Raw genomic sequence first — 71,225 nt, 5'->3', positions numbered from 1 at the left:
ACTATTGTATTTACTGTTGAATGTAAAGCATTAATTCCCCAATAAAGAAATAAATTATTTAAAAAAAAAAAAGAAAAGAAAACACAAGTAGAACCTGAAATGGAATTGGCATATTGCACCAAAGTAAAAGACTCTGGGGGAGAATACAGGTCCATGAAAGATGAATGACATAGTGGGGGTTGTATTGTTAAATGGGAATCTGGGGAATGTTATGCATGTACAAACTATTGTATTTACTATTGAATGTAAAACATTAATTCCCCAATAAAGAAATAAATTATTAAAAAAAAAAGAATTCTGGTTCAAGTCCCCGGCTCCCCACATGCAGGAGGGTTGCTTCACAGGTGGTGAAGCAGGTCTACAGGTGTGTCTTTCTCTCCCCTTCTCTAACTTCCTATCCCCTCTCAGTTTCTCTCTGACCTAGCCAATAAAAATGGGGGTGGCTGCCAGGAGCTGTAGACTGATAGTGCAGTGCCTGCAGGCAAAAAACAAAAAAGGGAGGTGTTGGGCAGGGGTAGATGCATAATGGTTATGCAAGCAGACTCTCATGCCTGAGGCTCCAAAGTCCCATGCTCCATCCCCCACACCACCATAAGCCAGACTTGAGCAGTGCTCTGGTTAAGGAAAAATATATAAATAAATAATAAACTAACAAACAAATGAGCTAATAGGGGCCCCAGAGGTGACACTACTGGCCCACATCACACAGCTGACAGAGAATTCCTAGACAGGATGGGCAAATGTCGGACCTGCAGTTCCAGATTCCCAGGGGAAGAAACTTCCGGATGTAGGCAGGATGGTATCCAATGTGAGGCTGGTTCTCAGCTCCAGGCACACGGAGAAAGTACATAAATATTTCCAGCACTGAAAACACTGGAAGGGATCAAGAAGGAGGACTGCCTAGGTTGTTCTCAGCTCGGCAAATGACAAACTGGAACTGAGATGGGGAACACCTAGCTTAACTTGGTTCTAGAAGAAGACAGGAGCACAGGTAGCATTTCTTATTTTTTGTTTGTTTGTTTTGTTTTAAAGCTAAACTTTATTTGTGCAACAATACATTAAGTGATTTTTTTTAATTTTTATTTATAAAAAGGAAACATTGACAAAAACCATAAGATAAGAGGGGTATAGCACCACACAATCCCCACCACCAGAACTCCGAATCCTATCCCCTCCTCTGATAGCTTTCCTATTCTTTAACCCCATGGGAGTATGGACTCAAGGACATTGTGGGGTGCAGAAGGTGGAAGATCTGGCTTCTGTAATTACTTCCCCGCTGAACATGGGCATTGACAGGTCTATCCATACTCCCAGCCTATCTCTCTCTTTCCTTAGTGGGATGGGGCTCTGGGGAAGTAGGCTCCAGGACACATTGGTGAGGTCATCTGCCGGTTGGCATCATGTTAGCATCTGGAACCTGGTAACTTAAAAAAAAGAGTTAACATATAAAGCCAAACAAGTTGTTGACTAATCATGAACCTAAAGGCTGGAATAGTGCAGATGAAGATTTGGGGGTCTCTGTTTTGTAGATAGCTAGTAGGCCTATTTTAGTTATATTCCAAAGGACCCATGACTATACTAGTTTTTTTGTTTTGTTTTGTTTGTTTGTTTTTCTGAGCCTGACATCTGATATGCAGATGGATCCAAGTTACTGTCTGGGGAGATGATGTCAGGGCTGGAAAAGGGGCTAGAAAGCAGGATTAGGGAAGAGAGTAGCTCCCAAATATGGAAAAGGTGTATAACTACTGTTGAATGTAAGCCCCATTAATATGATCTGATCTGGGGCCCATACTCAGCTTAGGAGCCTGTGTGACCTCTGCATCACTGTAGATCTGAGCTCACATTCTGTGGTCATGAGTAGGAACGTTCCAAGCTGCCACCATTTCAGGACCCTTCTTCCTCAGGTGGGAGTTAGAGTATGTTGTCCAGCCTCCCTTCGGAGGACGTGCTGGCCTTATAGTGACTAAAGAGTCATCATTAGAGTATGCCAGTCTCTTGTTCTTATTCAGCTTTTGCAGTCCTTACTTTGATAAGGTTAGCTTTGGAGTGACTGAAAGAAGTGTAATAGGAAGTAGGTAAGGATGGTATCTAAGTCTAAGTAGACACTATTTCATTAGGAACTTTATGGTGTCTAAATGAAGCAAGTACCTTGGGAATTGTCATAATTTCCTTCTCCTACCAGGAGTAAAGCAGCTAAAGGTGGCTATCATGGATGAGGTTGGAGGGGATAAGTCACCCCAAGACTAAGTTCTGTGAGGTACATGGTTCCCCAGCAGTTGTGGGTTAGAAGCAGGCAGTGGGGGAGTCGGGAGGTAGCACAGCGGGTTAAGCACCTGGTTAAGTGCACATGGCTCAAAGCGCAAGGACAAGCATAAGGATCTGGGTTCGAGCCCCCAGCTCCCCACCTGCATGGGAGTCGCTTCGCAGTCAGTGAAGCAGGTATGCAGGTGTCTGTCTTTCTCTCCTCCTCTCTATCCTCCCCTCTTCTCTCCATTTCTCTCTGTCTGGTCCAACAACAATGACATCAATAACAACAACAATAAAACGACAAGAGCAACAGAAGAAAATAAATATAAAAAGAAAAGCAGGCAGTGGGTAGAGCACCAGTTTTCATGCATGAGGTCTTGAGTTTGATTCCTGCCACTGCATATGCCAGAGGGAAGCTTAGATAGATAGATAGATAGATAGATAGATAGATAGATAGATAGATAGATAGATAGATAGATAGATCTTTAAAAGGAAGAAATACAAAAGGAAGCACTTCAGATACAGTAGAACAGTTAGTGTGTAGTTCTGCCTCTTACTGCCTCTTACTGCCTGCTGTGGGCATATTCTGTCCACTCTGACCCTCTGTGTCTTTATCTGTAGATAAGGAGATTATTGTGGGACCCACAAATTATTATCTACAGAGTCCAGCTACAAAGCAAATTGTCAGTATGGAAAGCTGAGGACACACAATGATGCCGGGGACATGCTGGGGACACATGATGACTGCTGGACGATATGCCTGCCACCAGCACTAGCAGCTATGCATCTCATTCCAGACATGATGTGGGACTGAGCTCATGCCCTTCTCTCACTTATTGAAGAGGGATCCTCCTGAGTTTGTGCTGACCTTCCTTCCCACAGCATGGCACTTGCTCCTTTCATTGAGCACAGCAACCATGTGGTGTTCTTTATGAATTCTTAGACCACAATGACAGGGATGAAACAGTCTACATGTATGGCTGGATGATGAGTGGATGGTAAATGATGGACAGTGGGATGGAAGGATGGATGGATAGAAGTGTGGAGAGATAGAAGCATTATGGATAGATGGATGGGTGGATGAATGGGTGGACAGATGTATGAAAGGCTAATAGAAGCATGTATGCATATATGCATAATGGATGGATGGACACTTGAATATTTTCAGAACCCAAAAGAAAGATAATTCTCATTATCAGATAATGCGTCACTGGAGCTAGGCTTGAACTAAGTCAAAAGGATGGATAGGATTCAGTGGGGTGAGGACAAGTTTAATGAGGAAACAGGTTTGGGGTGTGAGCAGCCTGAGTTAGTCGTAGAGCAAGACAAGGCTGCATGTTGAACACACCTGGTTGAACTTCACAATGTGCAAAGACCCAGGTTCAAGCCCCTAGTCCCCACCTGCAGGGGGAAGGCCTCATGAGTGGTGAAGCAGAGCCTCAGATGTCTCTTTCTGTCACTCTCTCCCCTCTCAGTTGTTTTGTCTCTCTTTCCAATAATAATAAAACAAAGACATGGAGAGCAGGGTGTTTGACTGTGAGTGTTATGGGCTTGGGGAGTGCAGAGACTGCTGTGACCCAAGACTCAGCTGGGAAAGCAGAGCCAGATCTTGATATGCTTTGAAAGTTGGGCAAGTGTCTGGACTGCTACTCCACGGGTGCTGGGTGCCCAAGGCAGGTTGGGTAAGGAAGTAGAGACCTGATGTGCCCTGTACTGTCAGATGGTGTGTGAAAGGGCGGACTGCAGGCCAGGTCTAGTGCTTCTATTTAAAACAATTAATTAGTTTATCTTTATGAGAAAGAGAAAAAAGATAGAGAACTGTTCCATCATGTACAGCACTGGGGATCAACCCAGGGCCTCCTGTGCATGCACTGAGGCACCTTCCTGCCCAGGGGCCTTAATGCCAGCTAGCCAGTGGGGCCTTGTACTCTGCTCTGCATCTGCAGGCCTCATTTCTAGATGCACAAAGACCCCAGGCAGTGTCTGTTTTATTCTCTCTGGTCTACTTCTGAGAACAAACAGGCTATAATGCTTGTTCCCTGCTCCCTCTGGATGAGGAGTAGAGATCCCCCACATCCCCTTCTATCTTTATTTCTCCCTCATATCTTTATTTTGGTCAAAGGCTGTGTGCCAAACCTGAGAGGCAGGACTGTGGGTGGGGCTGCACCACTGCACATGGGCATCTCTGTGCTCTGGGTCATACTTCCAAGCCAAGACCAATCCCCACTCCCCATTTCCAAAACCAGACCAGGTAGCCCCCACTGCCAAATACCAATTCTAGGTTTAAGTCCTGCCACCTTTTGTGACTGTGTGGATTGGGCCTAAGCCTTCCTGTTTCACTGCCTTGCACAGCAAGGGGAGTGACACCAGGTGGCACACAGTGAAGTGACGTCCCAGGCTTGGGCAGTGTGGCTGCCTCCAATGAGCTTGCTCTGCTGTGTGGGTAAGGGTCTCACTGAGGCTGTCCCAGCTCACCTTGCCACTACCTGAGTGGTGTGTGGGGGTTTGGGGAGGTAGGGCAGGAGAGTGAAGTCAAGGCCTTTGACCAACATGGAAATATAAGGGAAGTATAGAAGGGGATGTGGGGGATGTCTACTCCTTATCCACAGGAAGCAGGGAATAGGCATTATAGCCTGTTTGTTCCCAGAAGTAGACCAAGGAGAGGAAAACAGACACCGCCTGGGGTCTTTGTGCATCTAGAAATGAGGCCTACAGATGCAGAACATAGTACAAGGCCCCACCGGCTAGCTGGCATTAAGGTCCCTGGGCAGGCAGGGAGGTACCTCAGTGCATTACCTGTGCACAGGAGACCCTGGGTTGATCCCCAGTGCTGTACATGATGGAGCAGTTCTCTATCTTTTCTCTCTTTCTCATAAAGATAAACTAATTAATTGTTTAAAGTGGCAGCACACAAGGCAACACCACTAAAAGCTCCATGGTTGGTGTCTGATACTATGGTGGCTCTCTTTCCATCCAAAATAAAAAGAATGAAAAAGTCAACTGAGGAGTGGTGAAGTCCACATATGTGAGACCCTGGAAATGGAGGGGAAAAAAAAAAAAAAAAAAACACTAGGGCCATTGCTATTTTTGTTTTATTTTTTAAAACATTGTACATGTATCTGCCCATGGGGGTTCTTTTTTCCTTTTTTTTAACATATGTATTTTTATGAGAGGGACAAGCCAGAACACCACTCAGCTCTGGGATGTGGTGGTGCCTAGGGTCAGGCCTAGGCCTCAGGCTCTAGTGCTCAGCTCTCTCTACAGCCCTATTCACTGTGAATTCCACAGGGTCATAGTGAGGACCCCCCCATTAAGGACACCAGAGTGGAGCTTAGATGTCTACCCAGGAAAAGGAGCCTGAGGAGTGAGGGAAAAAAGTAGGTTACCCACGGTTCTATACCACACGAGCCGAGTCTTATGAATTCTGTGGGTAGACATGGCTATCTAGGGAACTGGTTCAAAGCTAAGCTGAAGGAATAAAGCACTAACAGTACAATTTCAGGTGGGACACTACGCAGATGGCTGATCTTTCTGCCCCCTGATGCATGGCATACACAGTACCAGGTCCAGGGGCTAGCTAGCCTCACTGCAACTCTCCACTCAGAGGGAGAAGGATCCTAGAGGAAGGATCCTAGGGGAAGGCTGGGGTGGTTTGCTGGTTGTCAGCTGGGATCTGAAACCCCAGAGGAGAGACGTCAAGCCCTGCCCTGCCCTGCCCTGCCCTGCCCTGCCCTGCCCTGCCCTGCCCTGCCCTGCCCTGCTGTGGCTTCTGGGAAGAAGGAAGGGCCAGGTGTGGAGCTCAAAGGCAGAGAATGGAGCTTCAGGGCTGAAGCTCATAGAACAGGAAGGCTAGCAGAAACATGTACCAGCTGGGACTAACTGCATGGGCTGTTTTGCATTTCTGAATGATGAACAGATTTTTTTAAAGATTTTATTAACACAAGATAGGAAGAGAAGGAGGGAGGGAGAGAGGGAGAGAGGCAGAGGGAGGGAGAGAGGGAGAGGAAGGGAGAGAGGGAGGGGGGAGGGGAGAGAGAGGGAGAGGGAGAGGGAGAGAGAGAGAACACCAAAGCACTACTCTGGCACATGGGATGCTGGGTATTGAACTGGAGACCTCATGCTTCCAAGTTCAGCAGCCTACTCACTGCTCCACTGTTCAAAATTGCATAACCAAAAGCAGTACCCTTACATACTAGTATTATATCAACTGATCTGTGACAGCACTTCTAACCTATACTCTCTGGTCCTGACCCCCAGCAGTATGGGGTCTCCCTGCTGATGATTGTGATGGCACATGGGGGAGTGGGGCCCTCCAGGTCCTTTGTTTTCTGGTGGTCAACTCCCTGTTTCCTACACTTAAAATCCTTGAAATGTAAGAGAAAAGCAACATGGGGAGTGTCTCCTCCCCAGCAGATATGATAGGGTGGGATCACCCATGTGCGCTCCTATGACACCACAATCCCAGAGCTTCAGGTTCCCCTCTTTTATGGTGTGACCCCAGGTCTGAAGAGCACTGGGTAGGGTTGAGGTCACACAGCTCCAGTGTGAAGGGGGGCATGCAGAGCCCTCCTGACACAACTAGTAGGCAGCTGCTTATCTGATGGCTCTCGGTGTCCATTGGAGAAGCTGATTCACTGGTGCTGTCCTCAAAGGGCTGCCCAGGGCCAGCTGGGGAGGTGCTAGGAGTCTCTGCTCATGACCTAACTCTACTAGCAGCAGGAAGTAAGTGAAACGGCAGGGCCCACAGGGGCCTTATGGGCTGACTTACCCTTGAGACTGGCTGGGATGCTGCCATCGCTGGGAAGCAGGTCACAGAGTGCTCATTCCTCTTCCTTGAACTGTGGCAGAGGGGTGGGGGAATGTGCAGGGCGCCCAATCAGACAGGAACCCCTTCCCTGTGGAGCTCCCATGGTCTAGCAGTGCACAGAACATCTTAAAAGACTGGGGAAGGAGATTGTTCTAGTGACAATGAAATAAACGACCATTGTGGAGTGTGTGTGAGGCTTAGGGGTGAGTCACAGGGATGGCTGTCAATCTCCAGCACTCCTTTCTTTCCCACAGCTGAACTGCTGTCCATCAGACAACAGCTTCTAGTGACACTCTCTTTCTCCTTCTCCACTCCTGTAGGGACTTCTGCTGAGTGAGAGGGTTCACACAAAACTGTCATTTTGATTTTTTATATCTATATTTATTTATTTATGATAAAAGACAGAGAAATTGAGATGGAAGGGGGGAGGAAGAGAGGAAGAGAGAAACAGTGTACAAGGACCTGGGTTCAAAAACACAGCCCCCACCTGCAGTGGGGAAACTTCATGAGCAGTGAAGCAAGGCTTCAGGTGTTTCTATACCTCTCTATTATCTACCCCTCTCTTCTCAATTTCTCTGTTCTATAAAGTAAAAAGGGGAAAAATAGGAAAAAATAGCCTCTGAGTGCTGGACTCACTGTGCAAGCATTAAGCCACAATGATAAACCTGATGAAAGGAAGAAAGAGGAAAACGCCCATGGACAAGGCGTGTGACCAGATAAACATGGCTGAGTTCCCAATAGAACTTTATTCATACACACAGGCAGTGGGTGACTCTAAATGCCAGTGGGGTGAGCAGATGTAATAGCTCCTCCCCTTGCTGGGAGCAGCACCCTGATTTCCCTTTGATGTACTCTAAGTAGACTTGTCCACTTATCCAGGTTCCACATGACCTGCCTGGACCTCTCTGTCTTCAAACAAGGACAAGAAGCAGAAGCCCACTAAACCACATGCCCTGGAGCCCAGTCCGTGGGTGCTCCCAGCTGGGTCCCCATAGCTACCCAGTCCCTCTCCTGTCCTGTTCTGTAGATACATGCTTCTCCTTAATTCACAGCACTACTTGTGCTGCTCATGCTCACAGACTTCCCACTGGCTGTCCACTGTCATCCTCTGTCATTTCTTCAACTGTGATACCCATCCTCCTAGTCACTAAGCTTAAATTCCCAACAGGGCTCTGTGCCTACACAATAAATTCACCACTCCCAGTGGCCATTCCCCCCCCCTTTTTTTTTCTTTTCTTTGGTTGATAGTGAGAAATTTCAAGGGAAGAGGGACAAAGACGCCTGCAGCATTACTTTACCTCTTGTGAGAGCCAGAGGCTTGAACCTGGGTCCTTACACATGGTAACATGTGTGTTCAACTGAGTGTGCCGCCACTTGGTCCCAGGATTTGAATTTTATTTTTTTTCTTTATTGGGGGGAGGTAATGGCTTATAGTCAACAGTAAAATACAATAGTTTGCACATGTGTAACATTTCTCAGTTTTCCATATAACAATATTCAGCCCCCTCTAGCTCTTCCTCTGCCATCATTTTCCAGGACCTGAACCCTCCCCCCTGAGCCCAGAGTCTTTTACTTTGGTGGAGTTCAAGTTCTGCTTTGTGTTTCCTTATCTTTCAGCTTCTTATATTATTATTATTATTAGTGATTTAATAATAGTCGACAAGATTGTGGGCTAAGAGGGGTACAATTCATACAGTTCCCACCACCAGAGTGCCATATCCCACCCCCTCCACTGGAAACTTCCCTATTCTTTATCCCTTTGGGAGTATGGACCAAAGATCTCTATGGGGTACAAAAGGTAGAAGATCTGGCTTTTGTAACTATTTCTCTGCTGGACATAGGCGTTGACAGGTTGATCCATACCCCTAGTCCATCTCTACCGTTCCCTAGTGGGCTACATTGGTGAGGTTGTTTTCCCAGGAAAGGCAGATTGGCATCATGGTAATATTTTTCAACTTCTGTCGATGAGTGAGATAATCTCATATTCATCCATCTCTTTCTGACTTATCTTACTTAACATGATTCCTTCAAGCTCCATTCAAGAAGAGGTGAAGAAGATGAATTCACCATTTCTAATAGCTGGAGTAGTATACCATTGTGTGTATATACCACAACTTACTCCCCCAGGGCTCTGTTCTGGCTCCTACGCTATTCAATATTTACATCAATGACCTCCCAGAAACTTCTTCAAGGAAGTTCATCTACGCTGATGACATCTGCTGTGCAACTCAGGCATCGAAGTTCGACATCCTCGAGGAAACACTCACGAAAGACATGTCTCTGATATCTGATTACTGTAAAAAATGGTGACTAATCCCTAGCACTGCAAAAACGGTATCATCTGTTTTCCATCTACGCCATGCCTCGGCCTCATGTGAGCTTAATGTGCAGCTTGGCAATACGAGAATCCGGCATGAAGCCCAGCCAGTCTATCTTGGCGTTACTCTCGATCGCACTCTGTCATTTCACGAACATCTCATAAAAACTGCAGCAAAGGTGGGAGCAAGGAATAACATCATTGCAAGACTGGCCAGCTCCTCATGGGGCGTGAGCGCTTCCACACTGTGATCATCATCTCTGGCATTATGCTATTCCACTGCAGAATACTGTGCCCCAGTGTGGTTCCGTAACCCCCATGTCCACTTGGTTGATTCCAAATTATATTCCTCCATGAGGATAATTTCTGGAACCATCCGTTCCACCCCGGTTCCATGGCTGCCAGTTCTTAGCAACATCGCCCCGCCAGATATTCGTCAGGATGCAGCATCATCTAAGTTCATTTCCCACGTCTACGCTCGACCGGACCTGCCAATATACGCGGATATCTTCGCCCACCCTGTCCAACGCTTGACGTCTCATCACCCAATCTGGTCCCCTACGCCTACACTGAACTTCTCTGTTCCAGACTCTTGGAAACAGAGTTGGCAGTCAGCTGAGGTAAAGAACAAACACCTCATCACAGACCCCTGCAAGCGTCAACCCGGCTTTGACCTAGCACATTATGATTGGGCCCTCCTCAATCGCTATCGAACAGGCTATGTTCCATCGCTGGGGAGCCAGAGACAACCCGAACTGCCCCTGCGGTTACAGACAGACTATGACCCACATAGTCAACGACTGCCACCTCTCCAGATTCAAAGGAGGTCTCGAAACTTTACATCAGGCTCAACCTGATGCTGTTGACTGACTACGGAAGAAGGGCAAACGCTAGAAGAAGAAGAACTTACTCAGCCACTCATCTGTTTTTGGGCACCTGGGTTGCTTCCAGGTTTTGATTACTACAAATTGTGCTGCTATGAACATAGGTATACAAAAATCTTTTTGGATGGGTGTGTTGGGTTCCTTAGGATATATCCTCAGGAGATGAATTACAGGATCATAGGGCAGGTCCATTTCTAGCCTTCTGACCACTCTCCACAGGGGGTGGATCAATTTACATTTCCACCAGTAGTGCAGGAGGGTTCCTTTGTCCCCACAACCTCTCTAGCATTTGTTGCTGTTACCTTTTCTTTTTTTCTTTTTTTGTTTTTTTAAATCTTTATTTATTTGATAGAAACAGCCAGAAATTGAGAGGGAGGGGGAGATAGAGATAGAAGGAGACAGAGAGACATCTGCAGCACTGCTTCACCACTTGTGAAGCTTTCCTCCTGCAGGTGGGGACCAGAGGCTTGAACCTGGGTCCTTGCACACTGTAATACGTGCACTCAACCAGGTGCGCCACCACCTGGCCCCGCTGTTACCTTTTCTTATGTATGACATTCTCACAGGAGTGAAGTGGTATCTCATTGTTGTCTTTATTTGCATTTCTCTGACAGTCAATGACTTGGAGCATTTTTTTCAAGTTTTTCGGCCTTTCAGATCTCTTCTATGATGAATATTCTGTTCCATGTCCTCTCCCCATTTTTGGATGGGGTCATTTGTTTTCTTGTTACTGAGTTTGGTGAGCTCTTTATATGTTTTGGTTATTAACCTCTTGTCTGGTGTATGGCATGTAAAGATCTTCTCCCATTCTGTTGGAGTTCTGTTTGGGTGGTGGTTTCTTTTGCTATGCAGAAGCTTTTTAATTTGGTGTAGTCCCATTGGTTTATTTTATTTATTTATTTATTTATTTACTTACTTACTTATATTATTGCATAGAGACAAAGAGAAATTGAGGGGGGCATATAGAGGGAAAGAGACAGAGAGACACTTGCAGCCCTGCTTCACCACTAGTGAAGCTTTCCCCCTGCAGGTGGGGACCAGGAGCTTGAGCCCGCATCCTTGCGCACTGTAGTGTGTGCACTTAACCAGATGTGCCACCACCTAGTCCCCACTGGTTTATTTTTGTTTTAGTCTTTGTAATTGGATTCATATCATTGAAAATACCTTTAAATTTTAGATGTAAAAGAATTCTGCCAATATTTTCCTCTAAGTATTTGATAGTTTCTGGTCTAACATCCAAATCCTTGATATCCATTTGGAATTTACTTTTGTGTTTGGTGAAATATAGTGGTTCAGTTTCATTCTTTTTCATGTTTCAACCTAATTTTTCTAACAGCATTTGTAGAAGAGACTCTCCTTTCCTCAATTAATAGCACCTTTGTCAAAATTAGATGTTCATAGGTGTGGGAGAGATTTGATTTTTTTTTTTAATTTCGGTATTACCTTTATTGATTTATTGGATAGAGACAGCCAGAAATCAACAGGGAAAAGGGAGACAGAGCAGGAAAGAGACCAAGAGACATCTGCAACCCTGCTTCAACACTTGCAAAGCTTTCCCCCTACAGGTAAGACCAGGGAGCAGGGGACCAGGGACTCAAACCTGGGTCCCTGTACACTGTAACAAATGTGCTCAACCAGGTGTGCCACCACCTGGCCCCAGATTTGATTTCTTACAACACCTTTTATGCAGAAGTTAGAGGACACACCAACTCGTCCCTATCTGCCGTGTATACATACCTCAAGGAGCCCTTGTCCTGGCTCCTCCATGCAGGCACCCTCAGCCTGGCCAGCTCAGGGTGTGACTGCCAGCTTTGCCCTCTCTGGGGCTTGGTTTCTCCACCTACTGTGGACTGGGTGGGAATATACAGTACCAGGGCCACAGGCTTCAGCGGCCCAAGGCCTTGATCAGGGGCCTCAGCTGTGGGCACGCCAGGAAGTATATAGGGTATGGATGGGCAGTGACCTAGGCTGGCTGGATATGGAGGAGGACAGTATGCCCTGCGGAAGCAAGACCCCCTTGGAGCATCTGGGCTCTGAAGCAGCCAGCAGGGGATATAGAGACAAAGACAAATTGAGGGGGGTTATAGAGGGAAAGAGATAGAGACACCTGCAGCCCTGCTTCACCACTAGTGAAGCTTTCCCCCTGCAGGTGGGGACCAGGGGCTTGAGCCTGCATCCTTGCGCACCTTAATGTGTGCACTTAACCAGATGAGCACACATTATGTCAGGGGGATTGTTCAGCTGTCCTGAAGCCAAGCCTCTGGTTCTGCGCTCTCCGTGGAGCAGCAGAGGATGCAGGAGACACACCGAGCCAATTGAACTGGTCACTCAGTGGCAATTTCACAGGGAACTTACACATCCAGTGCATTTCTTGTGGGTGTTTGTGATCATGACTGCAGGGAGCAGGGTGTGGGCAGTTCTGAACTAGGATATCAACATTTGCTGAACTTGCTGGCTCTGCCCTCTGCATCTGCCCTAGCACTTTGGACAGACCTCAACCCCCTTCCCATCCACCCAAACCCCACCCACCCAACCACCCACCCGCCCACCCACACACACACACACACAGTACAAGCAGGGTTCCCATAGGGCCTTGTGCACACTGTCCCTAGGCCACAGGGGTAGGACTGGCCCTTTCCTCAACTTTTTAAATGCCAGAGGTTCCCAAGCCCCATTTTGCTATCCCCCAAACCACCTGCAGGACTGGTTCCCGCCGGCACAAACAGCTCTTTGTCTGCTGTGGGTGTTTGCTTTCTGGCACCCTGACAGCTCTCTGTGGTGGAAGCTGAGGCTGGCCTGAGGCAGAGGAGATTGGCAACGGGACCTATGGCTGCCACACCTCTCCTCACTCTCCTGCAGGGGTCCCCCGACCCCCACATTCCCCCCCCCATAACAAATGCCACCATCTTCACCTCCCTTGGAATGTTCCTCCCTCAGGTTGCTGAGCATCTTATCTGAGAAACATCTCTCTGAGAAGGGGTAAGATTCTTGAGGGAGTGTTTCTGTTTTAATCTCAGTCTTTTAGAAGCACCATAACCTGACTCTGGGGCTTCTTGACAGGTCTTTTGGGGGAACCTGCAGCCCCACCAGGCATATGTGCCTCTACTCCTATCCCTACAGCAGACATAGGGACAGCAGGAGAGGAGTTCTTATTCTAAGCTCAACTGTGGATGTGAGGGCCGCTTCCCTTTGGGGGGGCTTGGTTTTCCCTGGGTTCAGTGCAGGGGACAGATGGATGATTACCCCGGCTCTGATATCCACAGGCTTGCTAATAGGAAGAGAGAACATACCACACAGACCCCAAAGCCCATGACAGGACTCCACTGGATAGAGTCCCTCTGATGGCCACTCCACTTCCTGTTTCCTGGGGTAGCTTTCCCCAAGGGTGGGAGGGAGGGCACTTGACAGTTTCTGAGGCCCTGACTCAGTTCTAGGTTTGTTCAAAAATGACCGTGAGCATGTGTGGGTCGAGGTGTGTGCTGCTTTTGAGATGGGAAAGGGGAGACCTACTGAGTCGGAGAGGGAGAGGAACAGCAGCCAACCTTAGGCAGGCTCAGGGCAGCCCTGAGCAGGCCTCACAGACAGGAAGCAAGTGGCCCTGGGGGTACCTGGGGAATCAGCATGCAGGTTAATGTGTTTGGACAGAGAGAGATGGGGCTGTACAGGAGGTCCTGGAGGAAGTGGGCTGTATTGTCATGCAGAGGTCTATGGAACAGAGCACCAGCCAGGTTATAGGCACATCAGGAATACAAAGAGGGGCCTGTGGGGACAGTATAATGGTTCTGCAAAAGATTTTCATGCCTGAGGCTCTGAGCTCCCAGGTTCAAACCCCAGCATCATTAAAGCCAGAATTGAGCAATGCTCTGATGTCTCTCTCTCTCTCTTTCTCTCTCTTCCTCCCTCCCTCCCTCCTTCCCTCCTTCCCTCCCTCTCTGTGTGTGTATCTTTCTTTCTCTGTGTGTCCCTCTATCATTAAATTTTTTTGAAAGAAAGAAAACAGAAGTCATTATTGGGACTGGAATTTTGAAGCAATCACCCTGTGAGGGCAGTGCTGACATCTGTACTACTTTGTAGCTCTGGGCACCTTGTCAGTGTGAACAGGGCCCCAAGTCTGTGTGAGGAGGGGCCACCATTCTAGAATGACTGGGTGAAAGGGGCCCCTGCTCTCTCCAGGGACTTGGGTGCTGTCAACCTTCTGTCACTGAGAGCTCTGCTCTGATCCCTGTAAACACTCCCCTGGCCAGAGGCAGCCTCCCACCTCCCCCAACACCCTAAGCAGCTTGTCACCCTCTTGGAAGGGAGCAACCTCAGCTCAGGAGATGTGAGGATCTGGGCACTGAGGAATTTTGGGCTCTCAGGTTTCTTGGCAGGAGTTACAAGTACATGCAGAGACTCTTCTTGAGAACAAGAGAAAATGATTCCTTCCAGGGGCAGAAAAAGGCATGCTTTTGGCCAAGAACTCCATCAGATGTTATCTCTGGAAACCCGCCTTCGAGCCCTGAGAAGAGAGCAGAAGTTGCTAAACCAGGTGGGATTGGAAGGTGGGTTGGAAGGCTCCCCTAGGATTCAGGAGGTGGCAAGGGAGGGAGGGGGAGCAACTGAAGCATGAGGACCCATCCCTCTCTCCACACTGGGCATTCAGTGGGGCAGGTCCCAGAATTGGAAACTTAGGGCTGCAGAGGACTTCGGTGTCACCCAACACCGTGTCTTAATTCATGGATGAAAAAGTGAGGTCCCACAGGTGAGGGCTTCCAGGTGTGACTGTGGCAGGTGGCCTGCCCTTCTGCCAGTAAGGGAGCTGAAGCTGATGCATCTTGGAAGACTTCTGGACCATCTGTCAGTGTTCTGAGCACACTTACATTGCTGAACCCAGCCATTCCTCTCGAGGAACTTGCTTTCAGAAATTCTTGCACCTAGGACCAGCAAGACAGCTCAAGGAGTGTCTTGGATAGTGCACCTGCTTCGCCATGCACACAGCCCAGGTTAGAGCTGAGCCCTCACCACAACTGGTGTTGTGGTATCTTTCCCTCTCTGCCTCTGTCTCTCTCTTTCTTTCTATTTGGAATAAGTTGTCTCAGTGAATATAACAACAAATTATTTTTTAACAACAAATTTTTTTTAATTTTTATTATCTTTATTTATTAGATAGAGACCACCAGAAATAGAGAGGGAAGGGTGATAGAGAGGAAGAGAGACAGAGACACCTGCAACACTGCTTCACCATTTGCAAAGCTTTCCCTCTGCAGGTGGGAACTGGGGGCTCGAACCTGGGTCCTTGCACATAGTAACATGTGCGCTCAACCAGGTGCACCACCACCTGGCCCCACAACAAATTCTTACATTTGTACAATTGTCCCCTGTCCTTCTTTTCATGCTAGAAACTTCCAGATGACATAGAACCTGGCTTCAGTCAATGCATCACTGAACTGTGGAAGGAGAGGCAAGTGTGAAGCCATAGAAATATTACTAGTGGGAGTCGGGTGGTAGTGCAGTGGGTTAAGCACATGTGGCGCAAAGCACAAGATCAGCATAAGGATCCCCACCTTCAGGGGAGTCTCTTCACAAGCAGTGAAGCAGGTCTGCAGGTGTCTATTTTTCTCTCCCCCTCTCTGTCTTCCCCTCCTCTCTCCATTTCTCTCTGTCCTATCCAACAACAATAACATTAATAACAATAATAATAACTACAACAATAAAACAACAAGGGCAACAAAAGGGGATAAATATTAAAAATTTTAATAAAAAAAGAAAGAAATATTACTAGTGATTTTTTTAATTTTTTTATTGGGTGATTAATGGTTCACAGTCGACAGTAAAATACAATAGTTTGTACATGCATAACATTTCCCAGTTTTCCACATAACTGGCAATGCTTTAAGCTAAAGAGAAAGCACTTCATAAAATGTATGTTATGTTCCATCTTGTGTCACCAAAGCATATCTTCATGCACACAGAGAAACTTGTAAAGGCAGACTGATTCTCTATTCCCAGAAAGACAGATTCGAAATGTTAACAGTTGGTTTAATCTAGGAAGTGAAAAAGGAGCCGATGGTGTGGGAGAGATAGTACAGTGGCTTATGCAATAGACTTTCATGCCTGAGGTTCCGGAGTCCCAGGGTCAATCCCCAGCACCACCCTAAGCCAGAGCTGAGCAATGCCCTTGTCAAAAAGAAAAATAAGAAATGAAAATACATTTTTTTAAAAAAATGGAGGGCCAGGAGGTGGTGTACCTGGTTAAGCGCTCACATAACAGTGCACAAGGACCCGAGTTCGAGTTCCCACCTGTTCCCACCTGTTGGAGAAAAGCTTCATGAGTGGGGAAGCAGGGCTGCAGGAGTCTTTCTCCCTCTCTATCTCCCCTCCCATCTCAATTTCTCTCTGTCTCTATCTAATAATAAATAAAACTATTTTTAAAAATAAAATAAAAAATTAAAAGAAGAAGAAGAAATGGGAGCTGATGAGGAGCTGCTCACTGTGTTCATTCCCTTATGCCATATGAAGTTGTATCTAATGGGCTGATACTGTGTGAATATTCTTGTCTTTACAAAAAGACAGGGGTGCTTAGAGACAGGGGTGCTAGGCTGGGACCAAGAGTAGGCAGTGACCCTCTGCTCTGGCACACTGCTGAAATTGCTTAGCCTGGAGTCTGGCCCTGTTCACATATCTGTCTGTCCTTCCTGGGAGCCAGCAGGCATGAAGATAATAGACCCTGACCCCCTGCTTCCTCAATCCCTTTTTCAACTAAGCCTCTAAGAGTGGAGACTGAGCAATCTCAAAACCCCTTCTCCCCCTCTGAGTCTCAGTTTCCCCTCCTGTATAGTGGACTATAGCGTGGAGGTGGAGTAGGTGATCCTTTGATGTCCCAAGAAAGGAGTTGAGGTGCACAGCCCAAGTGTCCACTCCCTGTGTTGGGCTGCCCCCTGCTGGCTTCTTGGGGGCTTGTCAGATCTATGGGATGTTTGGGCCCTGGGGACACAGCTGGCAGCTGGAAGGCAGGACCTGAGAGATCCTGGGTGTGAGAGACCCATGGCTTCTGGTAAACCCAAAAGAAGCCTGCTTCCAACTCTCCAGGTGGGATTCTTGCCTCCCCTCACACTAATTGAGTTGTCTGGGCCTTATTTGTGGTTTCATTTGGCTGACTCATCCGCTGCAAGTGATGGTAGCACTTGGCTTTAGTTGTTCCCCTTTTCAAAAAGGGGAGCACAGTGGTCTATGTGTCCATCACCACTTCTTCTTTTTAAGAATTTATTTATTTTAACAAGACTGTATATGTTTGTATTGGTGATTTATATTAATTTACAAAATTGTAAGATAACAGGGTTATAATTCCACACCTTTCCCACCACCATAGTTCTGTGTCCTCATTCCCTCCATTGAAAACTGCATTAGTTCTCCCACAATCACAAATATGGATTGGTTGATATATACATATATTATATATAACATATATATTATATATAACATATCTATAAGACATATATATGTTATATATAACATATATATACATACATATTATATATATATATACATATATATATATATATATGGTTAGACAATAACCCTTTTTTTTCTGTAGCCCTGCCTTCTTTTCCTTTATAAGTCACACCTACTGCTTCTGAGTGTCCTTCTTTTTTTTTTTTTTTTCTCTTCTCCCTCTGGGTCCTAATGGAATTGGAGTTCAGAGTCCTCTGGTAATCTTCCCCTAACATTTACTCCTCTGGGTGTATGGACCAAAATTCTTTTTATTAATTCTTTTACATATTTTATTTATTAGTGAGAAAGGGAGAGAGAGAGAGAAAGAATCAGACATCACGCTGGTACATGTGTTACCGGGGATTGCACTCAGGACCTCATGCTTGAGAGTCCAATGCTTTCTTTATTCTCTGTGCCACCTCCCGGACCACAGGACCAAAATTCTTTATGGGATGCAGAAAGTTGAAGGTATGACTTCTATAACTGATTCCCCACTGGACATGGGTGTTGGCAGGTGGATCCATACACTCAGCCTATTTCTATATTTCCCTAGTGTGTATATGGTTTTTTAAATAATATTCACTTATTGAATAAAGAGAGATAAATTGAGATGGAACTGGGAGATAGAGAGGGAGACAGACAGAGAGGCATGTACAACACTACTTCTATGTTCCTGAAGTGTTTCCCTTGCAGGTGGAGAGGGCTTGAATCCAGATTCTTGTGCATGGTAGCATGTGCCAACAACCCACCCCAATTTATTTATTTATTTATTTATTAATGAGAGAGAATATATCAGAGTATTACTGGAACATGCTATACTGGGGATAAAACTTGGGACCTGATGCCTATAAGTCCAGTTCTCCAACCACTGCACCACCTCCCAGATTACCTATTCACCACTTCCTCACCTATGTCCTCTGCATCTGTTGCTACTTCCTCAGCAGCTGTGTAACCAGATGTGAGAATGCATGTCTGACAGAGAAAACACAGAGTTCTGATTTTTGTTTTTTAATCTTTTTCAGCGTCATTGTTATTGCTAACATATAATATGTTAACATGCTATTGTTAACATGTTGCATATAAACATATGTTTACGTGTATGTCCTCTCACGTGACAACTTTAATTTTGGTATGATAATAGTGTCAGGAATATAGTCTTTTAATGATTCTTCAGGGTATATATAATGCAGTATTACTGAAACAGTAATATGGAGCTCTGGAACAAATAATATCAAGGATCAAACTAGGCACCTCATGCTTCACAGTCCAATGCTTCATGCACTACACCACCTCCCAGACCAATGAAAGAATTTTCTTTCCCCCTTCCTTCCCCTTCTCTGTCCCTTTCTTTTTTTATCTTTTCTGGGGCTTCACCAACCTTTGCTGACTTTTTTAGATAGAAAGATAATCATGTCCTGTGCAACTTTATCTGATAAGGGGTTGTCTCCCTACAGAATAAGGGATTAATTCTAAAAGATATAAGGACTCATACAACTCAGTGACAATAGAAAATCCAATGAAGAAGCGAACACAGGATCTGAACAAAGATTTCTCAAAGCAGGCACACAAATAATTATTGGTCAACAATCCCATGAAAAGTTGTTCAGCATCTCTTATCACCAGGGAAATGCACATGGAAACCACAAGGAGAAATGATCTCATGTGTGAGATTGGCTATTACCAAAAAGAAAAGAGATAAAAAGGGGTCTATGCCAGTGCTACACCATATTAAATGCACATGTTACAATGCACAAGGATCCTAGTTCAGCCCCCCAGTCCCCATCTGCAGGGGGGAAGATTTATTAGAGTTGAAGCAGTGCTAGAGGTGCCTTTCTTTCTTCCTCAATCTTCCCCTCCCCTTTCAGGGGAAGAAAGAGGAGGGGGAGAGGAAGATAGTCACCTGCAGACCTACTTCACCACTTGTGAAGTGACAGCCCCCCCCCTTGCCGGGGATGCAAACCAGGATCCTTGCCCCAGTCCTTGCCACTCTGCACTATGTGCATTTAACCTAGTGCTCTACTGTTCAGCCCCCTAGGGTCTTGTTTTATAAGCCATTCAATAACTTTTTATTATTAATTTATTATTGGATAGAGACAGACAGAAATTGAGAGGGAGAGAGACAGAGAGACATCTGCAGCCCTGCGTCACCACTCGTGAAGCCTTCCCCCTGCAGATGGGGACCAGGGGCTTGAACCTGGGTCCTTGTGCACTGCAGTGTGTGCGCTTAACCAGGTGCACCACTGTCTGGCCCCCATTCAGTAACTTTTGTTTGGAAAACTTAACTATATACTTTTTTTGTTGTTATTGCCCTTGTCATTATTGTTACTGTTTCCATTGATGATGATGTTGTTGGATAGGACAGACAGAAATCAAGAAAGGGCGACAGAGAGAGGGAGAAACCTGCTTCACCACTTGTGAAGCGAACCCCCTGCAGGTGGGGTGCCGAGGGCTCGAACTGGGATCCTTACACCAGTCCATACACTTTGCACCTTGTGCACTTAACCCGCTTAACCCACTGCACTACCGCCCAGCCCCCAATATAGTTTATTTTTCTTTAATTTCTTTATTGGGGGATTAATGTTTTACATTCAACAGTAAATACAATAGTTTGTACATGCATAACATTTCTCAGTTTTCCACATAACAATCCAACCCCCACTAGGTCCACTGTCATCCTTTTTGGACCTGTACTCTCCACCACCCACCCACCCCCCAGAGTCTTTTACTTAGGTGCAATACACCAACTCCAGTTGAGGTTCTACTTGTGTTTTCCCTTCTAATCTTGTTTTTCAACTTCTACCTGAGAGTGAGATCATCCCATATTCATCCTTCTGTTTCTGACTTATTTCATTTAACATGATTTCTTCAAGCTCCATCCAAGGTGGGCCGAAAACAACCAACCATATACTTTTAAAGTAAGTATTTTCTAGGAAAATACTTGCTGATAACATCACACTCTTTCTTGCCATGTGGTCATTACATAGGATGGGAAGATGTCAGGAGCCATTCTGGGCTTGCTAGGTTTAGCAAAAAAAAAAATAGTCAGACTTATGCAATGAATAATTTTATTTTTGATATGTATTTTTATGAAAGAAAGACAATGAGGAAAAAAAAGAAAAAAAAAAGAAAGACAATGAGAGAGACCAGAGGACTTCTCAGCTCTGGCATGTGGTGGAACCAGAAATTGAACCTGCAGCCTCTGGGGCATGCTGGTTAGTACTCTAACAGGCTGAGCTATGTCCCCCAGCCCTGATGAGTAATTTTCTAACTGAAGCTTGTTCTCAACATTGCATGCTATATGTGTGTGTATGGCACATGTTATATGCAGTCTATTATATACAAATATATATATTTCTTGTTTATCTGATATTTAATTTTTTTGGGATCTTGTGTTTCAGTTGGCAGCCCTACCTGAAGAAGTATCTTCTACTCATCAAAGCTCAGGCTCCCCATTTAGAGAAAGAGGGGACTGGAGCAAATGACTAAGATCCTCAGCTCAGTTTAGAAGGCCCACAGCTCTGGGAGCCTTTCTCCCCAGCCACACCAGAGGGCGCCCAAACCCTCCTCCTCGACTTGTGAGCAAGGTCCCTCTGGCACTGGGGACCCTCTGGAAATCAGGTTGTGAGAGCTTGGTGGCCCAGCCTGGTCTCATCCTTGGAACTGTCTGGTCAGAAGGAAAGATCACAGACTGATGCCAGAGCAGTTTCTTCCCTCCACACACTAGGATCATAGAGCTGCCTGGACCCCCAAAGAGGAAGGCACTAATATACTAGAACCAGACTCCTGACTCCTGTCCAGGGCCCCTTCCTTCACAGAAGCATGCTCCCTGTTTCCTGACGGACATTTAACCCTTGTAGTCCTGTAGCCAAAACCAATGCAGATGCCAGATGGTTAGGCATAGCCTGGACCTGAGACTCGTCTAAATCCATCACAGGGGTGGGCGGAATGTGTAACCTTGAAGCAGGGACCTCACATCAGAGGGGCTGGAAAAATGTCAATCTGAAAGCAGTGGGGACCAAGAAGACCTCACCAGTCAGGCAGGAGAGTAGTTGAGTATATAATTACCATGATTAACATCATGAATAGTAGCCTTCTCTATGCCAGACGTGGCACCTCCTGTGAGGTGGGGGCCTCTGCCACCAAGATTTTACTTTTATTGGATAGAAAGGGGAGAGGGGAAAAGAAAGTCACCTGTAGTATTGCTTCACTGCTCTTAAAGATTTCCCCCTATAGGTGTTGAAACTGGGGCTTAGACCTATGTCCTTGTGCATGGTACCTTTGCACTCAACCAGATGCACCACTGCCTGAACACTTAATATTTAATTCATTTTCTTTTATGAGAAAAAGAGTACTGCTTAGCTCTGATGGCTTTTGGTAGTGCTGAGGATGGAACCTGGGACTTTAGAGTCTTCCACCAGGATTTCACAGATGAGGAAACAAGGTCATCCAGTCCTGCAGCTGGTGGTGGGAGAGGGGGCCCAGACAATCTTCAGGACTCAAGCCCCTTTCATATGAAAAGTCACCTTGAGGAAAGGTACCTGTCACTCAGGTATAGGAGTCAATTTTAGGAGAGCTACAGGTTTGGCATGGGCCTAGAAATAATTATAATTCAGCTCTCCATAGCTCTCTTCTGTACTTTCCAGTGACCACAGAGAAAGGCAGTTTTGTCACAGTGAGTCTCCAGTTGCTGAGGTTGGGCCTCTTATGTATGGTAGGTATGTTAGAATATATTGAACAAATAGATGAATGGTGAATGGATATAGTTGCTTAACCTGGTGTTTCATTCTCTCTTCTTTTTAAGTAGTTTTTGTTTTGTTTTGATTTTTGTGTTGTGTTTTTTGTTGTTTTAGAGAGACTCTAGAATCACCTATCTCTGGCATACACAGTACCAGGGATCAAACTTGGTTTGACCTCATCTGTACAAGTTCTCAGCTCTGCTGCTGAGATATTCCCCCCACCCAGCCTGATAGTTCATATATATATATATATATATGATATATGTATATATTTTTCCCTTTTGATGCCCTGGTTTTTATTGTTGTTGTAGTTATTATTGTTATTGATGTCATTGTTGTTGGATAGGAGAGAAATGGAGAGGAGGGAAAGACAGAGAGGGGGTGAGAAGATAGACACCTGCAGAACTGCTTTACCACCTGTGAATTGGCTCCCTTGCAGGTGGGGAGCCAGGGGCTCCAACCGGGATCCTTAAGGAGGTCCTTATGTTTTGCGCCACATGCATTTAACCCGCTGTGCTACCGCCTAACTTCCCCAGCCTGATATTTTTGATAATAACATGCAGGAAAGAGACAGTTGAAACTGCCTCTAGGACTTTGTGAGAACTGTGGTGGTTATAGTTGAGGGTAGGGAACATAGAACTTTTTTGTTTTTGTTTTATTTTTGCCTCCAGGGCTATTGCTGGGGCTCGGTGCCTGCACTATGAATCCACTGCTCCTGGAGGCTATTTTTTTTACCTTTTGTAGCCCTTGTTGTTTATCATTGTTGTTGTTATTATTGTTGCTGCCATTATTGTTGTATAGGACAGAGAGAAATAGAGAGAGGAGAGGAAGACAGAGAGGGTGAGAGACAGACACCTGCAGACATGCAGACCTGCTTCACTGCTTGTGGAGTGGACCCCCTGCAGGTAGGGAGCCAGGGGCTCGAACCAGGATCCTTACACTGGTCCTTGGGCTTTGCACCATGTATGCTTAACCCGCTGTGCTACCACCCAGCCCCCCCCCAACATAGAACTTTTTTAAGATTTTTTTTAACTTATTTTATTTGCTAGAACAGACAAAAAGTTAAGAAGGAGGGATAAGGAAGGAGAGAGAGAAAAAGAGATAGAGACCTGCAGCACTGCTTCACTACTCATGAAGCTTTCTCCCTGCAGGTGTGACTAGGAGGCTTGAACCTGAGTCCTTGTGCATGGTAATACATGCACTTAACCAAGTGTACCACCATCCAGCCCCAGTGACATAGAACTTTGGTGTTGGGAGTGGTGTGAAACTATCCCTCAGTAGTCTTATGATCTTGTAAACTACTATTGAGTCACTAATAAAAATGTTTAAAAAGGGGAGTCGGGCGGTAACGCAGTGGCTTAAGCGCACATGGCACAAAGCGCAAGGACCTGCATAAGGATCCCGGTTCGATCCCCTGGCTCCCCACCTGCAGGGAAGTCGCTTCACAGGCAGTGAAGCAGGTCTGCAGGTGTCTCACCCCCTCTGTCTTCCCCTCCTCTCTCCATTTCTCTCTGTCCTATCCAACAATGATGACAACAATAATAATTACAACAATAAAGCAACAAGGGCAACAAAAGGGAATAAATAAATAAATTTTTAAAAATGTGTAAAAATAAAAGAAAGGAGCAGGGTGGTGGTGCACCTGGTTGAACGACATGTTACAGTGCGAAAGGACCCAGGTTCGAGTCCCTGGCCCCCACCTGCAGGGGGAACGCTTTGCAAGTGGTGAAGCAGGGCTGCAGGTGTCTCTTTGTCTATCTCCTCCATCCCTATGGATTTCTGGCTGTTTCTATCCAATAAATAAAGATAATAAGAAAATACTTTTAAAAAAGAAAAGAAAAACAGGAGGATCGGGTGGTAATGCACCTGACTGAACTCATATGTTACAATGCACAAGGACCCAGGTTCAAGCCCCCAGTCCCCACCTGCAAGAGCAAAGCGTCACAAATGGTGAAGCAAGGCTGCAGGTGTGTGTCTCTGTTTCTCTCGCTCTCTATTTCTGGCTATCTCTATCCAAAAATTAAAGATCATTAAAGAAGAAAGAGAAGGAGGAGGAAAAAGATGAGAATGAGAAGGAGGAGGAGAAGAAGGAGAAGGAGGAGAAGGAGAAGGAGGAGGAAGAGGAGAAGAAGAAGGAGAAGAAGAAGGAGAGAGGAAAAGGAAAACCAGGATCAGTGTTGGAAAGACACAATAGTACTACCCGGAACTTAACTGGAAGAGGTCCCAGGATTGAGCCCCAACACCTCCAGCAGCAGAGCTGAAAGGTGCACTGACAAAAAAAAAATAAAGAAAAGAAAAGAAAGAAAAAGAAAAGGTGGTGATACTGAAAGTGAAAGCACAGCAGTGCTCACTGCCTGTGTCTAGACAAATGTGTTTCTGTATCTGTGCAGTCATGGATCTAACACAGGCAAAATCACTCAGCAAGGCCATTTTTAAGTTGTTACTTTTTATTTTTGAAAGATTTGTCAAACTCTCCACATCTGGGTGAGTTTGCACAATTAATCAGAAGCAGCTTTTTCATGAAATGCTTGGAGGCGAATGGGTTCTCAGCCTGTGAGAGTTGACCATACCATTGACTTTGAATATTCTCTTGGTTAATAGGAAGAAAAGGGAAGAGGAAAAGAAAAGAGCATGCTAGAAACCAAGGGAGAGACCGCTCTCAACAACCCTCTAAATGTGAAAAACAAAAGCAACAACACAGCCAACTCAGCAGTCCTCACACTCTGTCTGATGACTCCCAAATCTTCCTCTCTGAGTCCTTTCTGATTGGACCTGGAAGCCCTGCGGTACCTGGGGCCCAATGGGCAAGAGACACTGTGGGATATGGCTCTCCCAGAGGCTTTCCTGAGTTCAGGAAGCTGTTGGGCCCTGGCTCCCAAGAGTTTGAACAAACAACTTCACGTGGAAGCAAGAGCAGGGAGCAGTGAGGGTGGTGAGGTGTCTCTGCCACCTCTGTTACTATCCCTAAAGCAATCACCTTTCTGCGGGACTGCTGGACTCCCAGGAACTGTCCCCATTCACCCTCCAGTGCTAGAGCATCTTTCCTAATCAATCAGTGTCACCTGTCTGTTACTTCCCCATGCCCCCCTTAAGGCCACGTAGGCATGACACACACAGCCCCCTCCTGACTTAAGGCAAAAGTTTACCCCATAAGTGTTAGTTTTAAGCAGAGAAGCAGAATGTGCAGAGCTGCAGGCCATGGTGAAGGGCAGGTGTGAGTAGTGGCTATGTTGGGGGGAGCATGGCTACCAAGGTCATGGGCAGTTAGTTTCTGTTTTTAGCACCGTTAATATATTCACTTAGATCTAGATTAGCACCTGTCCCAGGCAGAACAACAAGCCATCCAAACATTTTAAACAAGGGGGAGACAAGTGGGGGGGGGGGGGGGTCAGGGAGTCTGGGTCAGCGAGGAGGCAGGTTTAGATCACCAGGTCCTTGTCGATGTCCTCTGCAAAGAAGAGAGTATGTCAGCCTGTGTTCCGGGACTTCTCTCCTACTCAGCTCTGGGCCAGCAGCCAGAACAGGGGTCCAAGATTACCCCAGAAGTCAGTGACAGGGAACCCCGGTGTGACTGACCCTGGCCCCACCACTCACACCGCTGCCAAGTCATACTTCCTGTTTCCCCTCTGGGGACTGGTCAGTTCCCAAAATAGTGCTGGGATCAGAGAGCAAGAAGACTAGAGGAAGGAAGGAGGGGGAAAGCCAGCCAGCCAGAGGAGGGTTGGGAAGGGGGGGCGGTCACCAGGCCGAGAGGGCAGAGCTGGGTGGCTGGAGGCAGGGGGCTAGGAACTGGGTGGGTGCCCTAGCTGGGACACTCACGCTCCTTGATGCCGAAGCAGCCGGCCCACTCATCCAGAGCGATGTACTTGTCATTATCCAGGTCGCAGGTCTCAAAAAATCGGGTGGTGCAGTGCTCCATGGGAATGAGGGGTGCACGCAGGGGGGCCAGCTCAGTGTGGGACAGGTACCTGTGGGAGATGGTGCCTGCCTGAGCCTTGGGAGGCCCCACCCCAACCCCAAAACACTGGGTGCAAGTCTGTCCCTGGAGAAGAGGTGATAGATGGTGGGTGGGCTGTGTTATGTGTGTGTCCTGTGACACAGATGCTTGGCTGCAAATATACAAGGATGGATCTAAACAGGGATGCATGGAAATAGTGATGCTACCTTCCAGAGCGATGTGGGAAGGGACTCAGGGCAGGCTGACTCCTGCACAGAGCTGGAACCTTCAGTGAGGGCCCCCACTCCTCCGCTTGTACTCCCCCGCCACGTCCTCCCAGCTGGCCTCCACCCAGAGCTCCATTCCAGATGTGTTCCTTGCTCTGTCCTCAGCACAGACCACCCCAGGGAGCCACAGTGACGCCAGTTTCTTCTCCCACCCCAGCCCCCACTGTCATCCCGGCCCTCTGCATGCTCCCTCAGGCCATTGGTGGGAGCTGGCTTCTCAGCCTGGGCTGCAGATGTGTCATTCCCTCCCCCTGCACTGACTCACAGAGAGAGCCTGGGAGAGGTGCAACAGGGAGGTTCCCAGAGCACAGAAGACCCTGTACACAGGGTAGGCATGCCTGGGCCCACAGGATGGACAGGGTGCCCACAGGCTGCTGAGGGGCCTCCCTAAACAGGGGGCGCCCACCAGCACTAACCCTGTTCCCCCACTCTACCCCCAAGGCTGGCTGGGCATCGTGTGCTTTTTGGGCCCTGCCTCACCCATCAACAGGGTGCTGGTCCAGCTGGCCGAACTGCCAGTGCACAGGGAAGATGTACATGTTGTAGTTCTTTTCGAAGTCCCGAGCCAGCAGCTCCACGGGGTGATCCCCAGCTTCCAGGCGCTTCTCATTCTCATGGATCTTCTTCACCTGTGGGGGTACATACATGATGGGGGCCCAGGCCAGTGTGCCAGCCAGTGTCCCCCCTCCCACAGGAGGCAGAGCTGGGGAGGTGATGTGGATGGGCATCAACTCCTACCAAAGATGGGTTGCTTCAGGACCCTCCATCCAAGGGACTTGGGGCCATACAGCCCCTGGGGCCTGTCTTCACAAAAACCCCATCTGCCCATGGGACCCAGGAATCTGCATTCTGCCCTCCAAGACCACAGACCACCTAAAGCCAGGTCTGTCACTGAGCATAAAGCCACTGACCCCAAAACAAGGCACCAAGTGGCTGTGTCTTTTTTTTTTTTTTTAACCAGAGCACTGATCAGCTCTGGTTTATAGTGGTGCAGGGGCTTGAACCTAGGATTTCAGAGCCTCAGGTACGAGAGACTCTTTGCGTAACCATTATGCTATCTACCCCCACCAGCTGTGTCCCTTTTATAGAACAGTGAGCAGGGCTCACAGACCCTGTGGCCTAGGCAAGGGTGTCTGAGGCAGCTGGAGGGGCTGCCATGCCCTTGGGGCCCAGTTGGAAGTGGGGGTTGGTTTCTCTCACCCGCAGCTTCTGCTTCTCAGTCAGCAAGTTGTTGCCCTCATCCCTTTCGTACAGAGTGACCAGGACATTCTTGAGCCAGTCGCGCATGCGCAGGGGGAACTCAGTCAGCTCAGAGTCCAGGCAGGGGGCAATGTCTAGGGCCAGAGCATAGGGTCAGCACAAGCCAAAGCCTCCTACCCTAGCTGCCCCCCCACCCCACCCCCGCCCCCAGCAATACAGTCTGTGATCTGGACACACCAAACCTGGTTCCTCCCCAGAGGGAACTGCATGGAGAATCTCCCGGTTGCCACTCTCCCCACCCCAACTTTAATCCAACCTTCTGCGGAACAGGCTCTCTGGCCCCTCCCCTCAGGATGGACCCTGAGCAGAGGCCAGGATGCCCATGCTGATATTCTACCTGGAAATAAGGAGTAACCTCAGGTTTGCAGGCTGGGGACCAGGGTGTCAGCCTCCAGAACTTTTGTCATGATAAAGATTCCCTTCTGGGGTAGGCGTAGATAGCATAATGGTTATGCAAAGAGACTTTCAAGCCTGAGGCTCCCAAATCCCAGGTTCAATCCCCCATACCACCATAAACTAGAGCTAAGCAATGCTCTGGTAAATAAATAAATAAATAATTTTAAAAAGATTCCCTTCTGGCCTTTTGATTTAAAGACCCAGAATATAGGGTCTTGGCATGTCCCCCACTTTTTAAAAATATTTATTTATTTATTTTCCCTTTTGTTGCCCTTGTTATCTTTTATTGTTGTTATTATTATTATTTTATTGTAATTATTGTTGTTGTTATTGATATTGTAGACAGAGAGAAATGGAGAGAGGAGGGCAAGACAGAGAGGGGGAGAGAAAGATAGACACCCGCAGACCTGCTTCACCACTTGTGAAGTGACTCCCCTGCAGGTGGTGAGCTGGGGGCTTGAATCAGGTTCCTTATGCCAGTACTCGTGCTTTGTGCGCTTAACCTGCTGCACTACCGCTCAACTCCCAATGTCCCCCTTTTTACTGGCCATCTTGAAGGTCAGCATGATTTATGGAAGCCATGTCATGGGACAGCCCCCTCCACCACTAGCATCTTGTGTATGAGTCTGTCTGTGGGTGCAGGGCCTGTCCTCCCTCATCCTGACCTGTGGACAGCTCTTCTCTCCTCCACCAGTAGTACCGACTGTATTCCTGGAAGAGGCAGCTGAACACATGTATTACCAGGCAGATGGGAGTGGAGTTGGAGGAGAGGAGGAGTTAGGGCACTGACAGGCTTTAAAGTACCCAAATTCAAATATTTTCAAGCTGTTCCAGGCCCAGGTAGAGCATCACTTCTGCTTTTTCAGAACTGAGTAGGATGGCTCTGGTACAGCCCTGCAGAACCCCCTCCTTTCTGTGAAGCATGGGTACCCCTGGATGACAGTGATAGGCTCCAAGCCTCTGGCCCCCAGCCATGTCCTGCACTCAGAGCTAAGAGGAACTCACTTGAGCTCTGTCTCATTTCATGCCTGGGGCTTAGATGGGAGGGACTTTCCCAGGATACACAGCACAGGTGTGGCAGAGCCTGAGGGTGGGACCCAGGGACACTCACATTTGCAAGGTCCGATGTAGTCCAGGTGCAGTTTGTGGCCCTTCTTGGTGCCCTCCAGGGTACACTTGGTGGCAAAGAAGTGGCAGGAAGAGTCAAAGGTCTTGTTGTCATTGCTGCAGACCTGTTGGAGAAGCCCAGAGCTCAGCTGCATGCCTGAGGACCCTCTTAGCAATCCCCATTCTGCCCATTGCAGAGATGGGTACACGGGACATGCAGGGGCATGATCAGCCAAAATCACAGTGAGTGGGCAGTTCAGTGGTGAGCAGAACATCCCCTCTGAGCACCATGCTGAGTGCCTCTGGTCTCTGAACAAAGGCAGGGCTACAGTAGGGGTGGGAGAGGATGGTGTGCAGAAGAGCCCCACAGGCCTGGGACTGTCAGCCCTAGAAGGCTGCTTGAGGGGCCTCAGGCCAGCATCTTCATATTAATGAGAAGATGACACTCTGCTCCCCTGGCAGCTTAACAAGCAAGGTAGCTTCCCTGGTTTGCTTCCCTGCTGGAGCCACACCAGGCAAAGCTGCCTACTGACCAGCTCCGCTTACAACTGTGGGTGAGACCAGGGAGACTGAACAGAGGCAGTGCAGCAATGTGTGTGCCTGGGTTTCTCTAGCCCCCACCAGGGTCCCCTTAGGATCCAGCTCTGTCACCTTGGGCATGTGGCTATCTTAACCGTCAGCTGGGAGTATAGTGTATGTGCCTTCTTCTGCACAGGGGGCAGCCAGGCAGAGCCAAGGCAGGAATGGCAAATGACTGTGTTGGGATGAGGGTTGATTGTTGTGTTAAATATCCTGCCAGTTTGTACTTAGTGTTGCTCCTGTACCACTGAAGAGACTTCACAGTCACTAGGGACCAGAGGGTTGGGGACTAGAAGGGGAAGAAGGGGAGGAATTGACAATGATGCTGATATTTGGTACCAAGGATAAGGCATATTGGAGTGTGGGGTACCAGATTTGCTGCCCAGAGTTAGAGTACATCTTGTGTGATGGCTGGTACAAGTAGGTGTTCAGTAAGTCTTTACTTGGATGGAGGAATGGTGAATGGATTATAGGTGAGTGGATTGATGAGAAATGGATGGATGGATGGATGGATGGATGGATGGATGGATGGATGGGAAATGGATAGATAGATGGTGGATAGATAGGGAAATAAACAGAAGGTAGATGGATGACTTAATGAATGGTGGATAGACAGGTGGATGAATGGATGGATGAACAAATGGATCCTACTGGGGTTTGGAAAATGTTTGATCATATATACAGAGTAGTAGTAAATTCTGCACAGCATCTGATAAATCCCTACCACAACCCTATGACATACTGTTCCTATCCCCTCTTTAGATAAAAATTCAGCCACTGAGCTAAGGCCTCACAGCAAGTGAGTGTGAGGTGAGGTTGGAATCCATCTGCAGCCTGGCCTCAGAACCCACATTGTAGGCCTGATGCTCTGCTGAGGAGGCCTCCCAAGAAGGGCCCTCACCCTGCTGGAGCTGGACCTGTGTCATCTCACAAGTCTGTCATGAACCTGAGAGATTCAGAGACAGTAAGCCCTGCCCAGTTCACTCCCCTGTCCCCAGAGGCCTATGGGCAGCCCTGTTCTGAAGGCCCAGTCCCAGCCACACCCTGTCCTCAGCCGTCACCTTCTCAAAGTCGCCGACGGGGGCCGGGCAGCTGGTGGGGTCCTGGCACACACACATGGGGGTGTTGCTCTCATCCAGTTCGCACACCTTGCCATGCTTGCAGTGGTGGTTCTGGCAGGGGTCTGGGAGGGCACAGAGCCTGAGTGAGTGTGACATCCTACCCCTCCAGATGCACCTCTGGATGTGAGCCCTAGGCCATGGCCCCACTCTTGCCTGTTATTCAGTGAGTACCAGGGATTGACCCTAGGGCCTTGGGCACACACACCTTCTGCTCCATCACTAAACCAGCCCCCAGCCCCCAGACCAGGCTTTGGGCAGCACTCAGTCCTGCTAAACCTGGCAATTAGCATTTGACTCAGTCTAGGGGTTAGAGATTCAGTGTGAGGCCAGGAATAGGCACATTGGGGGTTTAATAGACAATCTGGGTCCTACTGGATGCCTTAGGTGCCCCCTGAAGATCCATCTGAATGAGGCAGCTCTGAATTTCTAGAAAAACTCAGAAAAGTCATCTTCACAGAGCCAGGGAGCCATAGACCCCCAGAGGAGGAGAAGGAAGAGCCCGGAATCATGGAGCCAGAGTGTCTAGTTCACAGGATGCTGGCGGTAGGGAGGAACTCAGAAGAGGCCTCTGTGCCATAAAACCTGCAGTCAGGATGTGCACCCAGCCCAACCTCCTCCCTCCCCCCCAGCTGGGTGGGGGCTCTGTCATCCTGTGCCAGTCGCCTCTCAGCCAGCACCCACCAGCAGCTCCCTGCCCTACCTCCTGCAGCTCCCTCAGTCCAGGGCCAAGGACACCCCATCTTTACCTATTATGGGAGGTGACCATACCTACAGCTCAGCAGGGAGGGAGCAAGTGTCCCAAGACCCTCAGAAGTGGATAGTCTAGGTGCCCTGGGCTTTTTCCCAAGTTCATGTCACCAAGCTAGTCTCTGTGGAAGCAGCAGGATTGGGCTGCTGCCCATGTCCTGTCACCTCTGTCTGTGGCTCTGGCCCATGGGTGGCACTATGGGTGAGGCCAGTCTCCCAGGGCTCTCTCAAAGCCCAGTGAAATCGAGTTCTAGGAGTGAAGGCTGAGGGGTGAGGGTCATCGTAAGGGCTTAGGCTGAGCCAGGGCCAAAGAGGAGCTCAGATGGTCTGACAGGGACCTCAGTGAGGACATGAAGCCCATGAAGTTGCGGGAGATGGCCATTCCCAGTTGAGGGCCCTCCTCCTGCTGTTCATGGCATTGTGAGGGCCTACACAGACACATATCCCTGCCTGCATGGGATGGACAGCCAGCCAGCCAGCAGATATTCCAACCCTTCAGTCACAGCCCCTCTGCATGTCTTCAAGAGCCCAGACAGAAAGGAAGTCTTGAAGAGTGACCTACTTTCCATCACCACCTCCTCTTCAGCTTCTTCAGCACCTTCCTCGAACTCTCCTACTTCCACCTGCACAGGATTGGCTCCCACAGTCACCTGGTGGAGGGGGAGAGTGAGCCAGGGATCCCCTTGTCCATGCAGTCCACCAGGAATTGGAGAAAACAGACCCCCACAAGGGAGGCAAGAGGCAGACTGGGATGGGGACTGGGTATAGGGGTGAGTCTGGGAATCAAGCCTCACCCTCCAGCCCCCTGTCACAGTGCCTGGAATGCCACTGAGATGCCTCAAGGTCCCAGGGTGACAGGGCAAGAAGGGAAGCTCAGCCCTGGCCTGCAAGCCTGGCCAGAGCAGCTGCCTTTCATGTTTGGGGGAGATGGTGAGTGATGGTATGAGAAAGAGCATCCCACAGTTTGGGGTGAAAAAGTCACTGAAGATAGCACCCCACAGGGCCAGGCAGTAGTGTACCTGGTTGAGCACACACGTTACCATGCACAAGGACCTGGGTTCAAGCCCCTCCTCTCCACCTGCAGGGAGGAAACTTCACGAGCAGTGAAGCAATGCTTCAGGTATCTCTCTTTCTCCCTACTTCCCCTCCCCTCTCAATTTCTCTGTTTCTATGCAAAAATGAAGAAGAGAAGAAAAGAAAAAAGAGGGAGTTGCTTCATAAGCAGTGAAGCAGGTCTGCAGGTGTCTATCTTTGTCTCCTCCTCTGTCTTCCCCTCCTCTCTCCATTTCTCTCTGTCCTATCCAACAACAATGACATCAACAACAATAATAACTACAACAATAAACAAGGGCAACAAAAGGGAATAAAAAATATTTTAAAAAGAAAAGAAAGTAACACTGCAGCTGCAGGGCTGAAGTGAGGGGAGCACTCGGGAGGTTCAGGGCCAGGGACACAGGAGCTAGGGTTGTGCTGTGTGGACACTCAGCAAGGACAGACCCCTTTCCCCTGCACTGAGACCACAGTTCCTGTGAGGTTCCCCGAAGGGGGGAGTGGGAAACTAGGGTGGAGACTGAGTCCCCCACACCTACCTCGGCCACCTCAGCCACAGTTTCCTCCACCACCTCTGTCTCATCAGGCAGGGCTTCCTGCTGCTGCTAGAGGAAGAACAGGGTTCAGAGAGGTCAGGGCTCCATGAAGCAGAGATCTTGCCCAGTGGGGTGTGCTCAGGCCCAGGGGAAGCTGAATGTGAGGCCATGGCACTCAGGGTGTTGGTGTGAGGGTGCAGAAGATTTGGCTTGGAAAGGCATTCCCAACTGTTGTTGCTACTGTGCAGGGTATGGACATCACTGGTGTGGACCAAGCCCCTGACTATAGACAGGAAAGCGGGGACCCCAAAGGTCAGCACACACAGACTGTAACAAAGGCCAGTGTCACCTCCCAGTGTGACCTCAAGATGACTAGAATCCCTGCTGTCATTAATGTTACTGAACATATCTCTTACAGGAGGGAGAAGCGAGCCAAGTGTGGCTTGGAGGTCCTGGTAGGCTAAAGAAGGCAAGCCTCACCAAAGTCTATGCCCAGACCCAGTGCTCCTTTGGAGCACCCACTTTCTCCCTCCTTGCTAGGGCACCCAGGCCCCCTGCTGCCCTTGTGTACAGTCCTGGGAGAGACTGTGCTTCATACAAGGTGGCCATCTCCCTGGGGTGACAGCAACCCAGGGAACAAGCCCAGCCAGAGGGTCCCCTGCATGTTTCTCATGTCCTTGACACATTCTCCCAGTTGTGAAAACATTTGGGGCAGAGGCATTGGGGGCAGCATCTCAGCCTATGCCCAGTCTCTTCCAGCCCTCCACCCAGCCCCAATGTTACGAGCCACTGTGTGGCACCTCCTTATGTTGAATTCACATCTTGCTGGTGCCCACTAGCCCACTGATTCTGCATGGCCAGTCTCTCTGCTCTAACAGCCCCCCATATTCTGATAAAAGCCAGCCTTGTGCACTCCTGGGGACCCCTGGCTACTACAAAACCCTCTTCACATGCCACCAGCATCGCTCTTTGGAATCTCCATCCAAGTATACTCACCCCAGCTTTTTCTCCTGACTTGATTCATTTAAGGGGGGGAGAGATTGTATCAGTAACTTAGGAGGGGAACTCCCCCACCCCCGCCATTGCAAATGCAGGTGAAATTTTTGGTGGTGAAACCAAGAGGGTGTGTGGGTGAGTACTTACAGGAGCAGCCATGGCCCTCCCGGCCAGGCAGAGGAGAAAGAAGATCCAGGTCCTCATGGTGCTGGGTCCTATGGACAGGAGGTGTCAGTGAGCCTCTGCACTGAGTTCCTGATGGGCAGACAGAGTGAGAGGAGCAAGTTACATGACAGGGTCCTTGTTCTTGTCTCTGGTCTCAGGGGAGGACTCGGCCAATGCTGAGCTGTCTCTCACGCTTACCCACTCCCTGCCCAGCAGAGGAAGCCAGCACCACCTGCAATTGAATACCCGGGCCCACTGCCTTTGTGTTTATTTTTATAGTTTCCCTCTATTTATGACCAAGTACACAGCTGTTTCCATGGATGGTAATGCCTTAAAGTCTCCCCTTGTAATGATACAGTCACATAGCTTTTCTGTCTTGTTTTTAAGCACTTCAAAGAGGGGGCTGGCTAATTAGTCAAATCTGGGCAGTGCTGAGCGGAATCATGGTCAGGTCCTCAATGTGCTGGGGTGGCCTTCCCTATACCCTCACTCTTCTTCTTCTTCTACCCCCTCAGTGCTGGAGGCCTGAGATAGTAAGATCGACTTTCCTAAACAAAGAGCTGGGCTGTGGCCTGTGGTGCTGGAGGCCAGGGGGGCCCCCATGTCTCCAAGTCTTTCTCTATCCTACCAGAAGGACAGTGTTTCTCTGGGGGCACTGTCCACACTTATGTGTGTGCTGCCTATGTCCTCTCCTCCCCACAGATAAAGGGTGCTGATGAGCTGGAACATTCTCCTCTGGGTTGCTGCCTAGCCTCACACTCTACCTGCTCTAATCTCATGGTTTCCAGGGCCTTGGACAAAATCTCTCCTGTGGGTTCAAAGCCAAATCCATCCCTAACAGAGGCAATGGTGGGATGTTCTATTCTCCCCCCCCCTAAGATGTATATCTATCTATATACATATAGGTGTGTATAGATGTTTAGAGTGTTAGCAGGATTTATAAACAAAGGAATTAAGGGTAAGTTTACTTAGGAAATAGTACAACCCCCAAAAGGGTATGGAAGCCTGAAAAGAGGCTGACAGGATATATATATATCACTGCTCCCAGCAATCATTTTTTCATCATCATATTATTACTATTATTGTTGTTATTAATTATTATTATTATTATTATTATTACTTGATAGGACAAAGAGAAATTGAGAAGTGAGGGAGATATATATATTTTTTTTTCTGAGAGAGAGCAAAGCACTGCTCCATCATATACCATTCCAGGCCTCACACATACTAGGAACATGCCCCACCTGCTTAGATACCTTCTCAGCATCAATAATCTCTTCCTTATCCTACCATAATGGACATCCACTTCTTAAATGGCTACAGAAACATCTTCCAGACTGACCTAATGTGCTCTCTCAAGCTTCTCCTATCTGCTCTGTCCCTCCTTCTGTGCATGGACTCACAGGTCCCTCTGCCCCCATGGCAGCTCCCAACCACACCTTCCCTCTTTTGGTCCATGTCTTCCATACTGGGTGCACCACCCCTAACTCTTTCCAGTTCCTCTCAGATGACTGAGCACCTTGCAGGAGCCCTGGCATCATGAGGAAGTGCTTAGCATGGAGGTAGATGCAAGGGTCTTGCTCTGGCCATCACTCTCTAGACCCCTAGCAGCTCTCAGCCAGATCTGGACGGTGGGAGGTGAGGCCCCTGGATGCCCTTAGCCGTTTCAAGTACAGCTGGTCTTGGCATGGCCCAGTCCCACCCATCATGAAGTCCGGTTGGAGAACTGGGCCAAGGAAAAGCAGCCTTTATAAGGACCTTTTCATGGGCTCAGACGCCACCTCACCTCCTGTTTCATAAAGGTGTGAAATAAAACAGACAGTTTTAAAAGGAGTCAACTGGAACTTGGCATTGCCTCACCATGTTCCAGCCCCAGGAAAGGCCAGACAGCCCAGCCCAGTTTCTGGAATGTTCTTTCCTCTGGCGGTTGGGTGATTACCTCCTGATTTCCCCATTTGTTAGACCCACACAGACATCTGCAGGTGGTCTGGGCATGAGTGGGAGTTGGGGCATGGACATGGGGCTTATTTTAGTGAAGGGGCTAGTGGGAGATGAGACAGGCAGGGGTGGGGCCAAGAGTGAGGACAAACAGGCACCCGGGCTGAACTCGTGACACAGTGGTCATGACCACACTGCAGAAACAGGTTTATGGAGCCTAGAAATGAAATAAATTTCTCTGAGGTCCTCACTGGAGCAGAAAGCCATGCTCCCCTCTTCCACTGAGGGAGGGTTGCAGGCCAGCTAATCCATCTGTCCTTCCTTCTCTCCCTTCATCCATATGTCCATCACTTTGCTTCTCCTGCCTTACCAGCCCAAATGTCTCATCCCCTCTTGCCACTTGTCCCTGTCACAGCCAAAAAGAGAAAGTGATTATGAACCCCTTAGTGCTTAGTGTCTGTAGGCCTCACATACAGTGGGTGGGAGGCAAGTGGGCATGGGGGGCAAGGACTCTGTGCCCCATGCCTTCCCTGTAGGTATAGTCTCTTCTCAAAGAATGGGGTGGGCTCCATCGGATTCTGTAGAAAGTCTGCAGGGAGGGGAGTGGAGAAAGGGCAAGTGGGAAGACATAGGCTCTGCTGCAGTAACTTCAGCAAGCTCCGAATGCGAATGCAGGGCTAAACACCAAAACTCAGGTTTAGGGGCTGTGCCCATCTCCTGCACCTCAGCCCAAGTCCACACTTTCCTATAAGAACCAGCAGGGGTACAAGGAAGCTCTGTCCAGGCTTTGTGCCTTGCCACAAACAAGGCCCTCAGGGTCATGTGGCAATACTGTTTCTATCTCTTCCTCTCTGTCTATCTGAGGTAAAAAAAAAAAATGTAAAAGGGTTGGTCTTGGAGATAAAGAAAGGAAGGGAGGGAGGGAGGGAGGGAGGAAGGAAGGAAGGAAAGGAAAAAGAAGGGGAAGAAAGAAAAAGAAGGCACAGGTGGTGGCACACCTGATTGAGCGCACATGTTACAATGCACAAGGACAGGGTTCGAGCTTCTGGTCCCTACCTGCAGGGGCAAAGCTTTGTGAGTGTGAAGCAGAGCTGCAGGTGTTTCTTGTCTCTCTCCCACTTTATCTCCCCCTTCCCCTTGATTTCTGACTGTCTCTGTCTAATAAATTAAAATAAGTTTTAAAAAAATCAAAAAAGAAAAAAAAAAGGAAAGAGAGAGAGAAGAAAAAGGAAAGAGTGGGGTAGGTAACATAATGGTCATGCAAAGAGTCTCTCATGCCTGAGGCTCCAAAGTTTCAGGTTCAATCTCTGGCACCACTATAAACCAGAAATGATCAGTGTTTTGGTTAAAAAGAAGGAGAAGGAGAGAGAGGGAGAAGAAGAAAGAAAAGAAAGATGAAAAAGAAAAAAATAAAATAGCCAGTTTACAGCCTTTGTGTCCCTTCAGTCTGTCCTTTTCAAAGTCTTCACAAATTGGCACCCCATTTGGGGGCAAAAAGGAGCCTGTCATCTGGGGGGTATGGATTGATTTGCCAACATCCATGTCCAGCAGAGAAGCAATTACAGAAACCAGGACTCCTTCCTTCTACACTCCAAAAAGAATTTTGGTCCATGCTCCTAAAGAGATGAAAAGATAGGGGAAGATGACCAGATAGCTCTGGACCCCAATTCCACCAGAACCCATAGCATCTGTCATCAGGAATCTTTGTTTTTATACCATCACTGAAAGGAAAGCAAGTCAGGAACTATTTAAATAATCTGAGAAAGAAAAGGGAAAAGGAAGGCCACTCAGAAGTAGTAATAGGTATAAGTATGACTTAGAAAGGAAGTGAAGGCAGGACTGTAGAAAAAAATGGGAGAAAAAAAAGCAACCATGCACATATACATTTATACATAGATATAAAGTCAACCCATATCTGTGACCTTGGGAGAATCATTGAAATTTCTGCTGGAGGGAGATAGGGGAAACAGAATTCTGGTGGTGGGAACAGTGTGTGGAGTCATACCCCTACTATCTTATAATTTTATAAATCACTATTAATAATAATAATAATAATAATGCCTGTCAGCTGTAGAACAGGGGAGAAGAGACCCAGGGAGAGGGCACCCTGAGGAGCAACAGGGCTGAGGCATACCAGCCCCCCTGCCTCAGCAGCCCCCACTTTCATTCTTTTTCCTTGGGGTTCCCCCTCCCAAGTGCTCACAACATCAAGCCCAGCTGGCCCATGAGCTGACCCAGCTACAGGGCAAGAGGAGGGTGTTTCCCCTCACTGGGTGGTCATGGAGTACAGACACCCCCACATCTACCGCCCCATGTTCTGGACACGGAGTCCCTTCTCTCTGCCTTTATTTGCTCTGGAGAAGCTGCAGACCCATCCTGGTTGCCAGCAGAACCTGAAGCCGAGGTCATTCCACTGAGTTTAGAAAGACTGTGGCATGGAAAAGTACCACCAGCCCCCAGCTTGCCTCCCAAAAAGATATAAAGGTCCTCTGTGGACTCTCGCTGGCCTCATAAAGTGCCTGGACATCAGAACTGAGGACTCTCAGGGTCTGGCTATGGCACTTTCTGAGGTGACGGATTCCACCAGCACAGGACAACGTGAAGCTACTTGCCATGTTGTGGTTCTTGCAGGCGCCAAAGATTGCTTGTAGAGGGCTAGGGATATAGCATAATGGTTATGCACAGAGACTCTCATACCTGGGGCTCCGAAGTCCCAGATTCAGTCCCCTGCATTACCATAAACCAGAGCTGATCAGTGCTCTGATAAAAAAAAAAAAAAATGCCTGAGGCTGCAAGTCCAGATTCAGATTCAATCCCTAGCACCACCAACCACCATAAGCAGCTGTGCAGTACTCTGGTAACTCTTTCTCTCTTTTTTTTTTTTTACCAGAGCACTGCTCAGCTCTGGCTTATGGTGGTGCAGGGGATTCAGCCTAGTACTTTGGAGCCTCAGGTATGAGAGTCTCTTTGCATAACCATTATGCTATCTACCACCATCCCCCCTCTCTTTTTTTTTTTAAAGTTTTTTAATTATCTTTATTTATTGGATAGAAACAGCCAGAAATCAAGAGGGATGGGGAAGATAGGGAGAGAGAGCATTGCAGCACTGTTTCACCACTCACAAAGCTTTACCTCTGCAGGTGGGGACTGAGGGCTCAAACTCTGGTCCTTACGTTTTGTAATATGAATGCTCAACCAGGTGTGCCACCACTCTGCCCCTCTGGTGTATGTGTGTGTGTGTGTGTGTGCGTGTGTGCGTGTGCACGTGTGCGCACATGCGCGTATACCTTTCTCATTAAAATAAATAATAAAATATTAGGAAAAAATAATGTTACTTGTACAAAGGAATTGGACTCTCCATTGTATTTCTCTTGAGTTCACTTCACTCTAAATAAGCACGTGTAGCCGGTGGCCACCACATTGGACAGGTTGGCCATCAGCCTTGATGGAGCTTCAGTCCAAGATCTGCCATGTTGCAACTATGGGACCTGTGGAGGGTGACTTTCTCTCTAGGGTTTGATTCATCCCCATCCGTACCTCCTGCCCACAGTCCCATCTGTCAAAGGCTCTAGAATGACGCTTGGTGGTGGCGCACACTTGTATGCAGAGGGGGCAGAGCTGTTTGCAAGACCCATAGATCCCAGAATTTATTCCCCTCCCCTTTGAGTGTTAGTGCCAAGAATCCCAGTTCTTTGTGGATCAGGGAGAATTCTAGGGTTGGGTGGCACAAAGGAGACATTGCTTCTCTGTGTCTGAGGGACACCAGCCAGCCTCCAGCAGACACAATGACACAGGCTGGGCCCCATGCTGGCCCCTCAGTCAGGCAATTGGCACAAGCCAAGCATCCCACTCCCACTGTGTGGCTTGGGGACAAGTGTTGCAAAAGCACACATTCCTGGTAAAGAAAAAAAAAGAAACTCAAAAAGGGGTAGGAGCTAGGCCCCAGCCAGAGAGGCACCCCCATGCAGGTGGCCATGCTGGTACACCTCCCCTACAGTCACAGGGAGGTGACCTTGCCACGCAGTGTTAAGAGTCCTGAGTCAGGTTGTGGCAGCATTGCTCCCCACTCCCCAAAAGAGGAAAAGTTCCCTCCATTCCCAGCTCCCCACAAACCCAGGAAAGCTTCCTCCACTCCCTGGGCCTCACCTACTTTCATTTTGCACAGTGAGGATATAGGTTTAGATTAGTAGTGTTCATAGCTCTGTAACCATAGGACCTTTTCTTCTGCTTCAGTTCAGTATCTGAAATAGTGGCAAATCTCATGCATTTGTTAAAACATGTGAATGCATTCTTCTCTATCTGATCAGTAAGCTTAAAAAAAAAATAGCTGGAAAGACAGCATAGTGGTTATGCAAAAAAAACTTTCATGCTTGAGGCTCTGAAGTCCCAAGTTCAATTCCCAGCACAATAAGCCAGAGCTGAGCAGTGCTTTGGTTTCTCCATATCAATCTCTCTCTCATGAAAATACAATAAAATAAATATTTAAAAAAATCCCGGGGGCAAGGAAAATAATATATTGGTGTTGCAAAAGATTTTCATACCTGAGGCTCCAAGGTCCAAGGTTCAGTCCCCAGCACCACCACAAGCCAGAGCTGAGCAGTGCACTGGTAAAAAATAAATAAATAAAAGAAGGGGGCCGGGCGGTAGCACACAGGATTAAGTACACATAGCATGAAGCACAAGGACCCACGCAAGGATCCCAGTTTGAGCCCCCGGCTCTCCATCTGCAGGGTGGGGGTCACTTCACAAGTGGTGAAGCAGGTCTGTAGGTGTCTCTCTGTCTCTACTTCCTCTCTCAATTTCTCTTTGTCCTAACCAATAAAAAAAATTAAAAGGAAAAAAAATAGCCTCTCCAGGAGCAGTGGATTTGTAGTGCTGGCACTGAGCTCCAGCGATAACCCTGGAGGCAAAAAATAAAATAAAATAATAATAAGTCCAATTCAAATAAATAAAAAGGCAGTATAGAACTATCAAAAGAACTCACTTGAATAGTGTTCTGCTTTATGATATAAAGCTAGCTTCAAGCTACTACATTGAAGGAAGCTTTGGTGCTGTGGTCTTTTTTTACTCAGTTTCTCCTTGGCTCCCCCTAGGGGTGACCACAGATGGAGAGACTGAGGCCCAGCCCTGAGAGACACATACGTGGCAGAGCTGCCTCCTTGCCAACACCCGTGCCCTTTCTCCCTGAAGTCCTGTGGGCACCTGCATCCTGAGCAGACACCCCTCTGGCAGCCACCACTACAGACTGCTGACATTACGTCCCTCTTTTCACCCAACCCTCTCTGTAATCCTAAGGCTTCCCTCCCCAGGTAAAAGGGGTTCACACCAAATTTCAGTGAAAGCCCAACTCTGAAGGGAGTTGATCTGTCTCCCCACATTCTCCCTGAAGACCCTGGGCTCCTGGGCTTGGTCTGGAGGCAAAATTAATCTGCCTCAGACACTTCCTGCTGGTTGCTGTTCTCAATAGTTCCCCAAGGCCCTGCTCAAGGGGCCCCAAGTTCAGGGTCAGGCTCAGAAGCTCTGAGCTGCAGAGGAAAGCCAGCTTCCTGAGTCCTGCGTCTGCTGGAAGCTTGGCTCCGAGGAGGCCTAAGAAGGAACCCACAGGAAGCCAACAGGCAGCCCACTGGCCACGTTGCAGCTGGAAGACCAGACCGTGCAGGCCTACCTACAGACAGTGCTCCATACTTGCTGTCCATGGAATCTGGGGTCCAGAGGAGGGTTAGGGTCACAAAAAATGGAAGAAAAGCAATAGCATGAACATCTACATGCTCCCAGACATCTGGAGACAGGGTCCAGACACTAGTATGCTGTGCCTTCTAAGTGAACCATCGTTGTGCCCTGAGCCTGGTGCCTGAGGTGTGTGCTGAGGCTGGCCAAGACCAGATGTGCACATCTGGCTTGTGTGGCCTCCCATGAACGCCTCCTGGTGTGTTTATGAATCTCCTTAGCACTGAGGACTGTGTGAAGCTATCCTCATGTCCATCTGTGTCTGTGTTTGACCACTGTCTGACAGCCAGGTGGAGGTGTGTGAGTTAGGCTGGAGAGGGAGAGTTATGGGTTGGGCCCTGACCTTATGGCCGTGAGGCTGACTTCTGGCTGTGCAGTGGGTGCAGCTGGTGAGTGTGCTGTTTATAGCCTGCACCCCCCACCATGGGGTCAGCTGCCCTCTTTCTGTCAGTCAGATGCCTAGCTAGATCACCTCTAAGACCAAATGTTCCCATTTACTTCTCATCCTCAGCTCTTATTGAAGATATCTCAAGCCTTCCCTAAAAAGGACTCATTCTCAGCAAGGAGAGAGAATAGCAAGTCCCACCCACGCTAAGACTGGAGTCCACAAGAATGAATGAGATTTCAGTGGGGACTCACAAAATCCAAGACTACACCCCTCCTCCCATTTCCTCTTCAACTGGCAAGGAGGGATGGGGGCCAAGGGCTCAAATGCAGGCCATGTACTTCTTTCAATGAAAGTAGTATCTGTGACTCAAGTGGACTGGTCTTGGGAGTCAGAAGTACTGACTGGAGGCCATCTTGCTGGATCCCCATTTAACAGATTGGGAAACTGAGGCCTGATTAGAGAAGGATCTTTCTCCCTGTCCTGCTATCTCCCCATTGGGTACTACAATACACTCAGGTAAAACTCAAGTAGCTTGCCAACTCATACTGGGTGTGAATAAGACTTCTGTGCAAGTGTGCTTGTCAGCACTCTGGGTAAAAAAAAAAAAGGGAGGTTACATCCAGACCCCAAGAGGGTGAAGCTACCAGAGAAAGAAGCTTGGAATGACCCTCATGTCTTCGGATGCCATCATCTCATCAGTCCTAATCCCCCACTACACAGGGAGACAGTCTCAGTTTCCCAAATACCACCTCCCCCTACTCCCCAAAAGGTCCCCACACTTGGAGACAGGATATTCTGCTACTGCCCTTTAACCTTGGAAGAAAGGAGAAATGATTAGTTCAAGTGGCACTGTTGAAACAGGGGTGCAACTGAGGCGCACAGGAATCTCGGGCAGCCCCCCTACACCTTTGGATGCTGAGGCCTAAACGCCCAGAATTTCTGTCCTAGTATTTGGAGACCATCTAAATCCGAAACTCTGAAGGCTCCCAGGCCACGCCCAACCAGCAGGCTGAGCCCCTGGAGAAAAGTTACCGTGGCAACGTGCATTCCTCCGCAGTGAGTCAGGGGAGGGGGGCGGGGGAAGCGCCTTGGTGGGCGGGGCCTGGAGAAAGTTTCACCAGTCCATCCCTTTTTGCCCCTCCACCGTCCACCCGCCCCCAGCCCTGCCCGGCCTGTGTCGATGTGGCAGCTGAGCTGAGTTAACTCTTTCCCCAACAGCTCCCCCTTCACTTGCATTCGGCCCTCCAGCTCCCCCTTAACGCCCTCGGGAAGTTTGGGACTCAGGCACCCTTTTGAGGCCGAAAGCACCCTCCTTCGAGCACCAGCTCTCTTGTCTCCTTCCCTGTCTCACTGTCTCATACTACTGTGCAAACCATTTCAAAGGGCCCGCAGACACCGTGGAGCCCCTTCCAAGGCCCATCCCTTGGTGGATTCTGATTTCAGGCCCTTTCTTTGAAAGTTTCAGGTGACATCAGACACCCAAAGAAGTCTGCTCTCATACTTTACAGAAACTAAGTCAGAAGTGCCTGACACCCCAGGGCTTGAGTGGGAGCCACTCTGTGTGCCCTATCAGAATGCCTCCCATCCAGGGACAGCTTCCTGGGAAATATGCCTCGCCTGGGTCCCCCTTTCCCCTCGGGTCCTCAAGGGCTCTTGGGAAGCCCACCCATCATCAGCCAGTCCATGAGTATATGGACTCTGAAGAAACGCCACCACCCTGAAAGTCTCCTTAAGGTGGGTTTGGTGCATGTGGTAAGACCATGGAACCCTCTGCCTCTTCCTAACTCTCTGAGCACTCCCAGGCACCTTGGGGGGGGGGGAGGGCGCAGCAGACGTGGGGCCTCAGCCGGATGTACACAGAGTGCTGAACCTGTGTGTGTGGCTAGTCAGGGGGGCTTGCTGCCCTAGGTCACCGTCCTGCACACATGTTGCTCTGGGGCCCGGTTGGGGCAGAGGGCAGATTCCCAGGACCAGTGCTTCCAGAGTCTCCTCTCTGCCTTCCAGACATCAGTCCCTCTTGGAAAGTAGCCTTGACCTAACCTACAATCAAGTCCAGGCTTTTTCTTCTCCTAGAATAGATGGGGAACAGGGGAGCAGAGCAAACCTGCTTGCTGTCCCTGAGCTCTTAGGTGGGATTCCTGTGACAGGAGGTGACTGCCACATATGCAAAGTGGACAGAGAGGACAGGTTGGTAGCTTCAGAAAGCAAAGAGACAGCCGGGTCACAGAAGACCTTTTTTTTTTTTTTTTCTGCAGAACTAAAGAGTCACACTGGCTCCACCCAGGCAACAGGCTGTTCAACCTCCAGCAGAGTGTGAAAAGGAGAGAGTGAGTTGCTTCCCTGTGCTTCTGGATGGTCTCCCCTGCACACACACTGGAGTGGGACTGGAGCCGGGTGCATGTCCCGGAGGAAGAGGGTAGGCAGGGCAGGGTAACGCGTACCTGGGCAGGCGATCAGGCAGGTGGGTGGCTGGCAGGCTGGTGGCTCCAGGCTGTCTGTGAGTCTGCAGGAATGCGAAGGCTTTAGAGCAGGCGGAGGCAGGAAACCACTGGAAGCGCTGGGTTGGGTCTGTCTCCCCTCCTCCTCCGGCTCCTCCCCTTCCCCCCAGGCCTGGCAGCCTCTGTCTCCCACTCCCTTTTCCTCTCCCTGAGGTGGGCTGTCCAGACAGGCTCCCCACTTACCACCCACTGCCAGGGTTCAGAGCTGCTGCCCAGACGGACATCCAGCGAGTGCCAGGGTTCCCCCAAGACAACCTCCTCCTTGTTTAGAGGTATCCAGGGCCTGGAGGCGATGGTTAACCAAGGCATGGGCACAGTCAGGCTAGGAGTGCTGGGGAGAGCCCCCAAGCTGGCATGTGAGACACCCTGTAATGACTGGGACAACCTGGGCACCTTTAGTACCCCCACTGATGAATGCATGAGCATTTACTTCTGCCCAGTGGCTGTGAAGCTTCAAGGAAGGATAGGCAAGGTGGTTGGCCATAGCTGAGTTGATAGTAGCCAGCATTGACCAGGGACTCTGCAATCTTCACAGCAACCCCTCCATGGCTCTTGTCACTGTGCCCTTTTTTTTCATGAGCAAACAGAGGCTCAGGTCACTTGCTGGCACCTGTAGTTTGGGCCAGGGATGCCCCATTCAACCTGGTGTCATTTCTGTCACATGAACTCAGCATGCATAGGGGTCTCAGTGAAATATTCCCTGGGGAGTGGGGGTGGGGAGGCTAAGGTATGGTGGTGATTAGTATCTGGTTCTTGTTCTCCAGGAGCTTTGGGTCTTGCTAGGAGCACTGAGGGTGTGGGCACACCATCTACAGAAAGGGTCCAGTGTCTAAGCTTGAGAATAAAGAAACTATGGGTTGGAGCAAGCAGAGACTTCCTGAAGGAGGTGGATCTGGAAGCGGGGTTGTGTTCAATACATGGGAAGAGAGATGCAGAGTACATTCTCAGAAACTCCAAATGTGGAGGTATGCCCGCTTGCTGTGTTCTGTTCCCATTCCTCTCCTCAATAGCCCTACTACTGCTACCACAACCCAGTAACCCTAAGGTCACTTCCACTTGGGTTTTTTTTTTTTTTTTTTTTTTTGCCTGTGCTCTTACCTCTGCCCATTTCTTATAGTTTTCTGGTTTCTCATCCTCCCTGACCACGGCCACACTTATTCCTATATCCACAGTGGTCTGTCCCTCCCAAACCTGGTCCAGGTGGGGGCTGCACAGGACTGTTGGCAGCAGAGTCCACAGATCTGGTGCAATGGATCTAGCTCTCCAGCTAGAGCAATGGATCTAACTCTCCAGCGTGAGGTCCTGAGTTCAATCTCCAGCAACACATGTATCAGAGTGTATCAGAGTGTTGCTCTAAATCTCTTTCTCCTTCTCCTCTCTCATTAATAAAATCTTATGTGGAGGGGAGCGAGCTAAGCATGCCATTCTCTTTCTAAATTAAATTATTTAAAAATTTAATTGTATATAGCAGTTGGGTGTTTGTGCATTTTCTGCAGGAAAGACCCAGCTTCTTTGGCATTCTCTCAGAGGGGTGAGTTAGGAATCCAAGAAAAGGGGTTGGGGGGTAAGTAGCATAATAGTTATGCAAAGAGTCTTTCATGCCTGAGGCTTTGAAGTCCCAGGTTCAATCCCTCCCACACACACCACCATAAACTAGAGCTGAGCGATAGCGATTGAGGAGGGCCCAATCATAACGTGCTAGGTCAAAGCCGGGTTGACCCTTGCAGGGGTCTGTGATGAGGTGTTTGTTCTTTACCTCAGCTGACTGCCAACTCTGTTTCCAAGAGTCTGGAACAGAGAAGTTCAGTGTAGGCGTAGGAGACCAGATTGGATGACTGAGCATGGTCTGGTAATAAATAAATAAATAAATAAATAAATAAATAAATAAATAAATAAAAAAATAAAACTCTGATTTTAGGAATTCAAGAAAGGAACCCCCCCCCCCCCAGTCCAAGGTCTGCCCCTGGTCCCAGCCACACTCTCACTGTTGCCCCAGGCTGCCAGCAGACCTCTCTAGACAAATGCATTTGTTTTGTTTTCCCAGAATACTGCTCAGCTCTGGATTATGGTGCAGAAGATTGAACCTGGGACCTTTGGTGTCTCAGGCATGAAAGGCTTCTTCTTTTTTTTTTTTTTTTGCATAACCATTATGCTATCTTCCCATCACCAGATGCATATTTTTATAGAACAGGTTGCTATAGTTCCCAGGCCTTGTGAGCACTAAAATTAACTTCATACTTTGTGATTTTCTTCATAAAGTGAGCTGGAAATGCTGATAAGAAGTGCACTAGGCCGGGGTTTTGTGCACACTCTGCTCTGGACTGCAAGCTGGTTGGGGCATGGTTGAAGTTCTGGGTCCAAGACCCACAGTCCTTAGGCTGCAGGGAGACCCTGAGCCAGGACCCTTTGAGAAGGAATGATGGCAGAGATGCTCTCCTGTCAGTTTTCATGCTGGCAGCAAGAGTTTGTGGACTAAAGGTAACTTGAATAAGGGATTGTCCCCTGTGCCAGAACTGGCATCACAGGGAGGAGAAACCAACTGATACTGTCCCTGAAGTGATAAGAAAAAGTGTTACTAAACACTCACTGAGGGGCCAGGCCTGGTTGAGTGCACACATAACAATACGCAAGGACCCAGGCTCAAGCCCCCAGTCCCCACCTGCAGGGGGGAAGCTTTGCAAGTGGTGAAGCAGTGTTCCAGGTGTCTCTCTGTCTTTCTCCTTCTCTATCCCCTCTCCTTTCTTGATTTCTGGCTATCTCTATCCAATAAATAAATAAAGATAATAAAAATTTTTTTTTTAAAAAGTGGTCCGGGAGGTGGCACAGCGGATAAAGCATTGGATTCTCAACCATGAGGTCCTGAGTTCAATCCCCAGCAGCACATGTACCAGAGTGATGTCTGGATCTCTCTCTCTCTCTCTCTCTCTCTCTGCCTGTCTTTCTCATAAATAAGTAAACAAACAAACACTCACTGAATTGTAAGTCCTACCAGCTAAGTCCTGGCTGGGTGTTTCCTGAATCTAACCTTATGAAGTAGGAACTCAGATAATGAACATGAAGTTAAAGTGGTTGTGTGTCCAGGTTAATGCACAAAGCATGTGGTACACATCATGTGGCACAAAGCATGTGGCACTTCAATAAAACAAGAACCCAAGTATTTCTCCATCATGCCTCCTCTGTTTTCATGTACTTTGCATTGTTGGGGCTGGAAGGTGGGCCAATATCAGGTTGGGTTCCACTCTATGAGTCTAATCAAGGTTCTTTTTTCACTGGGAAGCAGACAAGCTTAGCTTTTAGGTGAATGTATGAAACAATTAAGCTAAGTACTCCCATTCAGGGATGCTCAGCCCCTGGAGGAGTATTCTAATTCTTTCCAGAGAACTACACCAAAGATTGGGTCCTAGCATGGTGGGGGGAGGGGTTCTCTTTGATATATGAGGGGAGTCACAGTAAAGATTTTGAGGAATGCTGTGAAGTAGAGTGAGTCAGACAACAGTATGTCTCCTGGCCTGGCGTTATCTGTGTGCTCAAGCAGACAAGCAAGGCCCTGCCATTGTTTTCTATCTGCCTTGATAGCCCTTCCTCCTGGGAATTGGTGTGGGTGCCATGAACTAGCTGTTCTGAATGCATCCTTGCTGGCAGCTGAGCATCTTGTCTTAGGTCACTGTGCCCTTAGGTTGGGAGGCTTGGGCTGCATCCTCCCCACAGAGCCAGGCCAGTTGGCCCACACACATATCAAAGGGAGTGGTTTCGGGCTGCCCTGAGAGTTCCTTGTCCCTTAGAAAGAGGGAAGCAAGCAGCCTTGAAGCAAGCAAGTGGGTAAAGTGTCAGACTTGGAGGTCCTTCTCTCTCTCTCTCTCTCCCTCTCCCTCTCCCTCTCCCTCTCCCTCTCCCTCTCCCTCTCCCTCTCCCTTTCTTATTCATAAATAAATCTCTCTTTCTATTTTTAAGGGTCAAATGAGGATGTGACGGGAAATGATATAGTTAGTATAATCAAGGTAGGCAGTCAGTTCTTAGAGACAATTTTTGAGAAACAAAGTTAAAGGCACAGTGAGTCATGGGAGGGGCTGGAGAGGGACATTCTAGATAAGAGGATGGGAGGTGCCAAGATCCTGGGAAGAAGCACTTAGCCTTTCATGTCTCTGAAATGTGGCTGGTACCACAGATTGAAAGAGATGGCCCTTTCCTCTTCTGTTTCCTTTTCTTCTCTCTCAGTCCTGCCATTTGACACATTTTGGCCATTTCCCCTGATGTGCTCCTTGATGATCTCAGTGAATGACAGAGCAATCCAACAAGGGGATCTGGGTAAGGCTCTGTATTGATACTATGGTTAGGGGAAAACTGAGGCCCAATTGACTGAATTGGCTGGGTTGTAATACCAGAGCCCACTTGTCCTGTTGAGTTTGGTATCTTTTCACCAACTGCCAGATAGGCTTCCTGGAGCTAGACAGGGCCACTTGCGTGTAGGGTAGAGCTGTGAACTCTAGAGAGAGAAGTTCTGCTAGATGAAAGCAACAAGCAGGAAGTTCCAGAATAAAAGCAGTGGCAGGAAATATCTCCCAAGGCCTTACCTCTCACAGTTCAGCTCTCAAGCCATGAATCCTGAATGGGCCTTCCAGAAAACATGGCCCAGGGCCTGACATCTCAGGTCAGATCTCCAGTCATGAGTCCTGGGTGGGTCTTCTGGTAAAAACCTCACAACTTCTACAGGACCTTAAGGCCTCATTACAACAGGGATCATTAAATTGTGGAAAGAGATGACAGCAACCCATGTGACTAAGCAAATACTGGACCAAGGCTTTATCTATCCATCTAGTGCACATAGAGGTGTATCCACTTCCCATCACTGTTATAAAAAGTCACTATACCCTGTGGTCCGAAAGGTGACGCACTGGATAGAGCATTGGACTCTCAAGTGTGAGGTCTGTCCCAAGTTCAGTCCCTGGTAGCACATGTACCAGAGTGATGTCTGTTTCTTTCTCTCCTCCTATCTTCTCATGAATAAATAAATAAATTCTTTTAAAAAAAATTAAACCAGCCCTTGGAACATACCTAAAATAGACTTCCTAGCTTCTATCTACTCTTAAATCCTTATTCCTACTTTATGGTTCTTGTTCATTAAATGTTTGTCCTATGTCTGAGGTTCCAAAGTCCCAGATTCAATCTCCCATACCACCATAAACCAGTGAGCAGTGCTATGGTAAAAAACACAGAAACAAACAAACAAACAAAAATGGTGAGTCGGGCGATAGCACAGCGGGTTAAGTGCACGTGGTGCAAAGTGCAAGGACCGGCGTGAAGGTCCCCACCTGCAGGAGAGTCACTTCACAAGCAGTGAAGCAGGTCTGCAGGTGTCTATCTCTCTCTCCCCCTCTATGTCTTCCCATCCTCTCTCCATTTCTCTCTGTTCTATTCAACAATGACGACATCAACAACAATAATAACTACAACAACAATAAAACCAAGGACAACAAAAAGGAGATAAATATTTTTTTTTTTCATCTTTTTTTTTTTTTATTTAAATTTTTAATTTAAGAAAGGATTAGTGAACAAAAGCATAAGGTAGGAGGGGTACAACTCCACACAATTCCCACCACCCAATCCCCATAACCCACCCTCTCCCATGATAGCCTTCCCATTCTCTAGCCCTCTGGGAGCATGGACCCAGGGTCGTTGAGGGTTGCAGAAGGTAGAGGGTCTGGCTTCTGTAATTGCTTCCCCGCTGAACATGGGCGTTGACTGGTCGGTCCATACTCCCAGTCTGCCTCTCTCTTTCCCTAGTAAGGTGTGTCTCTGGGGAAGCTGAGCTCCAGGACACATTGGTGGGGTCTTCAATCCAGGGAAGCCTGGCCAGCATCCTGGTGGCATCTGGAACCTGGTGATTGAAAAGAGAGTTAACATACAGAGCCAAACAATTTGTTGAGCAAACAAATAAATATTTTTTAAAAATCTTTTTAAAAAAGTTAAAAAACAAAACAAAATATTTGTCCTGCTTTATAGTCTTATTGCATTTCAGCCACCAAGCTGTAGAGCTACTATGGTTTCATCCTGAACACCCTGGGCAAATGACCTCACCAATGTATCTGGAACCACACCTCTCCAGAGCCGTACCCCACTAGGGAAAGATAAAAACAAGCTGAGGGTATGAATTGATTTCCAATGCCTATGTCCAGTGGAGAAACAATTACAGAAGCCAGACCTTCCACTTTCTGTACCCCATAGAGAATTTTGGTCCAGGGCAGAGGTAGATAGCACAATGGTTATGCAAAGAGACCTTCATGCCTGAGGCTCCATAGTCCCAGGCTCAATCATCTGTGTCACCATAAGCCAGAGCTGAGCAATGCTCTACTAAAAAAAAAAAAATCTTTAAAGCATTGTTTTCTTCTTAATATTTCTTAATTTAACCTTTACAACTATGAGGATTAAGGCCTACACATATTTGGAGCCTTTCTTTTGTTTTCCATCTCTTGGATGTGGTTTCCATTCCCATTTTAAAGCAGAGGAGGAAAAAGAGGAAACAGGGCTGGGGAGAGAGCATGAAGGGTATGCAAAAGACTTTCATGCCTGAGACTCTGAGGTCCCAGGTTCAATCCTCAGCACCATAATAAACTATAGCTGAGTGGTGCTCTTAGTCTCTCTCTCTCCCTATCCCCTTCTCTGTCTCCTTCTCCCCCCCCCATATATCTTTCTCTCTTTCATTAAAATAAAGTGTTTTAAATAATAAATAAAATAATAATAAAGATAAATAAAGACAGGCAACAGAGGCTCAGAGAATGAATTGCCCCAGCCCCAGAGTGGTAAAGTTGAAACCCACACAGGAGTTGGCAGGCCCCTCACTCCCAGACTTCCCCCAGATAGCCCTCTGCCTGCACTATGCTCCTGCGGACATGCCCTTCCCTAGGGCTCACTCAGTCTGAATCTCTACTGTCTACCCCACACTAAATGCTGGCAATGCCCTGAGCCTGATCCAGTGACTGGGGAAACAGGCCCTAGTCTTGCCCTTGTTCTAGGCCCAGGCTCAGGCTGAGCCAGCTCAGCTGCCAGAGTCTCTGGACGTAGGGATTGGATGTCTGATCCAGCTGGGTTACAGATCAGGTATCAGAACTCTGAAATGCACCCTTTGTGTGTCTGGCTTTGGGTCAAGGCTGCCTGTTGAGGAGGCCTTGGTGCAATGGAGACAGCTGGGCCTGCTGGTTATTGTATCTTTCTCCAGCAGGCCTGCCCGTTGGCTGCAGGACACAAAGACCTCATTGTCACCCAGCCCCTGGTCTCCAGGCAAGAGTGGCCCCTGACCAGGGCAAAACCGGATGGGAGGATGAAATTTTCTGGTAGTTCAGCTGGAGGGTCTACCTGCAATCCATCACAAAGGACTTTAATCATATTTGGCCTGCAGGTAGGGAGTCAGGGTGTGCTAGACACACTGTTGGGTGAACTGCTCCCCCTGTCCTAAGGCCCCAAATTGGCAGTCAAAGTCCCAATACCAGGTACAAGACCTTCCATGCCATCTGTTACTCTTCAGGTTCCCTCCCATAGAGCCCCTTCCTGAGGTGACAGGCAAGTTAGCAAGGCTTTGGCTGCACCTCTTGCTTGGCCCAAAAGCTCTGCCTCATGTCTGTCTGCCTGCCTATGAGCAGCTCAGCAACCCTCTGACCTCAGCTCCATGTGTGCAATGCAAGCATGAATTGAACACCCATCCCTCCTGGGAGAGAGTATGACAGTCACTTGGCAGGGCCTGCTTTGAAGCCTGAGCTCTGGAAGGCCTGGGGCTTGTCACAAAGTCCTGGGCTCAGTGACCTCAGTGAAAATTACCTTCTCAGGACTAGGGAGATAACATAATGCTTATGCAAAAAGACTGTCATACTTGAGGCTCCCAAGTGCCAGGTTCAATCTCCAGCATCACCATAAGCCAGAACTGAGCAGTGCTCTGGTGAGAAAAACAAAACAAAACAACATAAAAAAATTTTTTTTTTAAAAAAACTAGGAGTCAGGCGGTAGCACAGCAGGTTAAGCGCACTTGGCATGAAGCATGAGGACTGGTGTAAGGATCCCGGTTTGAGTCCCTGGCTCTCCACCTGCAGGGGAGTCGCTTCACAAGCAGTGGTGAAGCAGGTCTGCAAGTGTCTATCTTTCTCTCCCCCTCTCTGTCTACCCTCCTTCTCTCCATTTCTCTCTATCCTGTCCAACAATAATGACAATGATAATAATAATAACTACCACAATAAAACAAGGGCAACACAAGGGAATAAATAAATAAATTTTTGGGAGTCGGGCTGTAGCACAGCGGGTTAAGCGCAGGTGGCTCAAAGCACAAGGACCGGCGTAAGGATCCCGGTTCGAGCCCCGGGCTCCCCAGCTGCAGGGGAGTCGCTTCACAGGCGGTGAAGCAGGTCTGCAGGTGTCTATCTTTCTCTCCTCCTCTCTGTCTTCCCCTCCTCTCTCCATTTCTCTCTGTCCTATCCAACAATGACAACAACAATAATAACTACAACAATAAAACAACAAGGGCAACAAAGGGAATAATAAATAAAATAAATATTAAAAAATTAAAAAATAAAATAAAATAAATATATTTTTTTTAATTTTAAAAAGTAAATAAAAATAAACCACCAATCTTCTCCCCTTTGGATTCTTGTGAGGAATGTGGGTATGTGTATAGTGTCAGTCAAACTGCTGCATTCCCCAGCAACATTCACACTCTTGGGGATTAAGCACTAGATTGTCCCAAATGTGTGCCACAAAACCCCAGTCCTCAGGGGCAGAGGAGGATCCTGGATTTACATAAACTGGGGAAACATTCAGGTCTGTTTCTGATAATTGAACATTAAAGGCTCTGGAAAGTTCTACAGGGAAAAGAAACATGTTTAGCTTTGATCTGTTGAAAGTCCTTGTGTTCCTGGACTCCTGACTACATCCCACACTCCCTGTGTGCCGTGGACAACTCCTTGTGAAATGTTATTCTGCCCCAAACTTTTGTCATAAGAAGAAACTAAAGTTCCAGGTGAAGTAACTTTCCTGTCACTCAGTGGGATTGGAGCTGAACTCTGCACTGAAGAATTCTCTGGCTGTGGAAGCCCAATAGCAGGGCCTGTCCAGAGGCTGGAGCACTATATAATATATATATATATATATATATATATATATATATATATATATATATATATATTTTTTTTTTTTTTGAGAGAGAGAGAGATAGAAACACCTGAGCACTGCTCAACTCTGGCTTATGGTGGTGTAGGGGAACTGAACCTGTAATTTTGGAGCCTCAGGCATGAGAGTCTTTTTGCATAACCATTATACTATCCCCCATCTCCCATTCAAAGCTGGAGTACTCTAAATGCTGACAACCTTGTTCTTAGTCCTACAGGCCAACACCAACACCCCCAGTGTTTCTTTTCTCTCAGTTCTTGGTGGGGGTGTGTGTCCTGCTTTTTGGCCAGGAACTATCTCCTCCCTCCCTGCTGCAGTTGTGAGGCCCAGTGCTCACTCCCACAGGTACCCATTCTCTGAAGAAGCAGAAGGAAATGCTTCCCTGCATGAGGGGGGCCCAGGGAGTAGCCCTCCAACGTGGCAGTTTCCCCTCCCCTCCCCGCCCCTCCCCCCTTCCTGAGGAGGCCACAAACCCAACCTCACTGCTCCAGTTTTAGCAGCTGGAGTTTTAGGGCCAGCCTGCAATGTGGCACAGTGAGGCTGTGTGACTCACCCTGGGGCTGGGAACGGGACCAGAAGGGAGTTCCTATGGAGCCTGGTCCACGTCTCTCTTCTCCCCACCCCTTCCTTGAGAGAAGGCTGAGGCTGCTGTGTCATCTTCCTCCACCCCAGCTCCAGTGGCTGCTGTGATGACCTTGGGGTGCACCACCTACTTTGTTACTCAGTTCCCAACCCAAGGAAGCCTCCACCCCAGCCCACCAGGCTTCAGCCAAGGAGACCTGTGTAGTATCTGCCTGATAAAAGTGTTTATTTGCCTGAGATTTCATTGTGTAGAATAAATTCACAGCTTAGGGGAAAAAAAAAAAAAGGAATGTAGCAAGTTGAATCTTAGCCCCCTAGTGGGCCCTGGCTGGGGGGTGGGGTGGGGTGGGGCAGAAAACCAAAATGCAGGGAGCAAGTAGGGAGGGCCAGAAAGCCCAGGCTGAACCCCAAGGATGTCAGACTCTCCCCCACACTTCTGGGAAGCAGCCAATAGCCCCTAGTCAACCCCTAAAGCTGAAAAAAGGGTCTACCCAGAAAACTGGGGCCCAATCAAACTCCAGGGCATTCTCCCCTTTCTGAATGCCTCCTCCTCAAGCAGAGGAGCCTGCTCTCGACCCCCTCTTCTGTCATCTGGGGGATAGGCCTAACTTGGAAACCTTGGAGACTGACCTCTTGCCTCACCTCCTCTTCTCTGCAAGTGACCCCTCTAACCCCCAGCTCCTTGTTTCTATCTCTCCTTCCTTCTTGCTGCAGCCCTCCCATGCCATCTCTCCCCACCCTACTGAAAAGCACACTAGACATGGGTCCCAGACCTGGGCTCCTCCTCTGGGCCTCTCTGCTCATCTGCAAAAACTGAGTGTGTGTGAGCCCATTGCTTCAAAACAGTAGTGATGAATGCAAGGTGGGGGGGGGGGGTGGAGTGCTGGGCTCCCCAGAGACAGTGGTGTTAACAGTGGTTTCTCAGGGATAAGGCATCTGACAATCGATGTGTACACACACACACACACACACACACACACACACACACACACACACTCCCCCAGACCCCTGGCGTTTGGCCTCCTGCTTCCTTGCCTCTCTGCTTCTCCTGCCCTGAACCCCACTCCTGACCCTGCCTCCTCATTCCTCAAGGGTGTGACCCCCCTGCCCCCAATTTGCTGTCCTGTCAGAGCCAAGCTCTCAGACGCATGTGGGAAGAGAGGTTGTTTCCTTGCTAGAACCCCAGAAGAGAAAGGGCACCCAAGGCCGTGGCAAGTCACAGCACCTAGCTCCAGCAGCCCCCTCCAGCACCATCTTCCTCCCCCCAGCCTCCTGTTCTCCTGATGCAGACATTCCTGTGTTGTGAAGTCACCTCCGCAGCCCAGGCCTCCTGCCACATCCCAGGCAGCCTCCTCTCAGAGCTCAGACCTTCCACTTGATCGCCTTCCAGTTTTGGAAAGAAATGCAGACAAAAGCAAGATGGAATGCAAGTCTGCTCTGTCTCCCCCACTCGGACACTGGGGGTAGGCTGGGCTAGAGGTGGCAGAGAGGAGAAACACATTGCAATCAGGACTAAGGGGGAACAGAGAGACAGAGAGACAGAGGCAAGGAGACACAGAAAAATGCCTGAAGCTCAACAAGCAGAGTTGGGTGCTGTGGCTCTAATAGGCCATGGAGGGCTGGTGTGTCTAGGCAGGGGATAGCTTACAGACTGTGGTGAGTGACCAGGGCCTGTCCTTGAGCTCACTTGTCAGCATGAGTCCCTGTCCAGGTCATGAGAATTCAAAGTCCAGCTCCTGTCAGCTCTGTGTGGGGCCAAGGGACCCAGAGCCCTTTTCCAGGTGATGTGACCACACTTTCTGCCTCTCCCTGAAGTGGCTCTTCTCCCTGCTCATCCCCTCAGTTAGCTAAAGCACTGGCATGTTCTTGGATTTATGCCTTTGAACTTCTACAAAAGTGTATTTTGACAGGAAAGGCAGAAATAGAATAAGCTGAGACTGACAAAATAGCTCACTTGGATAGTTTGACCGAGGGTCCCAGAGTATCTCCACTGTACTGTGATCTCTTTCATGCTCTCTCTCAACCCAGGGTTCCAGTCCAGTCTCCACCATACTGTGACCTCTTTCATCCTCTGCCCCCCCCCCCCTTTCTCCCTTTCTAAGAGAGAGCTAGATAGCACAACTTCTTTGTCATGCCAACGACCCAGATTCCAGCCTGGCTCCACTGCAATGGAGGAAGCTCTGGTGCTGTGGTATCTTTCCCTTTCTCTGTGTCTCTGTCTGAAAAAAAGAAATCATCTGGGAGTGGCAAAGCCCCAGGTAAATGACTGGATAAATAAAAGCCCCAGATAAATGACTAGATAATTAAGTTTTTTTAACTTTTATTTATTTTATTTTTATTTTTATTTTTTATTTTTTAACCAGAGCACTGTTTAGCTCTGGTTTATGGTGGTGTGGGGGATTGAACCTGGGACTTTGGAGCCTCAGACAAGAGAGTCTGTTTTCATAACCATTATGCTATCTACCCTCTGCCCAGGAAAATCATCTTTTAGTTAGTAGGAAGGGAGGAAGAGTTCTGTGTGTTATGTTTTCCTGGCAGAAGGGCAACAGGAGAGGGTGTGGTGAAAGGGTTTGTGGTAATAGAAGTGGAGTTTCTAGGGATTATTAGTGCTCCCAGAGACATCAAATTAAAGGCTAACGTCTTTGCTGTCTTCTTGTGGCTCTGTGCAGGCTGCCCTAAGAAGAGCTGTACTTTCCTCCCAGGTTCCCTTCACAGAGCAGCTGGGTAATGTGGATCCTCTGAACAGGCATCAGATGACCTCCCTGTTGTCAGAATAAAGATGAAGCAATGCCTGTGATCCAGAGTTTTTCTAGAGCCTTCCTTAGGACACAGACTCTCTCCTGCCTTCTTTCCCTATACCCCTGCCAAGGGGCCAAAGGGAGGCACTAGAGCAAGTGGCCTCTGGGGAGCCTCTTCCCTAAAAGCTTCTTGTTGCCCAAGAGGTCAGATGTCCTCTGCTTTTGTGTCCAGGGACAAGTGGTGGCAGTAGCAGGAAGGCCCTCTGCTGCTAGGCTGCAGGCCACAACATAGTGGGCAAGTTCTGGCCCCAAAATAGGGACAGAAGTTGGGATCCCTGGGGCTTTGCCTGGTCATGTCTGTGGGTTGGGGGGTTGGGAGACACACAGGCAGGTAAGAGCCCACCCAGCCACTTCATCTCTTTTTCTTTTATTTCTTTCTTTTTTCTTTTTTTTTTTTAAGATTTTATTTATTTTAGTTTTTTTATTCTTTTTTTTTTTTTTGCCTCCAGGGTTATTGTTGGAGCGCAGTGCCTACACTACAAATACCGTGCTCCTGGATGACAGTTTTTCCAGTTTTTATTGGATAGAACAGAGAGAAATTGAGAGAGGAGGGGGATATAAAGAGGGAGAGATCTTTGCACATGTCCTTGCACTTCATACTATGTGTGCTTAACCCGGTGAGCCACCACTCCCCCCTCCAGATTTTATTTATTTATTTATTTTTAATCAATTAATTTATTTATTTTCTCTTTTGTTACCCTTGTTTTTTATTGTTGTAGTTATTATTGTTGTGGTTATTGATGTCGTCATTGTTAGATAAGACAGAGAGAAATGGAGAGAGGAGGGGAAGACAGAGACAGGGAGAGAAAGATAGACACCTGCAGACCTGCTTCACCACCTGTGAAGAGACTCCCCTGTAGGTGGGGAGCCAGGGCCTCGAACCAGGATGGGATCCTTACTCCTTGCACTTTGTGCCACTTGTGCTTAACCTGCTGCACTACCACCCAGCTCCCAATTTTGTTTATTTCTTAAAGATAAAGATAGGAGGAGAGAGAGAGCCAGATATCACTCTGGTACATGTGCTGCCAGGGATGGAACACAGGACCTCATGCTTGAGAGTCCAGTGCTATATTACTGCACCACTTCCTGGGCCACTTCATCTCTTTTCCTAAATTCAAAACTGTAGTACAACTTCAGAAAGAGGGAGATAGTATTATAATGGTTATGCAAGGAAGCTCTCATACCTAAGGCTTCAAAGTCACAAGAGCTTAGCGGTGCTCTGGTGATAGAAAGAAAGAAAGAAAGAAAGAAAGAAAGAAAGAAAGAGAGAAAGAAAGAAAGAAGAAAGAGAGAAAGAGAAAGAAAGAAAGAAGGAAAGAAAGAAAGAAAGAAAAGAAAGGAAGGAAGAGAGAGGAAGGAAGGAAAAGAAAGAGAGAGAAAGGAAAAAAGGAAGGGAGGGAGACAGAGAAAAAAGAGAGAAAAAGAAGAATGAATGAATGAATGAATGAATGAATGAATGAATGAGAAAAGGAAAAGAGCTATAAGACAACTTCAAAAATCTACCTGAGATCCAAATAAAAATTTCATGTATTGGGGAGTCGGGCAGTAGCGCAGAGGGGTAAACGCACATAGTACAAAGCACAAGGCTTCCCACCTGCAGGGAGGAATCTCTTCACAGGGGTGAAGCAGGTCTGCAGGCAGCCATCTTTCTCTCCCCCTCTCTGTCTTCCCCTCCTCTCTCGATTTCTCTCTGTCCTATCCAACAACAGCAATAACAATAATAATAACAACAATGATAAACAATAAGGGGAACAAAATGAAAAAATAGCCTCCAGGAGCAGTGGATTTATAGTGCAGGCACCGAGCCCCAGCAATAACCCTGGCGGCAAAAAAAAAAAAAAAAAAATCATGTATTGAGCATGAAAATAATGTTCAATCTGGGACCTGGGCAGTAGTAGCACAGCGGGTTAAACGCACATGGCACAAAGCTCAAGGGCCAGCATAAGGATCCTGGTTCAAGCCCCCATCTCCCCATCTGCAGTAGGGGGGCCACTTCACAAGCAGCGAAGCAGGTCTGCAGGTGTCTTTCTCTCCCCCTCTCTGTTTTCCCCTCTCCTCTCAATTTCTCTCTGTCATATCCAACAACAACAACAGCAATAACAACAACAATAAACAAGGGCAACAAAAAGGAAAAAGTAGCCTCCAGGAGCAGTGGATTCGTAGTGTAGGCACTGAGCCCCAACAATAACCCTAGAGGCCAAACAAACAAATAAATAATGTTCAACATAATTCAACATCCAAACCTGATAATTTTAAAGAAAGAACATAATGTGTATCCTTTTTTGTAATCACCTCCAACCTGACAGTCCCCTCCCCTCCCCTTATGGTGACCTCAGTTCTCTGGTTAGAGTCTAAAGGCTTGTTTTCATTTGACTTTGTCTTTCCCCTTGCTTTGTTTCTTTCTATCCCACATACCAGTGAGATTATCCAGTATATCCTTTCCCTTCTGAGTTGTTTTACTCAGCATACTCCTCTAGTGTTCCATTCATATTGTATCAAAGGGCAAAATTTTGTCTCTTCTCACAGCTGAAAAGAATTCCATTGTATCTGTATCACAACTTCTTTCTCCACTCATCTGGTGTTGGGCACCTAGGTTATTTCTCACTCTTTTTTAAAATTCTATTTAATTATATTTATTTGTTGGATAGAGACAGTCAGAAATCGAAAGGAAAGGGAAGATAAGAGAGGGAGAGAGACAGAGAGAGATACATGCAGCCCTGCTTCACCACTCACAAAAGACATGTCTCTGATATCTGATTACTGTAAAAAATGGTGAGTAATCCCTAGCACTGCAAAAACGGTATCATCTGTTTTCCATCTACACCATGCCTCGGCCTCGCGTGAGCTTAATGTGCAGCTTGGCGATACGAGAATCCGGAATGAAGCCCAGCCAGTCTATCTTGGTGTTACTCTCGATCGCACTCTGTCATTTCACGAACATCTCATAAAAACTGCAGCAAAGGTGGGCGCGAGGAATAACATCATTGCAAGACTAGCCAGCTCCTCATGGGGCGCGAGCACTTCCACACTACGATCATCATCTCTGGCATTATGCTATTCCACTGCAGAATACTGTGCCCCAGTATGGTTCCGTAGCCCCCATGTCCACTTGGTCGATTCCAAATTATATTCCTCCATGAGGATAATTTCTGGAACCATCCGTTCCACCCCGATTCCATGGCTGCCAGTTCTTAGCAACATCGCCCGCCAGATATTCGTCGGGATGCGGCATCATCTAAGTTCATTCCCTACGTCTACGCTCGACCGGACCTGCCAATATACACGGATATCTTCGCCCACCCTGTCCAGCGCTTGACATCTCGTCACCCAATCTGGTTCCCTACGCCTACACTGAACTTCTCTGTTCCAGACTCTTGGAAACAGAGTTGGCAGTCAGCTGAGGTAAAGAACAAACACCTCATCACAGACCCCTGCAAGCGTCAACCCGGCTTTGACCTAGCACGTTATGATTGGGCCCTCCTCAATCGCTATCGAACAGGCCATGGCCGGTGCGCCGCTATGTTCCATCGCTGGGGAGCCAGGGACGACCCAAACTGCCCCTGCGGCTACAGACAGACTATGACCCACATAGTCAACGACTGCCACCTCTCCAGATTCAAAGGAGGTCTCGAAACTTTACATCAGGCTCAACCTGATGCTGTTGTCTGGCTACGGAAGAAGGGCAAACGCTAGAAGAAGAACCACTCACAAAATTTACCTCCTGCAGGTGGGGACCGGGAGCTCAAACCTGGGTCCTTATGCATTGTGCAACTAACCAGGTATGTCACTACCTGGCCCCCACTTAAGTTATTTCTCGGTTGTGGGTATTGTGAGTAGCACTGCAACATACATGGGTGTGCATGTGTCTTTTCAGATAAGTATTTTATGTTCTTTGGAGAGATTCCTAGGGGTAGGGGAATAGCATAATGATTATGCAAAGACACTGTCATGCCTTAGGCTCTAAAGTCCCAGGTTCAGTTCCCCACACCACCATAGATCAGAGCTGAGAAGTGCTCAGGTCAAAAATAATAATAATGACAATAATAGTAATAAAAGAGATTCCTAGGAATGCTGGATCACATGGTGATTCTATTTTTCATTTTTATGGGGTATCTTCATCCTGCACAGTTTGTGCCAATTCACATTCCTCTACTTGTTGTTTCTCATTTTTTAATAGTGTGAAATGGTATCTCTTTTTGGTTTGGATTTGCACACAAAGGTTGTGACCCTCTTCTGTTGCTGCTGGCCAGCTGTGTGTCTTATTTGGAGAAGTATCTGTTCAGATACTCTTCTCATCTTCAATCTCTTGTGTTATTGGGTTGTTTAGATATTTTCAATATTAACCCTTTGAGGAATATGTGATTTGCAAATATCTTCTCCAGGAGGCTGTCTTTTGGTTTTGGTGATTTATTTTGCTGTGCAACTTTTCTGTTTGATGTAGTCCCTTTTGTTTTTGCTTTTGCTTCCCTTGCCTTGTTCCACAAAAAAACATTTCAAGGCCAAATTCTGACCAAGTAATAGGGAAAACTGGGGCAAGTCTATATTGTAGTTTCCTGGACTGTGCAATAACCCAAAAGCCCCCATCTCTTGGGTGGCCTGAAGGGCTAAAGAATGGAATGTACTGAGGGCTCAGTTCAGGGACCAACCGCACACAGGAAGATAGGGATTTCTAGTCTCCTTGTTAAATCATGGGAGATGAGACACTGGGGCCAGTCTGTGGGAGAACCAGCCAGCTATAAACACATATTTCTATCTCTCTGGATCCATGCTTTCTCTTTTGGAAAATGAAAAGCTAGAACCAAGGGCTAGCCTTTCAGTGTAAAGTTCTCTGAGGTTCATGAAGGCAAGTCCTGTCATTTTCTGCTCAGCAGAACCCCAAGTTTTTAGTGCCTCTGTGAGTGTATATCTCTGGGAACCCCTAGCACACAGATGGAATCCTGTGGTGATGGATGTTTGGAGGACTGTGCTGACCTGAAGGTGATAGAAAGGATCCCCAGAGAGAGGAGTGGGTGGCCTCATGTCAGAAATGTAGACTTCAAGAGAATTGTAGAATGTCAGTACTGGAGTTATTAGTTCAGGGGGCTTAAGCTCCTTTCCGTGAGTGCTGCTGCAGTTCCACAGACTATTAACATCCACTTTGCTTGGCATACCTGCTTTAAAGTGACTGAGGGATGCAACCTTGGAGGTGGTACCAGTGGATAGTATTGGACTTTCAAACACAAGGTCCTGAGTTTGATCCCTGGCACTGTATAAACCATAGTGATACTCTGGGTTCTCTCGTTCCCTCTCTCTTTTTCATCAATCAATCATTTTCCCCCCATAGTACTGCTCAGCTCTGGTTGATGGTGGTATATGGGATTAAATCTGGGACTTTGGAGCCTCAGGCATGAAAGTCTTTTTGCATAATAATTATGCTCTCTCCCCCACCCAGTCAATATATTTTATTTATTTAGTTAGTTATTTAATTTATTTATTTAAGAAAGGAGACATTAACAAAACCTTAGGATAGGAGGGGTACAACTCCACACAATTCCTGCCACCAATCTCCATATGCCATCCCCTCCCCAATAGCTTTCCCATTCTCTATCCCTCTGGGAGCATGGACCCAGGGTCGTTGTGGGTTCAATATATTTTTTAAAGGTGATTGAGGACCCAGTAGACAGTTAGATAGGTAAAGCCATATCATGCATCAGGCTCTAGGTTTAATCCCCAATACCACAGGAGAACACCAAAGACAATTCCAGGGGGAATTCCATGGACGGTAGATCAGTGCTTTGGTGTTTTTTCTCTCTCTCTCTTCTGCCTCCACCCCTTTCTCTACCCCTCAAAAAACCAAGCTAAACTAAACAAACAAACAACTGTGGCTGAAGAAATATTTCAACTGGTATAGCACCAGAATTCCATACCTGGGGTTCCAGGTTGGATCCCCTGTGCCACTGTGCAAGAGAGCTGCTCTGGTTTGTCTCTTTCTCCCTGTCTCCTGTGAAACTTTCTCTCATATGTACTACATAAACAGAATACAATAAATCTTAAAAGTAACAATAAAAATTGAGCCAAGAAGCAGCTCAGCAGTGTTACACATGTGTGAGGTCCTGGGTTCACTGCCTAGCACTGAAAAATCAGTCAGTCAATGTGAATGAAAAGCATCAAGGACATAAATGACCGTTAAACTTCAACAAAGAAACCTGTTAAAGACTGGGGGTATGAATCAACCTGCCAGCACCCATGTCCAGCAGAGAAGCAATTATAGAAGCCATAATTCCCACCTTTTGCTCCCCCAAAAGATTTTTGGTCCATATTCCCAGAGGGGTGAATGATAGGGGAAGTAAACCAGAAGGTTCTGTACCCCCATTCCACCAGGACCCAAAGCATTTGTCACCAGGAATTTTGTTTTGATACCATCAATGAAAGGGAAGGGAATCTGGAAAACACCAGAGGAAGCCAGGTATGATTTCACTTATCTGAGAAAAAAAAAAAAAAGATAAAAAGGAAAGACACTCGGAAGTAGTAATAGATGTAGGAGTGAACTAGAAAGGAAGTGAAGGCAGGACTGTTGAAAAAATGGGGGCAGGGCAGGGAGGGGCATAGATAGCATAATGGTTATGCAAAGAGACTCTCATGCCTGAGGCTCCAAAGTCCCAGGTCCAATCACCCCACACCACCAAAAGCCAGAGCTCATTAATGCTTTGGTAAAAAAAAGAAAGGCAGGAAGGCAGGAAGGAAGGAAGAAGGAATAAAAAATGGGGGAAATATACATACATACATACATACATACATACATACATACATAATTATAGAATCAGTCCATATCAGTGACCTTGGGAGTTTCCAATGAATGGGATGGGACACAGAACTGCAGTGGTGGGTACTGTATGGAATTATACCCCTATTATCTTACAATTTTGTAAATCACTATTAAATCACTAATAAAAAAAGAAAAAGAAAAAGAAAAAAAGAAAGAAAGAAAGAAACCCATTAATCCATTGGGGCAGATTCTGCTAGCTGTCTCCCAAATCCACCTTCTTTTGTCCCTTGTTATGAAAAGTATTAGCTAGGTCAGACACGTCCCTTCCCTGCCTCCTTTGAGGCTTGGAAAGACCATGTAATTGTGGTCTTGTCCTGAGTGCTCCTTCTGAGGGGTTCTTACTGTGAGCAGTACACCCTTCCCACTTGCCCTTGCTAGCTCTAGTGAGCACAAGGTTTAAACTTAGGCTTTAGATCAGATTTACATATTGAAGATGGTAGACAAAGAGAAAGGTCCTTAGTGATGGAGCCTCTTCTGCTCACCCAAACTTCATTTGCATGGAAGAGACAGAAGCTTCCATCTTACGCCACACTGATGTGGGCATTTGCCTTTGGCAGCTCAACCTAATGGACATATTTGTGTGTTGTAGATGATGGACTTTATGATGCATTAGTAACTTAATACTGCTATACTTTCCTGAAGGCATTCAAAGGAAACAGCACTAGAAATGCTACGCAGGTCAAGAAATGAGATGTTGTGGCTGTGCAAAGCCCTGCTCCTAAAAGCCCTTCTTTCCTGACTTATAGTAAACACACACCCCTGTTGTCATGCTGTAGTGTCACTTTGAAAGTATTCAGTCAAAGATCATGCCTCTAGGGCACAGGAGGCAACTCAGTGGGTAAAGTGAATGACTTTTACCACTCGGAAGACCCTGGGTTTGAGCCTGGACGCCACATGGGAGCATTTTAATATCAGTGGAACTCTGTGTATGGTAGGGTGATGGTAATTCTCTCCCTCCTTCTGTCTCCCTCCCATTCTTTCCTCTCACTCTCTCTTTCAAGATGTATGCTAAAAATTAGGCCTGGGAGGCAGCTCAACTGTATCATACAAATACAAGGCCCTGGATTCATTCCTAGGCACCACTTGAAAAAAAAAGAGCTACATGGGGGCTGGACAGTGGTGCAGCTGACTTGAGTGCACATATTATGCTCAAAGACCAGGGTTCAAGCCCCTGGACTGTACCTTCAAGAGAAAGCTTCACAAGTGGTGAAACAGGGCTACAGGTCTTTCTTTCTCTCTCTCTCTCTCCTTCCCTACCACTCCCCCCTTTCCTCTCAATTCCTCTCAGTCTCTATCCTATCTAGTAAACAAATAACATATTAAAAAAAGAACTAATATCCTGTTTTTTTATTTTTAGTGTTTTTTTAAACTTATTTATTTTCCCTTTTGTTGCCCTTGTTTTTTATTGTTGTTATAGATATTATTGTTGTTCTTATTGATGTTGTCATTGTTAGATAGGACAGAGAGAAATGGAGAGAGGAGGGGAAGACAGAGAGGGGGAGAGAAAGAGAGACACCTGCAAACCTGCTTCACCGCTTGTGAAGCGACTCCCCTATAGGTGGGGAGCCAGGGGCTCGAACCGGAATCCTTATGCCAGTCCTTGTGCTTCACGCCACCTGTGCTTAACCCATTGCACTTAACCCACTGCACTACCGCCCGACTCCTAGTATCCTGTTTTTTAATTAAAGATGTATTTATTACAGAAGAGAGGAAGATTCACATGAGACAAAGAGAGAAAAAGAGAAGCAGAGAACCAATCTGGTACATGTGCATGGGGAACTTTAGGCATGCAAGCCTGATACTCTACCAGCTGAGCTATTTCCCGAGCCACCCTGACTATTTTATATGGGATGACGGTGAAGACTTTATTTTATCTATCTATCTATCTATCTATCTATTTATTTATATATGATGGTTCTGGATTTGAACCTGGAATCTTTGGTACCTCAGGCATTAAAGTATTTTTATATAATTGTTATGCTGTCTCCCGAGCCCCAATGTTAAAGATTTCCTCTGGAGCCAGGGAGGTAGCTCAGCCTGTTAGAGCACAGAACTTACATGCTTAAGGCCCCTTAGGGGGTGTTCTGATCTTTTTCTCTCTCTATGCTTTCTCATTCTCTCTCTCATAATAACTAAATACATAAATATGTAAATAAATAAATTTTAAAAAGAAGAGGTGGGGGGGCTTGGTGGTGTTGTGCCTAGTTGAGTACATATGCTACAATGCACAAGGATCTGGGTTCAAGCCACTGGTCCCCACCTGCAGGGGGAAAAACTGCTTCACTGGTGGTGAAGCAGTGCTGCAGGTGTCTTTCTTTCTCACTCACTCTCTCTCTCTCTTTTAAAGATCTTATTTATTTATTAATGAGAAAGATATCATGGGAGAGAGAAAGAACCAGATATCACTCTGGTATATGTGCTGCTGAGGACTGAACTCAAGACCTCATACTTGAGAGTCAGCGCTATATCCACTGCACCATCTCCTGGACCACTTTCTCTCCCCCCTTCCTTCTCAATTTTCCTGTCTCTATAAAATAAATAAAAAACAAACAAATAAATAAATACTATTTTTTAAAAAGAGAGAAGGCTGGAACACAGCATAATGGCTAATTCTTTCATGCCTGAGACTCTTGAGTTTCCAGGTTCAATTACCAGCACCACCATAAGCCAGAGAGTTAAGGAGTGTTCTGGTAAAAAGAAAGAAAAAAGAAAGAGTTGGTGAACTCTAAAAAATTAAAATCTATTACACCTAAATAATTCCTTTTTTTTTTCTAAAATTTTTTTTATCTTTATTGATTTATTGTATAGAGGCTGCCAGAAATTGAGAGGGGAGAAGGAGATGGAAAGGGGGAGAGACAGAGACACCTGCAGCCCTGCTTCACCACTCGTGAAGCTTTCCCCCTTCAGGTGGGGACCAGGGGCTTGAACCCAGGTCCTTGCCAACTGTAATGTGTGCACTCTACTAGGTGTGCCACCACCTAGCCCCAATAATTGTTTTTTTAAATAGCTCCCTCTAATCAAAAAGTGAGAGTCTGACCACCTCACTTTACAGAGAAAGGACGTGCGACTCAGTGAGGGGAATGGAGTGACACCACTCAGCAAGTCTGGAAAGCAAGACTCAGCTTCTCTTCCTATTTCCTTTTCCAACTGTCAGGAGGGAAGGCATCCTGGTGCCCAGGTCTTAGCCTGACCAGGACCCTGACATGGAGAGACTTGTAGGAGTTCTCATCCCTGCTGCTGGAGAATGATAACACCAGCACAGAGTACACAACATGGCTAGGAAATTACCTTTCTGGCAGGGGCAACCCATCTCTCTGGAAAAATACTGAGTCCCCCCCCCCCCAAGTCTGTAAAAATGCATAGCCAACAGCCCCAAGAAGCAACTCCAGAGCTGACCAATGCTTTATATTCTGGATAGGTTCCGAGGGCCATTGGCCAAGCCAGGCCTGGCACAGGGCTTGTTGTTCTCAGGGTCCTGGACGCCTTGCAACCACCCAGTGTGCCTTGGGCTTGTTTGTCCTTCCTGCCTGCTCCTTCTGGAGCACGACTAAATTGCTCCAGTCTCTCGGCCCTGCTCCCAGACAGCCCTGGACCCCTCCATGTCTGGCCAGTCCTTTCCCACCCACTTCGGTAAACATCCCTCTCATGCTGGGAACTACAGTGCAGGGTTGCTGTCTCCCTAACCCCTGCTGTGCACGCCAGGAAGCACCCCTATGCCTAGGCTGTTGTCCCAGGCCTTGGCAGGCAACCCTTTCCAAGCTCGACTCAGCCCAGCCCGTCACCTGAAGAAAGAGGCTCACACCAAGCCCGGGATGAAAGGGCCTTTAATCCTGTGGCTTTCTAAGTTTTGTTTTTAGCTGCAAAACCTTATTTTCAAAACAAATTAATTGTGCAGAGTCAACCGGTTTATAGAGCAGACACACAGGTCATTTATGGCTGACTTATTTACTTCAGCACAACTCTGGAAAGAAACAAAATGTTCACCTGCAGGGAATGAGCTTAACACCAGGTCAGTGACGTGGTACGGTGGAGCCTGTGTGGGTGCCCAGGGGAATGATGTATGTGGCTAAGGGCTTCATAGCCACTCAAAGGACAAGGGAGAGAGCATAATGGCTATGCAAAAGATCTTAATGCCTGAGGTTCTGAAGTCCCAGGTCCAATCCCCAGCACCACCACAAACCAGGGGGGAAAAAGGCCACTCAGGTCATTATAATGGGGGGCCGGGTGGTGGCGCACCTGGTTAGGCACTCACATCATAGTACACAAGGACCCAGGTTCAAGCCCCTGCAGGGAGAAAGCTTCCCAAGTGGTGAAGCAGTGCTGCAGGTGTCTCTCTCTCTCTCTCCCTATCACCCCCTTCTCTCTCAATTTCTGGCTGTCTCTATCTAATAAATAAATAAATATAATAGTAAAAAATGTTATTATAATGCACCCCCGTATGCCTGCACAATGAATTCACTGTCCTGGTGGCCTCCCCCCCTCCCCCTTCATAAAGACAAAACTTGAGATGGAATGCAAGGGGAAAAGACATGGAGGTGGGGGTGAGGGTTTGGGTAGTGGCGCATCTGATAGAGCACAAAGCAAAGTTCTGGGTTCAAACCCTCAGACCCCACATGCAGGGGGGAAGTTCATAAGCAGTGGTAAAACAGTGCTGCAGGTGTCTATCTCCTTCTCATCTCTCCCTCCCTTCTTAATTTGTATATCTATCAAATAAATAAAATATTAAAAGAGAGAAAAAACACATCTGTAGCACTGCTTTACCACTCATAAAGCTTCCTCTTTGCAGGTGGGGACCAGGGCTTGAATTCAGGTCTTTCTTTGCACATGTATATGATTCTTAAATATAGTCACTTAAGGCTGAGAAGATAACAGACTTTCATGCCTAGGCCCTAAGGTCTCAAGTACAGTTCCTGACATCACCATAAACCAGTGATAAGCAGTGTTCTGGTTAAGAAAAACAAACAAAAAACCAAAACTGACTTAACACCCCTCATCTAGTACTGTAGATTTCCAGGAACAGGGAATGATGAAAAAGAAGACAATCCCAGGAAAGGAATGAGTTGACTACCTTTTGCTTAGCAGGAACAAGACTTTACTATGAGATGTATTAGCAGACTTCTCAATTGGGCTGCAGTACAGTCATAAATGAAAATGAGCCCAGATAAATAGAAGGGAACTATGTAGGGAGAACCTAACAAACATTAAACCACTTTAAGATAGAGTAGTAAGTCAGAAAAACAAAAAGGAGGGGGGTCGGGTGGTAGTGCAGCGGGTTAAGCGCACATGGCACAAAGCACAAGGACTGAAGTAAGGATCCGGGTTCGAGCCTTGGCTCGGGGGTCGTTGCACAGGCGATGAAGCAGGTCTGCAGTTGTCTATCTTCCTCTCTCCCTCTCTGTCTCCATTTCTCTCTGTCCTATCCAACAACAACTACAGCAATAACAACAAAATTACAATGATGGGAAACAAAAGGGAAAAAATAGCCTCCAGGAGCAGTGTATTCATAGTGCACCATATAGCCGCAGCAATAACCCTGAAGCAAAAAAAAAGAGGAGAGGTAACAGAGACTTTGTTAAATGTGGTATCTCTTGTACATTCTCTCTCTCTCTCAATGTTTTGTTCTTCTTCTTCCTCTAGCCTTTGCCCTTCTTCCGTAGCCAGTCAACAGCGTCAGGTTGAGCCTGATGTAAAGTTTCGAGACCTCCTTTGAATCTGGAGAGGTGGCAGTCGTTGACTATGTGGGTCATAGTCTGTCTGTAGCTGCAGGGGCAGTTTGGGTCGTCCCTGGCTCCCCAGCGATGGAACATAGCGGCGCACCGGCCATGGCCTGTTCGATAGCGATGGAGGAGGGCCCAATCATAACGTGCTAGGTCAAAGCCGGGTTGACGCTTGCAGGGGTCTGTGATGAGGTGTTTGTTCTTTACCTCAGCTGACTGCCAACTCTGTTTCCAAGAGTCTGGAACAGAGAAGTTCAGTGTAGGCGTAGGGGACCAGATTGGGTGACGAGACGTCAAGCGTTGGACAGGGTGGGCGAAGATATCCGCGTATATTGGCAGGTCCGGTAGAGCGTAGACGTGGGGAATGAACTTAGATGATGCCGCATCCCGACGAATATCTGGCGGGGCGATGTTGCTAAGAACTGGCAGCCATGGAACCGGGGTGGACGGATGGTTCCAGAAATTATCCTCATGGAGGAATATAATTTGGAATCGACCAAGTGGACATGGGGGGCTACGGAACCATACTGGGGCACAGTATTCTGCAGTGGAATAGCATAATGCCAGAGATGTAGTGTGGAAGCGCTCGCGCCCCATGAGGAGCTGGCCAGTCTTGCAACAGAGTGCGATCGAGAGTAACACCAAGATAGACTGGCTGGGCTTCATGCCGGATTCTCGTATCGCCAAGCTGCACATTAAGCTCACGCGAGGCCGAGGCATGGTTTAGATGGAAAACAGATGATACGTTTTTTGCAGTGCTAGGGATTAGTCGACATTTTTTACAGTTAATCAGGTATCAGAGACATGTCTTTCATGAGTGTTTCCTCGAGGAGGTCGAACTTTGATGCCTGAGTTGCACAGCAGATGTCATCAGCGTAGATGAACTTCCTTGAAGAAGTTTCTGGAAGGTCATTGATATAAATATTAAATAGCGTAAGAGCCAGAACAGAGCCCTGGGGGAGGCCACTTGAGACAAGTCTCCA

The 71,225-nt window shown here is 47.6% G+C and overlaps 1 protein-coding gene across 5 annotated transcripts; it reads right to left on the bottom strand.

The window, feature by feature from the left end:
- Positions 1-24,886: 24,886 nt before the first annotated feature.
- Positions 24,887-45,290, bottom strand: SPARC (secreted protein acidic and cysteine rich). Of its 5 annotated transcripts, none has more exons than XM_016190662.2 (10): positions 45,137-45,290; positions 34,625-34,732; positions 33,485-33,550; positions 32,458-32,545; positions 31,089-31,210; positions 29,453-29,573; positions 27,886-28,019; positions 27,166-27,314; positions 26,281-26,429; positions 24,887-25,909 (listed from the first exon to the last, which is right to left on the bottom strand). In XM_016190662.2, exons 2-10 carry the CDS (start codon positions 34,679-34,681, stop codon positions 25,881-25,883), a joined length of 915 nt encoding a protein of 304 aa, XP_016046148.1. In that variant the 5' UTR covers positions 34,682-34,732; positions 45,137-45,290; the 3' UTR covers positions 24,887-25,880. The 5 variants fall into 5 exon arrangements, with proteins under 5 accessions (XP_016046148.1, XP_007528828.1, XP_060053954.1 ...); XM_007528766.3 differs by having other exon boundaries at positions 33,485-33,547; XM_060197971.1 differs by having other exon boundaries at positions 34,625-34,692; positions 45,137-45,155.
- Between the last annotated feature and the right edge of the window lie 25,935 nt (positions 45,291-71,225).

The sequence above is a fragment of the Erinaceus europaeus genome, chromosome 9 (assembly GCF_950295315.1).
Source record: "Erinaceus europaeus chromosome 9, mEriEur2.1, whole genome shotgun sequence".
NCBI lineage: Eukaryota > Metazoa > Chordata > Mammalia > Eulipotyphla > Erinaceidae > Erinaceus > Erinaceus europaeus.
The sequence above is the reverse complement of the archived record's forward strand: the minus strand, read 5'-3'. Positions and strand labels throughout refer to the sequence as shown.

Excerpts from the sequence above, each read along its gene's own strand:
- SPARC (XM_016190662.2), bottom strand. The coding sequence starts at position 34,681 with ATGAGGACCTGGATCTTCTTTCTCCTCTGCCTGGCCGGGAGGGCCATG. Across the intron at positions 33,551-34,624 it reads GGAGGGCCATGGCTGCTCCT|CAGCAGCAGGAAGCCCTGCC; the intron begins GTAAGTACTCAC and ends TTCTTCCTCTAG. Across the intron at positions 31,211-32,457 it reads AGAGGAGGTGGTGATGGAAA|ACCCCTGCCAGAACCACCAC; the intron begins GTAGGTCACTCT and ends GTGCCCTCCCAG.